The sequence below is a fragment of the Mytilus californianus genome, unplaced genomic scaffold, assembly GCF_021869535.1.
Source record: "Mytilus californianus isolate M0D057914Y unplaced genomic scaffold, xbMytCali1.0.p SCAF_22, whole genome shotgun sequence".
NCBI classification, from domain to species: Eukaryota; Metazoa; Mollusca; class Bivalvia; order Mytilida; family Mytilidae; genus Mytilus; species Mytilus californianus.
In genome coordinates, this window is record NW_026262671.1 from 4,773,927 (window position 1) to 4,846,015 (window position 72,089).

The 72,089-nt window shown below is 32.6% G+C and overlaps 1 protein-coding gene across 4 annotated transcripts; it reads left to right on the forward strand.

Annotated features, from left to right (window-relative positions):
• The first annotated feature begins 1,684 nt into the window (after window positions 1–1,684).
• On the forward strand, window positions 1,685–46,017 carry LOC127732150 (solute carrier family 12 member 8-like). Of its 4 annotated transcripts, XM_052241222.1 has the most exons (15): window positions 1,685–1,739; window positions 10,203–10,286; window positions 28,860–29,095; window positions 31,041–31,184; window positions 32,209–32,400; window positions 32,740–32,857; window positions 33,912–34,025; window positions 36,120–36,321; window positions 36,726–36,813; window positions 38,167–38,313; window positions 38,645–39,149; window positions 39,839–39,930; window positions 41,951–42,068; window positions 42,486–42,543; window positions 43,428–46,017. In XM_052241222.1, exons 3-15 carry the CDS (start codon window positions 28,898–28,900, stop codon window positions 43,591–43,593), a joined length of 2,142 nt encoding a protein of 713 aa, XP_052097182.1. In that variant the 5' UTR covers window positions 1,685–1,739; window positions 10,203–10,286; window positions 28,860–28,897; the 3' UTR covers window positions 43,594–46,017. The 4 variants fall into 4 exon arrangements, with proteins under 4 accessions (XP_052097182.1, XP_052097183.1, XP_052097184.1 ...); XM_052241223.1 differs by lacking the exons at window positions 1,685–1,739; window positions 10,203–10,286 and adding an exon at window positions 12,237–12,325; XM_052241224.1 differs by lacking the exons at window positions 1,685–1,739; window positions 10,203–10,286 and adding an exon at window positions 20,353–20,384.
• Window positions 46,018–72,089: the final 26,072 nt, after the last annotated feature.

Here is a 72,089-nt window from a genome sequence, read left to right on the forward strand (position 1 = left end):
GTAATAGATATTATGAACATGGTTTAATCTCAATTGTTTAACACGATTTTCAATATTAACATAACCAATACTATTCAATACATTATGGTCAACTTTTGATCTATATCCAGTATTTTTTATAAATCTAACACATTTGTTTTGTAATACTTGTAACTTATCTTTATATTTTTTGCTGACACCAGCATACCATGCAGAACAGGCATAGTCAAAATGACATTGAATTAGAGCTGTAGCTATAGTCTTTCTAGATTGTTCTGATAAACATTTGGCCTGTCTGTATAGGAACTTCAATCTAGAATTTATCTTTTGAATAATATTATTTAAAATTTTTTCTCCAGAAAGAGAATTATCAATATTCAGGCCTAAATATTTCACACAATTTTGAGATGAAATTGTGTGATTATTACAAGTAACATCAAAGTTACGAATTTTAGACAATTTACGTTTTGACCCAAACAGAATAGTTTCTGTTTTCCCCAAATGAAGTGATAATTTATTATCGATAAGCCATTTGCTGCAAGATTCAAGTTCCTTACCCAGTTTCTCAGATATAACTTCTGGGTTCTTATGAGAATATAGTATGGTACTATCGTCAGCATATAATAAAATTTTACAGTCTTTACTTATACTTATAGACATGTCATTAACATAACATAAGAATAATAGTGGTCCTAAAATACTCCCTTGTGGTACCCCACATGTAATATATCTTAAATCAGATTCAGTACCATTTATACTAACTTTTTGTTGTCTATTACATAAATATGATTCAAACTATTTAGTACATTTGACACCCATTATTTGTAGTTTGTTACACAATATATGATGATCGACCGTGTCAAAGGCTTTTTGCAAATCTAACATTATCATTCCAGTAAAGAGTCCCTTAGCAGATTCATTTTTAATATGATCTAACAAATGAATAAGACATGTATCTGTGGAATAGGCAGATCTGAAACCAGATTGTAAATTATAAAGTAGATCATTTTCCACCAGATATTTCTCAAGTTGTGAATATACTGATCTTTCAACAATTTTAGAAACAACTACTAAAATACTAACTGGTCGATAATTTCCGATATCCAACCTGCTATTTTTCTTATATATAGGACACACTCTAGCTGTTTTCATCTCATCAGGTACTATGCCTGAAGTTATCGACAAATTAACTATATATGTAATTGGCTTTGCTAAAATACTCGAGCCATCTCTTAAAAACCTTGATGGTATTCCATCTAATCCAGTACTTTTACTTGGATTGAGTTGTTGTAACTGTTTAAAAATATATTCTTCAGTCACAGGTTTTAATTTAAAACTCAAATCGTTACACTTAACAGTGTTATAAAAAAATTTAAATATGTCTGTTTTGATATCAAACACTTTTGGAACTGGTGGTAATTTTGATACTAAATTATCCGCTATAGTTGTAAAAAAGTTATTAAAATAGTTAGCCACATACATACATGTTCAATCAGAATATTGTGTTGTGACATAAAACACTGGTTATAAAACGATAAAATTGGTGCTCAGGTATTTCGTCCTTCCTTCACCGCCATTAACCAATTATCTTTTCAGATCTTTTCAGTCACTATTCTGATCTGATTAAAATCCGGAAACAATCACCTTCGTTCTATTCCGAACTTGTGCAGACTATTACAAAATTGAAATGATTGAAAATCGATGGGTTTTTGTGTGCGTTTAACATGTTTAATATTCTTAAGTAATGTGACAGTCATTTGGTAAGAAGTTGTAAGATAGATTTGTCTGTATCCCTACATTTCTCCCCATATTTTGTCCAATCATTTTAGGTCTACACGTATGCACTTTGCCGTATGCGTAGCCGTTGAAAATATCTACAGCCGCAGCAACCCAATCTTTTTGTTTTATTTAATCAACTTATTTTTACATTTTATCGTTTGATTTTTATCCTTTTTCGTTCATATTTTAATCCTTTAACTTATTAAACATATGGTAGAAACACCCAATTGTCTCATTAAAATGAATCAAAACAGTTTTTAAAATCAAAAATTTAAACCTAGATAGAATTATAATTGATGTAAATAGCACTTAATTTTAAACACTTGTTTTTAAAATTCACAATCTTACCTGAATATAAAGTTTTAAACTTAAGCACCCCAACACACTGTAACTTTAAATGTAAATATTTGATTAAGCACTAAACCCATATATCCCAAGTGGGAGTGCTCCGATATATAACGGAGGAAAATACCTGTACAGAACAGAACAGAACAACCAGTGCACTTTGCCGTATGCATAGCCGTTGTAAATATCTCTAGCAGCAGCAACCTATGGCGCCGCAGTGTAGTCCAAATAATTATGACATCTAGAAAGGCTATTTCTGATTTTTGCTGTTGTACCTTCCTGTAAATTATCAAAAAAGCCGTACAAAATGCCATAGTTATTTGGACTAGTGGCAGTGGAAATATAGAAACTATATCCACATAACACTGTACCTTAGAATTTAATATTACAAATACAAATTTTCCAAAACTGACGTTTTCTGGTTACACTAACAACGGTCTTAATTGTAGGGGGATATAATCGGTTTTGGGCTTCTGTGTCAAGATAGATTTTCTGAACGCTTCCCACAAGTGATAAGGGCTTTAAGGGGTATGTGCATGGACGAACAGGGATAACACTCCAATTCACAACACTGTGATAAACATATACTTTCTATTGAATTTGCAATGAGGCATTTCAAAGTGAATCACCATCAATCAACAGCATTCACTGTGAAAATTCCCCATCTGATCGAACCAGCTTGTGCATACCATGTGTACTGTATATTCATGTCACCAAGAATATACCTTCTTTCTAAAATGAAGAAATGCTTAGATACTAGGGCTAGAAAAACTAATTTCAATGGGTATATTACTCCCCCTAATTCACTACCATCATATTGTTAGGAGAATGTAAAACTGAAGGGTTAACAAGAATATTAAAACTGATACAATAATCCTTCCTGTTTCTCAAAGTTATCTGATAGTTCCAAAGTAAAAAACTGAGCTGCTTAAGAACTCTTTTGTTTATATTAGATTTGTTCTTTACTTACAATGTATACACGTATGAATTGTATGTATGTTCACAATGTGTAAAAATCATAAAATGCAATTAACTTTTAATTTTATTGAACAATATTTTAAGAAGAATTTGACATAGTCCTGATAAATTCATAATTTCTGGTATATTTTTTAGATTGTATTATTTTGATATAAATCGTACATTTTTTTCAAATTTTACTTTTCACCTTTTTACCTATTTCATCATATATAGCACATTGAACTATATATGATTGGTTTTTTTAATATTTGTAAACATCTGTCTTTGGTTAACATGGCTGTAATTGTATTGTAATGTTATGGGGGCCTCTGGGAATACACGTATTAGTTATTGTAATTATTATAGATCTATTTGAAATAAATGTGTTTGGATAGATGAAATTCACTTACAAAAAAATAAAAATTGTCAGAACAAAAACAAAAGTGAACTCTCTTTTATGAATTTCATGAATTTGATTATGTTTCCTTAATATGCAGTACACTTTAGAATGAAGTCACAACATTCCAAACACAATTGATGGTACACCAATTGTGAAATGATTCAGACAAATACATCATTCAACTGGGTCAAGATGAGCAATTCCTCTGCCCATATTGTAAACTTGGATATGTATGAAGGGTTGTTTTGAAGTTAGGACATTTTCACATATATGTGGTTAAATTTTCAGTGTATGACGTGCAATTCGTTTTTCTGGTAATCATGGTAATTTTGCATACCCTGAAAAACCCTTTGTGATGGGTCTTCTCAAGGTAAAAAATCCCCTTTTCACACAATAAGATCTATGAAAATTTTATTCTTTGCAAACATAGTGTTGACACCTTTATTCTATGGTCATGATGGTCCTCTGCTCTTCAAATCAGCACAAATGGTAAAACTCAGTATTTTGTAAGTTGTTAAAGATTGAAACATGTCCAATATCACTGCACAGAGATTTTTGGTTTACACACTACAATGTAGTTTTGAGTACCTCAATTTTTGCCACATTAAGGATTTTGACCCAACTGTAAATTTTGAGGTCAGTTTTATTATAACATGTAGGTTTTTGAAGGTAAAGCGTTCCAAATTGTATGTTTTCAAATTTAAATGAATTTAGTGAATGTTTAAAGCAATTGCATGAATAGAAAAGTACTTACTGAAATAAACTTTTTTATAGAAGCAATTGTATACAGTGTTCTCCCGGGGGATTTTTCGATAACGCTGTGGTAAGCACGTAATATTGGATTGATTCACCTTTTGCGTTTTCGACGTGATGTTACATTTGAACTGCCATGTTAGTTATATAGTATTAAATAGACAGAGAACTGTTTTTTTTCATATATATATATGCATTTACAGAAATGAAAATAAGTTTATACATTTTATTTAGCATTGTAAATCAAAAAGAATATATATATGTAAAAAAAAAACTGTGGATTCATTTATTTTCATCAGTTCATGGGTACCATACTTATTTTTGTGGATGGATGAAAAAATCATATTTTTCATGGATATTTAATATCATGGTTTTGTCAAAGTCTGCATACAAACCTATAGAAAATGTGTACTTTTTGTGCCCCACCTACCATAGTAGAGGGGCATAATGTATTCACGCCTGTGCGTCCGTCCATTCGTCCGTCTGTCCCGCTTCAGGTTAAAGTTTTTGGTCGCTTCAGGCAAAAGTTTTTGGTCAAGGTAGTTTTTGATAAAGTTGAAGTCCAAGCAACTTAAAACTTAGTACACATGTTCCCTATAATATGATCTTTCTAATTTTAATGCCAAATTAGAGTTTTGACCCCGATTTCATGGTCCACTGAACATAGAAAAATGATAGTGTGAGTGCATGGATCCATGTACTATGCATGTACATGTATGCACACATTCTTGTTTAAATTCTTTTTTTTCCCATTTTTTCATATTTTATTGAAATCTGTACATTTGTTAGTTGAAAAACATCAAATACCGGTACCTTATCCCGGCCTCGTTAACATTAGTAAATAGCATATTTATACAGCTGTTAGTATTTGTTAGTAATATACATACAATATTGCATACTTAAAAAATTATATAACATGTCAGAAATATCAATAAAGAAGCTTACCATTAAGATAATCAAGTATAATTATCTTATATAACAAATGCACAGGTTATCAAAAATATAGTTTGTGTATTTTGGTGATATATTTTAAGATAAGTATTTTGAGTATGTCTGCAGATTTTTAAGCAATCAAAAGGATTTTTTTTTTAACAGTTGTTTTGTTTGTTTGGGTTTTTGTATTGCACAGATGAATTTTATAATATTTTCTCATAAAAGAGCCAATATATCATATGACAATTTTATTTCTACTAAATTATGTACACATTCACATTCTAAAAACAATTAATCAATCACTAAAAAGTATGGCAAAAACATTCCAACTCTTGTTAAAAATATATACTCTTTTATTATACGACCGCAAAAAGGTCATTTTTTGCGGTCGTATATTGGTATGACGTTGGTGTCGTCGTCGTCCTCCGAAGACACATTGGTTTTCGCACTCTAACTTTAGTTTAAGTGAATAGATCTCTTTGAAATTTTACCATAAGGTTAAATATCACAAAAGGCAGGTTAGGATTGATTTTAGGGGTTATGGAATTAGGGGCCAAAAATAAGCATTTTCTAGTTTCCAGACAATAACTGGAATGGTGTATGGATCTCTCTAAATTTATACTACAAGTTTCCATACCACAAAGGGAGGGTTAGGATTTGCTTTGGGGGGGTTATGGCTCAAACCGTTTAGGAATTAGGGGCAAAAAAGGGGGAAAACAAGGTTGTCCTGGTTAATGGACAAATATTTTAGTACAAAACATAATTTAAAGCAGTGTAAGGGAGATAAATCAAATACATCATTGAAATTACCTCCCTTACACTGCTTTTAAATTATGTGTAAAGTAATGGTTAATGAACAATTAAGATAATTTAAAACAGTGTAAGGGAGGTAATCCAAATACAACGTTTTGGTTACTTCCCTTACACTGCTTTTAAATTATGTTTAAAGAAATGCATATTTATAAAGGAAGACCAGTAAAAATATCTGCAAATGTTGCATCTTTTTTTTTTACAAAAAAATCCATATGAAAGATTTGACACTATATTTTAAATTCTATTATAAAATAAATTAAGTTAGTACTATGGTAAATTTAAATGGGTAATTATGATTGCAAACTCTTTCTTCAAATATTATTTTTTTTTTCAAATTTCAAATATGGAAAAATTTCAAGAAGTAATCTTTAATTGCACAGTATGGCGCATTAGATTTGTAAAATCTTTGACCACATTTATTTATTTGTTATGCCGAATCTAACCGTGTTTTTAGATTTTTAATTTTGGGTCCAGTTTTCAAATTGGTCTACATTAAGTTCCAAAGGGTCCAAAATTAAACTTTGTTTGATTTTAACAAAAATTGAATATATGGGGTTCTTTGATATACTGAATCTAAACATGTATTTAGATTTTTGATTTTTGGCCCAGTTTTCAAGTTGGTCCAAATTGGGGTCCAAAATTAAACTTTGTTTGATTTCAACAAAAATTGAATATATGGGGTTCTTTGATATGCTGAATCTAACCATGTATTTAGATTTTTTATTTGTGGACCCCGCTATCAAATTGGTTTATATTGAGGTCAAAAGGGTCCAAAATTAAACTTCGTTTGATTTCATCAAAAATTGAATTATTGGGGTTCTTTGATATGCCAAATCTAACCGTGTATTTAGATTTTTAATTTTGGGTCCAGTTTTCAAATTGGTCTACATTAAGGTCCAAAGGGTCCAAAATTAAACTTTGTTTGATTTTAACAAAAATTAAATATATGGGGTTCTTTGATATGCTGAATCTAAACATGTATTTAGATTTTTGATTTTTGGCCCAGTTTTCAAGTTGGTCCAAATTGGGGTCCAAAATTAAACTTTGTTTGATTTCAACAAAAATTGAATATATGGGGTTCTTTGATATGCTGAATCTAACCATGTATTTAGATTTTTTATTTGTGGACCCCGCTATCAAATTGGTTCATATTGAGGTCAAAAGGGTCCAAAATTAAACTTTGTTTGATTTCATAAAAAATTGAATTATTGGGGTTCTTTGATATGCCAAATCTAACCGTGTATTTACATTTTTAATTTTGGGTCCCGTTTTTTAAATTGGTCTACATTAAGGTCCAAAGGGTCCAAAATTAAACTTAAGTTTGATTTAAACAAAAATTGAATTCTTGGGGTTCTTTGATATGCTGAATCTAAACATGTGTTTAGATTTTTGATTATGGTCCCAGTTTTCATGTTGGTCCAAGTTGGGGTCCAAAATTAAACTTTGTTTGATTTCAACAAAAATTGAATATATGGGGTTCTTTGATATGCTGAATCTAAACATGTATTTAGATTTTTGATTATGGGCCCAGTTTTCAAGTTGGTCCAAATTGGGGTCCAAAATTAAACTTTGTTTGATTTCAACAAAAATTGAATATATGGGGTTCTTTGATATGCTGAATCTTACAATGTATTTAGATTTTTTATTTGTGGGCCCCGCTATCAAATTGGTTCATATTGAGGTCAAAAGGGTTCAAAATTAAACTTTGTTTGATTTCATAAAAAATTGAATATATGGGGTTCTTTGATATGCCAAATCTAACCGTGTTTTTAGATTTTTAATTTTTGGTCCCGTTTTTAAAATTGGTCTACATTAAGGTCCAAAGGGTCCAAAATTAAACTTAGTTTGATTTTAACAAAAATTGAATTCTTGGGGTTCTTTGATATGCTGAATCTAAACATGTGTTTAGATTTTTGATTATGGGCCCAGTTTTCAAGTTGGTCCAAGTTGGGGTCCAAAATTAAACTTTGTTTGATTTCAACAAAAATTGAATATATGGGGTTCTTTGATATGCTTAATCTAACCATGTATTTTGATTTTGGACATTGGACCATAATAGGTAAATTAAAAAAAAATCAAGTTCTTAGACCACATTCTTTCTGTGTCAGAAACCTATGCTGTGTCAAATATTTTATCACAATCCAAATTCAGAGCTGTATCAAGCTTGAATGTTGTGTCCATACATGTACTTGCCCCAACTGTTCAGGGTTCGACCTCTGCGGTCGTATCAAGCTGCACCCAGCGAAGCATTTTATTTTTAACAGCAATTATTTTTTCAATGCTGTATACATGGTATAGAGACTTTATTCTATTCTGCACTGCCTGCAATGTTAAAGCATATGATACTTCCATGGTTAAAGCTTTCTTAAAATATTTGCAGTTAATTATATATCGTTTTATTTGCAGAAAAATCAAATTAACAGCATCCCCCCTAAATGATTTTGTAATATCTCCAAACAGAAAACTTTTTATAGTAAATGGAACACTTATACCATTTGACAAAAACCAAGAGTCAATTTGATCAATGAATGTTTGTACAATCTCACAATTCCAAAATATATGTTCAATTGTTTCTGCATCTTTTTGGCAAAAAAGTACAGGTTAGATTGTCAATAACTTTTATTTTATTCAAAAATTTATTTGTACCTAAAATATATTGTAACCACTGCAGTTTGGTATTTGTTGGGACTATAAATGGTAATTTAAAAATTAATCTCCATTCATTTTCATCTGAACCTAAAATTTCATTCCATTTTTTCTGACCTGTTGAAACTACATTATTTCTTATTAATAGTGAATACATGTCTTTAGTTCCCCTTGAACTTTTCAAAAAAATCTTGGCAAATGAAGGAATAAATGGAGTGGCTAGTTTATAATTATCAAATACATTACACTTACCTGCATTTTTTATGGACACATTCTTGTTTAAATTCTTGGTTCACCTATACGCTCGTAATCCAAATTATCCATGAAAATTGGTATCTCACAAATAATTATGAATCCACAGTATGTAACAGAGTTGTTAACCATTTGTTTATCGTTTAAACTATCCCAATTTACAGTACACCCCTTGCAATATATCGTACAACAACTGCAATATTTGTTGTACAGGATACAGGTTAATCTAGTATTTTTTATGCACCTTCCATAGACAACTTGGCATTAAGTGTTACCCTTGACTGTCCTTCCGTCTGTCTGGAAGTCTTACCGCCCCTCCGTCTGTCCCATTTTTGTTTCCGCACTCTAACTTAAGTTTGCCTCATTCAAATTTTATGAAACTCGTACACAATGCTTAGAATCAAATTTAGCAGACAGAGTTAGAATTTGGCCAGTGAGTTACTTACAGTTCTAGAGTTATGCCCCTTTATAACTTGGAATATTTCAAATTTGTTCGTTTCCACATTCTAACTCAAGTTTTTCTCATATTTATTTTATGAAACTCATACACAATGCTAAATCTACAACACACAGGCAGAGTTTGAATTTGGGTTATGAATCATTTGCTGTTCTGGAGTTATGCCCATTTTTAACTTGGAAAATTGCAATGCTTGAGCAAGGGCATTCGTGTCCTCAGACACATTCTTCTTTTAAATTCTATAATGACCTTAATTTGTTGGTAAGCACTTAATCATTGGTGCTTTGCTTACAAGCTAACAAATAGATATTCATGTACCAGTATAATCAGTATACATACATGTATAATATACTCTCTTAATTTTTGGGGATTTCACAAAAATTCAGAATTATTTACGATATATATATATGACAATTATGAAATGTCATTGATGTATTCATGACCATCTAGTACATTGAAAAAGGTGGCCCTTTCTCTATTATATTGTTCTGACAGTCTGGATCCAGGATTTGAAAAAGGGGGGGGGCCCATGGGCCCCAACACTAGACAAAATTTGTAGTGGTATCGATAAAAAGTCTAGATTAACCATAAATGAAGCTCCATAAGGGGGGGCCTGGGCACCCCCCCCCCCCCTTTAAACCCGCCTCTGGTTCATTTAAGACAATTCATATATTCAAGTTGAAAAGACTTTACGACTCCTATCAAAGGGTCTTCAGTTCAACCAAGATGACATTTGTTAGCTTAAAAGTGTGTTGTTAATTGGTTCAGCTGGAACAAGAAATACTACATCAGTATACAATCATGAATGTAGCTGAGGACTGAATTCAAATATTTCAATTGTCAAATTCTCCCAAGTTGAAAAGTTACAAAAGGTTTGTTATTTTTTAGGTTGTACAAAATTCAAATACTAGGTAGTTCCTGAAATTGCAAAACTACATGATGAATATTTTGCTCACGCAAAGAAATATACGAGTAAGTACTTAAAAAATATAAACAAATGATGACTTTCAAGTACTACAAGATATATGGCAAAGGAGAAGGTCTGGTAAGGGCTCATTTTGTCCAAAAATTTGAAGTATATCTGATGAAAGATTTTGGACACTTAAGTGTCTACTTCAGTACTAGTTGATTCAATTAGTTTATGTAAAAGATTTGAACTGATGTGTACATTAAAGTTCATGAAGATGCTAAATATCAAGCTTAAAATATGAAAAATCTATCAAATATGCCATAAATCTTCACTTTTCAGATGTTTTTTGTCGAAAATTAGAGTGACTGCATTCGTGTTCAGTCTCAACCTTTATATATATGTTTTATGTCTTATCATCAAAGTTCAAACACAACATATATATATATTTAAATGTTAAGACTATACACAAGTGCGGCCACTTACATTTTAGACAAAAACCGTCTAAAAATTAGCACAAATACTAAAATTGTGAAGATTGCAGTTATTTTGCATTAATTAATGATGCTAGTACCTGATGCATGTGCATTGTATTGTAAAAAAACAGACCACATTTATATAACAAAAATATTCTACTTTCCAATAAATAGCTATAAGTTAACATTTTAACAAATTCGTAAAAATGCTATATTTTGGGGCCAAAAAAGGGTCTTAATACTGGTCCAGTGGTCTTCTCCTATTAGAACCACTAAAATAAAAATAAGGAGAAGTGGTATGATTGCCAACGAGACAACTATCCACCCAAGTTCATATGAAGTGGATGTAAGCAATTATAGGCAACCGTACGGCCTTCAACAATGAGAAAAACCCATACCGTTTAGTCTGCTATAAAAGGCCCTGACGTGAAAAATATGAAACAACACAATTGAGAAACCTAATGGCCTAATTAATTGCAAAACAATTTGAGAAAAACAAATATGACAGACAGACACGGACTAACGACAACCACTGAATTACAGGCTCCTGACTTAGGACATGCACATAAAGAATTTATTTACAATATTTACTTCGAATCAACCAGGCAGAAAGCAAATTTATTTATGTAATTTTTGTGTAGTAATAAGTATAGACACATATGCAAATAGAGACTGTTGTTATTTTAAGGTCACTGATGTTTATAATACATAACCTAAACTGGATTCAAGACCTTAAATTGAAAATTGATTAAATTCAATTTAATGATATTAATTTCTTATAAAACTTAATTAACAGTATTGAACATGTTTCTTTTCTGGCTTCTCAGTGGTTTTCTCTGGGCACTCCGGCTTCCTCCACCAATAAAAACTGGACGCCACGAAATAGCCCAAAAGGGGTGCTTAAAAGTGGCGTTAAAACACAAAAAACAAATCTTTTCTGGCTTCAACTTCATTTGTTCAATATAGATTAAGATTAGAATTATTAAACACAAACATGTACATCTTTTTACTTTGAAAAATCCCCTAATTCAGTTGAATTATCTCCCTTGAGCTGGAATATTAGTGATGAATAATTTGAAATATCTCCCGGTCACAACAATTTCTTTGTGGAGCTGTTTATTACAAAATGAATGGTATTTATTTCTTACTAATCTGAACCACAGAAATCCCGAAATTTATTTGAATTGTCTCCCTTGAGCTGGTATATTGGTGATGAATAATTTGAATTATCTCCCCTGTCACAACAGTTTCTCTCTGTGCAGCTGTTTATTACAGAATGAATAGTATTCATGGTATTATTTCTTAACTAATCTGAACCACAGAAATCTCGAAATTCAGTTGAATTAGCTCCCTTTAGCTGAATATTGGTGATGAATAATTTGAATTATCTCCCCTGTCACAACTGTATCTCTGTGTGCAGCTGTTTATTACAGAATGAATGGGAAATCAATACATGGTGTTAGTTTCTGCCAATCACATAGAAAGGTAATGTATTCCCTTTAATCAATATATGGATGTTTTTATCACTACAGAGGAAGCTGTAGGGCTTTCATTGTCAGTGTAAGTGTAGTGTTATCTGAAATTGTTAACATTATGGACTTGTAATTACAAATCTGGATTTCTTTGAGGTAAAGATTATTTCCTTTTAAATTTGAGAGTTTGTTTACTGTATACATGTAGATGTGGCAATTTTTAATTTGTGTCTAGTAAAGTGTGGCACTGTGGAAATTCTTAAATTAATTAGTGAAGTAAAAATGTACAACATATACAATGTATATAGAGTACAAGATAAAATATACAGGAACACAGGGGTTTTCCCAAGATTAATTGGGATGTCCTATTTTGGGTCATTATGGTGGTAAATTGGTAAATTTTTAATTGAAATATTAAAATTAACCTGATTTCTCAGAAATTTAATTGATTGGAAAATTTTATAATGGGACTCAATGATTTAGAAATGCTGTTCATTGAAAATCAGGTGTTTAGCTCAACTGGAGCATTATTTGTACTAAACATCTTAACTTTTGAAACCACCGATTTGAACCAAACTTTGTTAGAATGTTTCTTGAAGTCTCTGGTTTATGAACTATATATATATCTGATATTTTATCCTGAAAATTTCATAAAAAAAATCAGACCTCCATTTTTTATTTAGGATTCATGAAATGTCAACTTTTGTCTCACCTAGACAAAGTTGTCAAGGTGAGACTTAGGTGTGCTGTTCCAGGAGTTCGGCTTTAACAATTTGTTAAATTTTTATGCCCCTGAACTGAAAGTTGGGGGATATATTGTTTTACCCCTGTCCCCCATCTGTCCATCCGTCCCATTATGGGTATATAGTTATTCCAGATAACTCCTCCTACAGTTTGAATACTAGGAAGTTTTCACTTTGCTGGCTGTTTGTACATATATCATGTATATTGAAGGTGTGCATGAGGTCAGGGTTTTGATTTTTATTGATATTTGCTCTTTTGGGAGATAGTTGAACTTTGTCATTTTTGGAGTATATACTTGCATAAGAGGTGCATAGCGTTTCCGGATAACTCCTCCTACAGTTTGAATGCTAGGAAGTTTTCACTTTGCTGGCTGTTTGTACATATATTGAAGGTGTGCATGTGGTAAGGGTTTTGATTTTTATTATGCCCCACCTAGGGGCATTATGTTTTTTGGTCTGTGTGTCCATTCATCTGTCCGTCTGTCCCGCTTCAGGTTAAAGTTTTTGGTCAAGGTAGTTTTTGATGAAGTTGAAGTCCAATCAACTTGAAACTTAGTACACATGTTTCCTATGGTATGATAATTCTTTCTAATTTTAATGCCAAATTAGAGTTTTTACCCCAATTTCACAGTCCAGTGAACATAGACAATAAATGATAGTGCGAGTAGGGCATCAGTGTACTATGTACACATTCTTGTTAATATTTGCTCTTTTGGGAGATAGTTAAACTTTTTTATGCCCTGCCGTAGAGGAGGGGGCATTAACTTTTACCCTTGTCCGTCTGTATGTCCGTCCAAACGTCCGTACATCAGTACATCCCAAAATTGGTTTCCGTTCTCTAACTTGAGTTTGCCTCAACCAAATGTTATGAAACTTGAACACAATGCTTATTACCACAAAACTCAGATCAAGGTTGAATTTGGGTTGCGTCACTTTTACCTTTCTAGAGTTATGCCCCTTAACAAATGGAAAAATTGCTGAATTTTTAGTTTCTGTTCTCTAACTTAAGTTTGCCTCAACCAAATGTTACGAATCTTATACACAATGCTTATTACCACAATAAACAGATCAAGTTTGAATTTTGGTGGCATCACTTTTACTGTTCTAAAGTTATACCCCTTAATACAAATGGAAAAATTGCTGAAGTTTTCGTTCTCTAACTTAAATTTGCCTCAACCAAATATTATGAAACTTATCACCATAAAGCTCAGATCAAGGAGGAATTTGGGTAGTGTCACTTTTACTGTTCTTGAGTTATGTCCCTTTATAAAGTTATATGCACAAGGGGCATCATCTGTGTCCCATGGACACATTCCCCATTTATTTGGAGTATTTACTTGCATAAGAGGTGCATAGCATTTCCGGATAACTCCTCCTACAGTTTGAATGCTAGGAAGTTTTCACTTTGCTGGCTGTTTGCACATATATAGAAGGTGTATATGTGGTCAGGGTTTTGATTTTTATTGATATTTGCTCTTTTGGGAGATAGTTGAACTTTATCATTTTTGGATTATATATTGCATAAGAGGTGCATAGTGTTTCCGGATAACTCCTCCTACAGTGAACCATAGACCTATGTGCTCCCATGCTCAACTTTGTGTATTTTAAAATAACACTTTGCATCCCAGACACAAAAAATATCTCAAAGAAAGTTTGACTTTGTTATAATACAGTTACTTCAGAGTGGAGTGTGGGGCATTACTTTATCTAGTTTATAAGGTTATTTTAAGGGGAACCACTAATAATATGCCATGGAGATTATTGTGTCCTGCCCCCCTCAGTCATGGTCTTTTAACTGTAAAAATTTTGAATAATTTAAATTTTAAAAGTTTCTGATAAGGTCACTAATGCTTACGTCAATGATATTTGTCATGTTTGTTGTGTATTTGTGTCAGCACTATTACATGTGCATCTCATATTTTTGGAGATTATTTGAGAATTTCCCTTTCAGGCATTGTTCAGTCAATTAGCTAAGAAATTTAAGCATTGTTTACACTTCATAGTTGTGTAGTTCATGTCATCCCTTTAAAAGTTTTATGACATCCATCACAAGTTGGTTGAATGTTAGAATATACTTGTATCTGTGTCACAAATGACCATGAATATGTTCCAATTGTAGTTACCACAATCCTGTCCTGTTTTCCTAGATTGTGACATTACCCAATGAGACTAAATGTCCACAGATTTGTACTTGCATGAGCAATATGAAGGATGCCACATGTGATTGAGGAGTACCACTTATGTTAAGTCAAGGATATTGAATATCATTATGTAGTTATACCCCACGCAACAAGTTGCGGAGGGTATAATGTTTTTGACCCGTCCGTCCGTCTGTCCGTCCGTCAGTCCTGTCATCGCAACTCCTCTCAAACCACACAACAGAATTTCACGAAACCTTTTTAGATAATAAGGACATACTATGTAGTTGTGCATATCGACAGGAAATTACGATTCAATTTTTTTTCTAGGAGTTACGCACCTTTGAACTTATTTACTTTAATGTACTACTGCAACAGTTTGTCATCTCAACTCCTTTGAAACCACACAACAAAATTTCATGAAACTTTGTAGATAATAAGGACATACTACGTAGATGTGCATATCGACAGGAAATTACAATTCAATTTTTTTTCCAGGAGTTACGCCCCTATGAACTTATTTACTTTAATGTACTACTGCAACAGTTTGTCATCTCAACGTCCTTTTAATCATGGTTCATTTAATCATTGATTGGAATCTTTGCAAAGTTTCACCTTTGCATATGAACATGTGTGATTACCGGTAGGTCAGTTTTAAGAGGAACCAAGCACCTTATGATAATTGAATGATATTTGGTATGTAGGTGTATTATCTTTGGCTTCTCATTCTAATGAAATTGATTTGCCTACCCCCTTCAGTCATGGTTCATTGACATTGGATGCTACCCCCTTCAGTCATGGTTCATTGACATTGGATGTTTTGCATAGTCTAGTTTTCTATGTTGTGTTTTGTGAACTGTTGTTTGTCTGTTGGTATTTTTTCTTTTATAACCATGGCGTTGTCAGTTTATTTTCGACTTATGAGTTTGAATGTCCCTTTGGTATCATTCTCCTCTCTTTTACATGTTATAGTTTGTGATAAGGTCAGTTTAAGGTTAACCACTTATATGGTATACAGTTCTATTACCATTGCCATATATATCTCAATTCCTGGGAGATTATTTAGCCCTGAACCTTCACTCAGGATTCTTTGTCTTTTATTAGAAGTTTTGCCTAGTTTTATACATGTAAAAATATTGCAATTTTAATATCAGAATTTGAATTTCACAACAAAAATTACTTCATAGGAAAATATAAAGATCTCTGTGTCAACAGTTTATAAAGTTATTTAAGAATTTATAAACATGTAATCCTGACATATTTGATCTAAGTGTGACCCCAAATTTCTGTAAGACCATTGACTTTTCCTTTAGCCTACCATGGCTAATTAATCGACTGACTCAATGAACATACATCCTGTTGTTCAATAGTTATCATATGATAGTGGTGGTTTGCAGCTTTTATCCCATTCTATCCATATTCAATAAAAATTTCATCAATTTTTCTATAAATCTTTAAGGGAATTTTTCATTAAACCATCTCAGTTATTTTTCTCAATTACATTTATCGGCAAAATCAAAGTAAGTCAACTCCTTTGTGTGAAAATTATTGAGAAAGCATCATTTTTCCTAGTAAGTCATGAATAGTAAAAACCTTATTAAAATAGGATTATATCATGGTTTTATACATGTATACAAGTATGAACACTATTCCCCTCATTACATTCTTAATTCTATATTGTTATAAAACAAACATGTGACAAATACGGAATTTTTGTTGCAACATATTTTTGGTATGTTATTTAGATTTGCCATATAATTTTTTGTAATATTGAAGAAGTTAATGATCTGAAACTATTATATTACATTTACATGTACTTATATATATTCTTCCAGCATAGTAAGATAATTATTCAGTTATTGTTGGAATTGAAGTTGAATAAATAATGTCCATTTTTTAAAACATTTGTAAAAATAATGCAGTTATACAGTACAGAAAATAAATTCAGTGAAATTTCACTTTTAAGGGTGATTTTTTTGACAGTGTATTCAAGTGGGGGATTCACTCAAATTTTGTTGTCTCTTTCATTGATTGATATTTGATAAGGGCAAAGTTTGAACTTTGAACTTTTTATGACCTTAAACCCAAGCAATCCCCTTGTTGCACAGTGAGTAATTATCTAAACACCAGCGAGAGTAATTATCATCTGATCACTTTTTGTCATGTTACGTAACAGTATTTTTTTACCACAATTTTATAAAGTTATTATTCATTTAGTGATCTTTTTGCACCTATATTTTTATAATGTTTCGAGTGAGGATGTTTTTTAAAAATTCTTCAGTCATTCATTTAGCTCTAAATGAACAAATTTGCAATATTTACATGAACATGTATCTGATGTTTCCTTTTTGCTGTCAAAGAATTGAAACAAAAATTTAGCAATTGGTAGTTTCTTGGCAAATGAAATTTTTAACACTTTGGCTAGGGTTTTTAAGTGTGCAGTCACAGATCCAGAATTATAGAGTGGGGGATTTTATAGTGATCCAACTGATCATGGTTGGAGATTCCAGGCTTGTTTTCATCTATTTGTAACACCTGAAACCTCTAACGACCCCCCTTTGGATCCCCCAATTGTTTGGAAGTACTTGTTCAAGTTTAAGTGAGACAATTGCAAAGGCAGCCAAAATTTCAAAATCTCACAGACAGTGTGTTACCACATTTGAATTTGATACTTACTTATCAGATGCAGATCCAGGATTTGAAAAGGGGGCCCCCAAACTAGACAATGTTTGGTTTGGAACAGGTAAAAAGTCTGCATTAACCATTAACCATAAATGAAGCTCCAAAAGAGGGGCGTAACACTAACAGCCTGCCCCCCCTTGTTTAAATTCGACTCTGTTTAGTTTAAATCATTAAGTGATAAATTCTATTAAATATCTTGAAATGCTACAGGGTATATATACTGGGTCTGAGAGATAAGAGGTCAAAACAAATTTCAATAAGATTTAAATAACAATTTACTAGAAGCTTATAACAATATTGAAACAAAAATCATTTTAGATCTGAAATGAAATGTTTAAACATCTGGTTTAAATTTTCTATTTTCATGAACCATTTTAGAGCCTCCTCATGGGGTTTTTGATTATGTGATTACTTGGTCGTTTTTATAGTGATTATTTGATTACTAGACCAAATTTTTCATGATTATTTGATAATCTAGGACTGTATTTTTGATTATTTGATTATCTTGTTTAAAAAAATAATTAATGATTATGTGATTGTATTGGCAAAAAATTTGTGATTATGTGATTACTTAGACATCTCCATGAGGGGCCTCATTTTATCCCTAGAGACAATATTTAAATTTATTAATTAAAAAAGAATTGTTTATATTACTAAACTGTATGTGTTAATCATACCACATTCCCTCTATCAATTATATAAATTGTTTTTATAGGACCACAAAATTTTTTGCATCCGTACTATGTTATGGCGATGTCTGCGTCTGCGTCTGAAGACATTTTGGTTTGCAGACAATAACTTAGAGTATAAGTGTATGGTTCTCTATGGAATTTTAGCAAAAGGTTCCATACCATTAAAGGATGGTAACTTGGTTGGGATTGTTTTTTGTGGGTATTATCCTAGTGGTTTTGTAATTGGGGGTAAAAAAAGGTCAGTTTTACTGGTTCCTAGAAAATAAATTGGTTCACAGACATTAACTTTAGTATAAGTGTATGGATCTGTATAAAATTTTAGCACAAGGTTCCATATCACAATAGGAGGGTTGGGATTGATTTTGGGGTTTTTGTTGTAGCTGTTTTGTAATTAGGGGCCAGAAAGGGGCCAACAACGATTATTTGTCCGGTTTTAAGACAATAACTTGAGTATACGTGTACATATTTCTATTAAATTTTAGCACAAGGTTCCGCACCACAATAGGAAAGGTGGGATTAATTTTGGGGGTTATTGTCATAGCTGTTTAGGAATTAGGGGCCAAAAAGGGCCTAACAAAAACAATTATTTGTCTAGTTCACAGACAATAACTTGAGTATAAGTGTATCGATCTCTATTAAATTTTAGCACAAGGTTCCATACCCCAATACAAAGGTTGGGATTTATTTTGGGGGTTATTGTTGTAGCTGTTTAGTAACTAGGGGCCAAAAAAGGAGACAAAAACATCATGTTTCAGGACAATAATTTGTGTATAAGAGTATAGATTTATAAGGTTCCATACTTCTAAAGTTGGGATTGATTTTGGGGGTCATGGTCCAAACCGTTTAATAATAAAGGGGCCGAAAAGGGGCAAAAAACTAGGATTTTCTGGTTTCTGGACAATAACTTGAGTATAAGGTTATTTATTGCTTTTTAATTGTGCCACAAGGTGCAATACCTCAAAATAAAGTTTGGGATTGGATTTAGGGACTATGACCATAACGGTTAGTTTAAAGGAGTCAAAATTAATTCTTTTTTAATACTTTGTATAAATTGCTTATTTCTTTAGCAATTTCAGTGGGATTTTTCAAAGTCTTGAATTCTTGGGGTTCTGATTCTAATTGGGTATTTATTATTTGAATTTTGGGTCTGTTTTTGAATTGATCCATATTAAGGTTCAAAGGGTCCAAAATTAAACTTTGTTTGATTTCTTCAAAAATTGAAGTATTGGTGTTCTTTGATATATGCTGAATCTAACCATGTATTTAGATTTTTAAATTTGGGCCTGGTTTTCAAAATTAGTCCAAATTTGTGTCCAAATTAAACTTTGTTTGATTTCATCAAAAATGGAATTATTGGTCAAATTATTCGTTAAAAAAAAGTATTTGAAACAATTTGTATCATAATTTTTTTCAAGTAGGCTGCTTTTAAGGTGGGTAGGTAGGCAAAATCAGACAATTTAAATTTTATTTTTGGCCTGATTTCTGTGCATGACTATTTTTTCTCACTCTATTGAAAACTTATATGCAAGTATTTAGATAAGTTAAATAGTAATAAACAGTCTGAGTGTCAACAAATTTATACTGGACCAATAATGTCAGTAAACAAAAATGTAATATACATTACAAAATATTGTTTTCAATCTTCAAAGAAAGTTATTTAAAATTCTCAAAAGAAATAGTATATATATAGAAATTGAATGTGTTTCGACTACCATATTATCAATAGACAATTGTATGGTTACAAGTTTTCATCTTAAATATAACAAAAGTGGCATTTAAACAGATTGTATGTATTATTGAATGTTTTCATTACACAGTTGGGTATGGTTAAGCTTATCTTTTAAATTTGTCTTGCCTGAAGTCACGATCAAAACAATTTTTGAACTTTTATTTTTAAAATCACCTGTATATTTTATTTTGCTATGGCTGATCATCAGGTGATTGATCTTAACATTTTGTTGTAAGTTTTTTTTATCTATATTGTTACAGATGAGGGAAGTACATGTACTATATGATCCTATATTGACTTCCATGTTCAGACGAAATAGATTTTGAGACTGATAATAAATATAAATTACATAAATAATTGATAATGTATGTAATAATATTGATTTTTTTAATAGTTATTTTATGCTCATATAATCATATAAAAGAGATGTGTGTATGTGTATCTTTTCATCACATCTACAGGTTACACTTTTTTAGATATATAGACAATTCAATTTTCCATAAAAACTAATATTTATGGCTAAAACTGTGTCACTTTTACTATGAAGTTTCATAAAAAATCATACTCTCAGATCCGTACTCTGTCTTTTGTTGTTAGTGATGTATAAATACCCTGCCACGTCCGATCTGTGATTTTGTTAGATGTTTTTTCTGCTTTGTATCAATCTGATGAGTTAAGCCATTTTCAACTGATTTTTTGTAGTTTGTTCTTATGTTGTGCTGTTACAACACCACTGTCCCAGGTTAGGGGGAGGGTTGAGCGCTCACAAACATGATTAACCCCACCACATTCTTTATGTGCCTGTCCCAAATCAGGAGCCTGTAGTACAATGATTGTCATTGGTTCATGTCTGTCAAACTTGTTTTTTCGTAAATTGTTTTGTTATAAATTAGGCTGTTAGTTTTCTCTATTGAATTGTGTCATATTTTTCATGTTTGGGCCTTTTATAGCCAACTATACAGTATAGCCATAAAATAGCACATATCAAGCACTTCTCAATTCTGTATAAATATATAATAAAAAGAGTTACAAATATAAATCAATTGTTTTAAAAACAATTGTTAATGGTCTTTCCCCTCCGAAACATGATTGATTGGTTGGTTGGTTGGTTGGTTGGTTGGTTGATTGATTGATCATTTAGTTGATTGGTTGGTTGACCGAATAAACAAATTGGACCTAGCCTCTAGGATCAAGCGAAAAACAAACAACCTGAAATGATAAAGCACACATAATAAACAACTTAGTTCATTAAAGCACACATATGACAAGGAGAGCAGATACTATAATGCATACAACACAGAATGTATAACAATCATATAGTACATATAATACATAAGTACTTCAATTTGCAACAAATTTAGTCCAAGTGTAACAAATAACAGGCAATGTTAGCATACTGTAGTAACTTCACCATTCTGAAGATAATCTTTGGGTTCCCGTAGGCGTTGTTTGAGTTGTGTATAAAAAAAAAAGGAGGATGTGGTATAATTGCAATGAGACACCTCTCCACAAGAGACCAAATGACACAGAAATTAACAACTATAGGTCACCATACAGCCTTCAACAATGAGCAAAACACATACCGCATTGTCAGCTATAAAAGGCCCCGAAATGACAAATGTAGAACAATTCAAACGAGAAAACTAACGGCCTAATTTATTTACAAAATAATGAACGAAAAACAAATATGATACACAGAAACAAACGACAACCACTGAATTACAGGCTCCTGACTTGGGACAGGCACATACAGAATGTTGCGGGGTTGAACATGCTTGGCGGGCGCCCAACCCTCCCCCTAACCTGGGACAGTGGTGCAACAACACAACACAAGAACAGCAACTTCGTAATCAATGAAGAAAGTTGTTTGGTTAAGGTTAATCTGACGTTGGATGCAAGCAGTCTTCAGTAGTGTAAAGACTTTTTTTAAATCGCATGCATTATTTCAAATTTTTTTTGAAAAACTTTTAAAAAAAATGTGATTAAAAATTATAGTACTGGTATTTTTTGTTTATAAATATATGTAACATTATATATATATTTTATAACTCAGAAATTTTATACTATTTAATCGAAAGTGCATTAATCAGACGATTTAAAAAAAAATCATATTTCATACAGATATAGAAATGATGTCAAATAATAATTTGAATATGCAATAATTAATTCTGGTTAGTTTAGCAAAACAAACAACAACTACCTTGTTTGTTTAAGAACATTTTACATCATAAAATAATATGGGACAATCAGAACTTTTCATGTGGGACAATCAGAACTCTTAAATTTTATAAAGTGGGACAATCGGGAATAAACCTATTTATCCCGAAAAGTTCATATGCACTAATATTTTTGCAAATGTCAAAACATAGGGTTGTGCAGCATATTTTCAATATTTATAAATGCCTTGAACTAAGAGTTTTAACTTGTACTAAATTTCTGTACTACCCCTCCCTTTACTTTGAGTCTCCCCGAGATTTCAATTTGACTGCTATCCAACAGTATTTATACTGGTATAGTAGAGTTGATGTAAATGATAATTTTAAAAGTTACATTTTAAATAATTTCAGTATTTTCAATATTTCATTGATGAGAAGTTTTAAAGATAAGAATTTGCATGTTTAGAATTTAGTAGTGAACAACAGGCATGACAGGTGTTAATTTTATTAGTAGTAGTTCAGAAAAGTAATTAATTGTTTATTTCACATGTTCAGTTGACCACTGCTTGAGACATTAACTTAGAGAATTCTTATATAAATACATTTTGTCAAATTCAGCATTTCCATTTGGTAATTAAAAGGTCAAGGGTTTGATACTAAAGATAAATTTAGAAATATTTTACATAATAGGTAAAATTCCCAAGTTGTGTCTCTATGAGATGAAACATGGAGATCATATCTGGGAACCAGTAGGTAAACAAAACAAAATAACTATGAATATTAAATTATCTCCCCAAAAGAGGTCTTGTTTGGGAATCCGCTATATTTACAAAGTGCAACATATACAACATTGACTCTCTATCAACTATTGAATGAGTTTTCCTAAAACTTCACTAACTAGCTCCTCCTACTAGTATCAGTTTATCTTTTCAAATGTCACCTTCTGATGTTCAATTGCTAATTTTATCCATTAGCATTCTAAATATATGTTTGAAAAATTTTCAATTCTAAATTAATGAACCAACTATCTATCAAAATTAAGCATTTTGCTCACATGCCTTTGATGGTGTTCCTTCTCCTAATTTTTACTTTACTGTGTAGTGTTTTGTAAAGTTCTTTTTTTCCGTTGATGGCACGGGTACTAAGTCTTGTCCCTGAAATTTCCTATATATATACCATAATATATAAAGGTATATAGGTAAATCTTTTTCAGAGTCAAGTGCTTGAGTTGACAGTAATATCTGAGTTTTTTGAAGTATTATTTTTTTTATTGACCCTTGGTTTCTCCTTTCTTTTTAATGCAAAGTATACAATATCAATATATGTAGGCCTAACTGCAAAATGAAATCATCTGAACCAAGATTTTCACTGACCTACATATAGGGCTTTGGTGTTGGAATTTTCAGATACGAAATTGCTTAAGACGAAAAAAACAATATGACATCATATTTCTTCTCTGAAAATAGAGGTAGAGTTATAGCTTAATCAATTTAAGATACATATTTTGACCTTTATTGGATTAAACCTACTGAAAAGCCTATAACACTTTTGTATAGGAAAAAAACAATGAACTTTACAAGTTCGCAATGTCAAGCAATAGTATTTGTGATACGTACATGTATAAGGCCATAATAGAACAAATCCTAGGTTCTCAGGTTTTTTCAGAGCCAATAATGCAATTCTTTTTTTTAATTTCTGGCCACAATTTTCTTTCATTTTGTTAGAAATTTTCCCAAAAATGGTAAAAAAAATAAAAAAAATTCCTTCCCCAATTAAAAAAAAAAGTCTGATAAGAAATCTTGGATTTTTGTAAAAATGGCCTAATAATAAGATAAAAATATTTATTAAAAAACATGATGTAATGTCTGAGCATGTTCGTAACAGATGTTTCAATATGAAGTGCATAGTATCATGATATATAATTATTGACTATATATTTATGACAGAATATTGTTCAGTATTTAATTAGTCACACTATTATCATGATTATAAATTTTGCACATCAAAAGATAACAGGATATAATATATCAATATGTCATAATGTCATTCAATGACAAAAGTAAGGGATGATTTCATTTTAGATTATTTTGTAAAATCATTTGAAAATATATGAATATATGCAGAATTCCTGTGTCATCTATTCATTGTCACTAATATATGATCTGCATAAAGTATTTCTACAATAGAATTTTTACCTTGGTATAAAAGGGGGAAGAAATGCTTTGCCAGCCTAACATTTCTACCTAGCTGTTTCTTAGTTTGTTACATAGTGAAGAGGGTCTAGATGGGGGGGGGGGGGGGGGGGGGGGGGGGGTCCTCCATTTCTGTATTCTTTAAATTTTTAGGCCATTTGTCTCTATTCTTTATACTTTTTGCCCATTATTCTCTATTCTTTATAATTTAGCACCTCATTATTCTCTATTCTTCATTTTTTTGGTCCATTTTCTCTATTCTTTATATGTTTTGTCCATTATTCCCTATTCTTTAAACCCCCATCCACACCCTCATATAAATTGTATATATTCAGAGACAATAGCTATTTCCAAACAGGTTACCTACTCTGTCTCAGTGCAAATTAGGGGCAAACATTATAGCTGTTTTATGTTTTCTTCAAAGAAAAAATCATGGAAGAACAGTTATTTTTTTCCTTAAATTACACCAGTTGTAAGCTTGATTTTACTTCTTTTAGTTGCTCTTACTTAACAGAGTACCAGAATGTGCTACCACAGAGTAGGTAACCTGTCAAAAATTATATAATCTGGAGTCAAAAGTTGGTTATTTGAAAAAAAATCTTTTGTAGTTTTAAGCTATATTATATATTTGTCGTGTTGTGAAGATTTTTTTGTATTTGGTTTATATTTAATTTTGCCTCAGTCGTGACAGTTTAGGTTTATTAATTGATTTTTGATAACTTGCAGTATTCTGATATCAGTAAGAGTGAGCTCTCTAGATCTATTAATGGAAAATTAAACCTCTGTACATGTACAAATTTCAAATCATTGAACTATTTGAAATGCATACTGTTGTTATAGTTTCATTTTTGCAAACACTAAACAGTTGTACAATGTGTTATTAGCAGACAATAGGAGGCAACTCCCAAATTTTATACAACACTAAATGTGTTTTGAGATATAGAAATTAAAATTTTTTAAACATTAAATTCAACTGTTTCATCATATCTCTGGTCGATTAAAAGGTAAATAGGTATAAAAATCGTCTCTTGTAAAATTATATCAGGCACGGATCTAGGAGTTCAGAGGTTAGTTATAAAAAGTATTGTATGTTTTTTTTATAATAAAAAGTTTATATAAGTTCTGTGGTAATATAAAAGTTGTTTACATCATTCCATGTCATCTGGTTTTGGTGTGTAGTCTCATTGCTGATCACACCTCCTGACAACTTTTTATTTTTATACCAGAAATAAATCATTTAGAAATAAATCCACAGAATTTTGCATATGATATTGTTTCTTTCAATTATACATGTAGGTTTTAAAGATAAATAATTACCTCATACTTTCTTATTTTTTTGTTGTTGTCCACAGACAATGTTTTGATTTTGAAATTCTGAAATACTGACAATATTTCCCAATCAAAATATGTCCTCCAAGCAATGAATGAAATTGTGAGGGTTTCTGGATAACAAGTGTCAGTTGCAAGTTTGGTTTTCTTGTCAAAACATTTGGAATATATATTTCATCATTTTTAAATGCAAATAAATGAATTTTATACAGATGAATATATTTCATTGTATTTCAATACAAAGAAAGTAGCATTTCTTCTAATACTCTTTTCTGATTATCAATATTTCCCTCTGGTAATGCTTGTCAGGGGCGGATCCAGTCATTTTAAAAAGGGGGGGTTCTCAACCCAGGATAAAGGGGGGGTTCCAATTATATGTCCCCATTCAAATGCATTGATTGTCCAAAACCCGGAACCCCCCTCTGGATCCGCCACTGCTTGTTGACCTTAAATATGCCAGTGTTAATTGCCATCCATGATGTGCAAAACTATTTAATAGGTAAATATGTTCATATATTTATAAAATTAGGTTTGTTTGATATCATTAAAGTGATTGTGTTACTATCAGTAACAATATAATAAACACTTTTATGATACCAATGTCAAAAATACATATTTATATATCTTTATTGAGACAAAATTTTATGATGATCAATTCCATGAAATATTTTTCTGAAATTGAAAAAAATGTAACTTTAATATTACATACTAAGATCAATCTATGAAATATTGTCTATATAAACAAAATTCCATATCCAAAATTGTCATTCTCTGGGCATTATTTCATAAAAAGGGACAATATATAATGATACACATTCATGAATTTGTACATGTGGGGACAATATTTTTGCTTTACATACATTGTTTTTCAGCTTTTGTTATGCTAAGAGAGCCTTAGTGGCTGATTGGTCTTAATAGTCGAACTACTGTATCACTAGCTAGCCTGTCAATTCTGAAGTTGTGAGTTTGAATCCTGCACATAGCAGGTTGGGAATGACTCCAGTATAAATTGACTGGGATTGTCATTTTTCCTACCGAAGTTCGGTGGTTACCTCCAGCCCGCCACGAAATAGCACAATAGGGCTTAAAGTGGCGTTAAAAATCAATCAATCAATCAATCAATTTATTATGCTAAAGTCAGTCAAGCTTTTAACAAAGGTAATACTTAGCAGAACTGACGCACTTGACAATCGGCTAACCTCGGGTGACTCCGCTTCTCTCAATCTATAGAGGTACGGAATCGACCGAGTTGTGACGAATGACGCACCTGAATGAATTCGATTTTCTCGGGTTTTATCTTTGTACCAGAAGCCAGCCACGTGATCACAATTGTCTTGGGGGTGACCTTCATACTAAGCAAATAAGTTAAACGGAGGTCGATGTTTCCGATTTATGAAAGATATCAAAAGGAGCGGTGATAGGATACTTCCTGACAACTAGAAGATCATGAATGATGACAACACTTAGCTGATGAAATAAGGACGCAATCCCACGGATTTGAGTGCTCATGAAATGGCATTTCTAGGATTTTTTGTTTTGCCACGACGGCGTCCTTTTCGCCTTGCTTGTATCCGCCATTACTCGCATTCTTGGTATCACAAAATGTCGACAAAAGGAAATGTTTGACGCCACAGGGTAGAAGTGTTTGTTGTATCAAGTCAAGTTGGGGTGTCAGAAAATAGAATTACAGATTAGCACAAATCAATTACATAAATAGAGCACTTACTTAAAAGTTCGGAACCAAGTTATCCCCCCCCTTTATTTACAGTACTACTGTAGGGAGGTCAGCCAAAATATGAAGTATAGAGAAAGTGCATAAAATTACATTATTATGAAAGAGCAAAAAAAAAAGAAATTCATTGATGCCAAAATTTTGGGAATCGGTCAAGCGGTTCAAAAGTTATGACCATTTAGATTTCAAAAATTTGGCTGTTTTTCTTGCGAAGGCAAAAATATATTTTGGGCTACTGCCAGTACTGGTAGTTCAATGTAATTTGATCAGTCATATAAGTGCAGATCTTTTATTTCTGATATTTGATTGCCAAAATTCAATTCCTTTCTTACATTTTATCAGTGTTTCCAAAATCTGTTTTCCCCTGCTGCGGTGCTGGTCCTTGAAGAAAATCTGCAGGTTCTTAATGTTATTTATTGCAAAATACTCAAATTGTGTTGGTCCCTTGCAAAATTTTGGTGGTCAAAACCTTTTGGACCACCACTTTTCAAGAACTGAATTTATGACCTTTTACATGTAGGGTCACGACATGCAATTATTAAGACAGCAATATGAATTTTACTTTCTTCCTATTTAAAAAAAAAAATGTTAATAAAATGTTCACCAAATTCAATTCATTGTACTGACTGCCCTACAAATGTACTTAAAAGAAAAAGCAGCTTTGTATAATTTACAATTTTGTTTTGTTTTCTTGTCACTGCCATGATCTGTTTTTTTTTTTTATCAGCTGACTGAACTGTTTTAATTGGTTAGACATCTATGGGAAATAACTCCACCTCCAATAACTGTCTACACAGGATATTTATAATGTCCGATCAATTTCTGATGGTACAGTGACATATTATTTTATGAAACTAAAGATATTTATATTATCAATTTTGCATTTGTCACAATCATGATAATGCCAATTGATATTTTATTGAATTGGAGATCACTAAAATTCCACTATTTTTGTCTATTTTTACAATTGTTTGGGGTTGTGAAATTGCAGACAGAGAAATAATTTTGTTCGGAGATTATGATACACATTGATACAGTAACGACCCTGTGTTGTGTTAATATTTTGCGTAGTGGAAAAGTTTTCTCATGATCAGGAATAGCTGGAAATAGTCTGTCTCTCTGCTAATTCAACCTAAGTTGGTTCCCTCCCTGAAATGTTCAATATGCCTTTAAACTTGTCAAATAATGGCAGGGTATCAGTCTAGTACACAACCCTGCCTTTGGTATGATATCATGAACATGTCAATGACATCGATCTACATAATTTACAAAAAAAGGACATATTTTACAATTGCAGAAAATGTAGCAAATAATGTATAGTGAAGCATACAGATAATGTCCTCTGATGATAATGAAAGGACCATCCTGATGTCAACTGAGGCTGAGAAACAGAAAAGGACTCCAGACTGGAGTCGATTTGGACTCACTAGTGATGAACAGAAATGGTCCTCACCTCAGAAATCTGACAGTACCTTTGGTAGTTATCAGCAAGGAGGAGACGAACAACAAAATGAACTCTTTAGAGAAGAACAGGTAAATCTACATTATGAATATGAATTGTTTTAAGGTTCATGTGGACCCTTTGGCTAAAATGGCTGCGTTTTCACCTCAAAATTTACTCTGAGTGCAGACAAACCTGTGTATCTGGAAAAGTTTTAAGGCATAGCATGCCCTAGATAAATAAAATCCAAATGCATTGTATGTTTTAGAAAATTTAAAACTTAACTGGATTTTGCAGTGCACTTTTTTTCGTCCCTGCTTAAGATGATAAAATTAACAAACAGTTAAGTTTCACTTGATATGGTCCACTCAGGTACACAGTTTAAAACACCAATTATTGTCACATATCTATTGTCCATTTCAGTCAAAACAGTTCACTTCCAATTATTACCTGTGGGGAAGTTCTCAAACCTCTTTACCAACTTAGTTTATTTTGGTGCCTTCTGGAGGAATGAAAAAAAGTGTACTGCAAAATCCCGTTAATTTTTTAATTTTCTAAAACATAGAATATATATGAACTTTATACACAGGTTTGTCTGTACTCGGAGAAAATTTTGAGGTGAAAATGCAGCCATTGTAGCCAATGGGTCCACATGAACCTTAACACATGAGTTTCCGAAGTATCAAGACACCATCAGTGCTCCCAAAATATATCTCTCACTTGCAGTTGGTGAATTTGCAAGTTGAGGTTTCACACACTGGGCTATGAAAATCTAATTAAGATAAATATATTATTCAGAACAAATTTTTGGGTTCATCATAAGAAATTGAAAAAAATGACTGTATTTACACCTCAAAAACTACTTGAGTACAGACTAACCTGTCTAGTTGGAAAAGTTTTAAGGCCTGGCATGCACTAGATATATAAAAGTTAAATGCATTTGGTGTTTCAGAAAGATAAAATCTTTTTTGGATTTTGATGGGCATTTTTTCTGTTCCTGCAGTAGGTGTAAAAATAAAATAAGTTAGGTTAAATCTTTGAGATGTTCCCTTTCGGGTAACATCTGTATTGTATTGTATTGGTTGTCCTTGATTGGCGTGGACAATAGATATCTACACAACAATAGGTGAGTTTAAGGGTGTAACTGAGTGGACAGTATCAAATGTAATTCAGGTGTTTGTTTATTTTTACACCAACAACAGAAACAAAAAAAAATGCCCATCAAAATCCCCAAAAGATTTTAACTTTCTGAAACACAAAATGCACTTAAATTTTATATATATCTAGTGGATGCCAGACCTTAAAACTTTTCCAACGGCAAAGGTCACTCTGTACTCAAGAGTAGTTTTTGAGGTGTTAATACAGCCATTTTTGTCCATTTGTTATGATAAACCTTAATAGTTTCTGTGAGAATATTTTACTCTGGTCAGTGCTTTCAAAAGAAGCCTGTAGGCGGCAGAATTCAGCCGTCTATGCAATGTAAAGGTGCTGCCTACTTTCACTTAAAAAATTATTTCTGTACATTTTTTATGTGAGGAAATGTCTAAAAAAATATCTTTTTTACGCTAAATATAAAACGAGTCAGAACTAGGAAGTAAATCGCTCGTTTTTGAAATTAAACATGAACATTCAAGTCTAATGACCTATAAGGTAATCTCATGCTGGAGTGGAAGCTGAAAAAAATTAAAAAATTCACATAAAAAATGATCACTTTTCACAGCTTCAAAACAATGCCACAATAAAAAATTATCACTTGTCAGAACAAAAATAAAATGGTAATCTCATTATGCTCAGCTCATGCCAGGCTCAAAGCTGAAAAAAAATTAGTAATGTCACATTAAAAATTATCACTTTTCACAGCTTCAAAACATGCCAGGAAATGCTCAAATTGCAGGATTTTGCATGATCTTTCGCCAGCTACTGACCCCCGACCTTAAATTTTTCCCTTTTATTGAAAGTGCCCCCTACTTAAAAAACCTTTGGAAGCATTGAGTGGTTATTGATCTTCACCAACACAGATTGTTATGTTTATTTCAGAACTTATCAGAACATAGGCCATGGTGGAAAGCCAACTTTTTCATTATGGAGCCAGTGTTGTTTGGAACATGGGATGGTGTGTTCACTTCTTGCCTCATCAACCTCATTGGAGTTATCATCTTCCTTCGAATGGGATGGATTGTGGTTGGTATTGCTTATCATCATATAAAAATATTGCATTGTCAGATTTAGATGGGGAATTTTGGGGTTGGATTCATGTCACAAACTTTCTTCTGAAAATTTTCTGAAATCACTTTAAATTCAGCAAAAACTTGGGATGACCCCTTCCTCTTTTCTCATAGGACCCCTTTAATAGACATCCCTGCTTTTGAAAATTTTTGAGTATGCTGTTTTATAAGGATTGATGAGACGTGAGATCCAACCTACATTTCTGTTTTTAATTTGATGTTAAACTTTACTGAATAAACAGGGGTTCAAATTTGCTTTAAAGAATGTTAAGGATGGGATGTCCTGGACTTTTGTAATTAAAAGTTCAGTGGTTCCCTGCTAGAAAAAAAAGCTTCTTATCTCAGACCCACACTCATTTGAACTCCAAAGAAATCCATGGAAATTATATAGAGAAGAAATAAAAACATTTTGCATAGTGACATAGAAAATAAGTCATAAAAGAATAAGAATACATTTGTTGTAATTCATGATAGACAGTCACACTAAGGATTTATTATTTACGGTTAAATGAACTTTCGAGTTTGAATAAAACAACATAAACCGTGCATGCGTGAAGTAGTTTTCTGTCAAGGTCAAGAGGTCAATTATATTTAGAATATTACATGAGTTTATACCAAACTTCAAGGTTTGTCCAACATTGAAGGAATTTAAACATTTTCCCCATTCATTTTATCATTGCAAAATAAACCAGACTATTAGTCATGAAAGTAATTGTTTCCAAACCCCATTGGATCAACCACTACTAAGTTTAAGTCAATCATGTTTTATTTTCTTTTCCGTATTAAAGACAATAAATACTTAAAATACTTGAATTCTCATTTGTAAAGATGCAGTATTTTCTGACTTGGAACCAAAATAAAATGTTGACCTACAAGCCTACTTTGAGACAAGAAATCCTAACACATTTTATTTTACCATAAATTGGTCCATATTAAATGCATGTATGGTTTATGGTAGCTGATTTCCGCTTTCTTTCCAGGGTAATGCAGGAATATGGATGACGATTTTCATTATCTTTTGTGCTGTATTTATTGTGTTCATAGTAGCTGTGAGTGGAATCGGAGTCTGTGAGAGATGCAAGATGGGTAAAGGAGGCGTTTACTTCCTGTTGTCTCACGTCATGGGAGGTCGTATTGGTGGCAGTCTGGGAATCATCTACTGCTTTGCACAGGTAAATATCTATTTTCTGATGTTACGTTTCATGTTAGTGATTGTTTGGTGTTTTCGTAGGGCTGTTCCAGATTTAAATGCATTGGGGAATAGGCATTAACATTAATAAATGTTTCTTTAGAATTTTGTATTAAAGAATTAAAAGTTAAATGAAAATTTTATATTATGTGTGGTTGGTGTCTAAAAAGTGCCTCCCCCCAACCACCATGGGTTTATATCTGGAAGAGCCCTTAGGTGATATCTGATGTTGCATTGACCTAAGACAAGTTTTTACCTGATTAAGACTATAACTAAAAGAAATACCAATTTAAGTTAAACCATTTTATTTCTTGTTTTGTAGGCTGTAGGATGTTCTCTGTCAGTGATGGGGTTTGGTGAATCTATCCTGGGATTAACAGGATTAGATAATCCATGGATTGCTAAAGGGGTAGCAACTGGTCTAGTCATACTACTTTTAGGTAAATACAACTATTCTAGTCATGCTACTTTTAGGTAAATACAACTGGTCTAGTCATACTACTTTAGGTTAAATAAGACTGGTCTAGTCATACTTCTTTAGGTTAAATACAACTGGTCTAGTCATACTACTTTTAGGTAAATACAACTGGTCTAGTTATACTACTCTAGGTAAATACAACTGGTCTAGTCATACTACTTTTAGGTAAATACAACTGGTCTAGTTATACTAATCTAGGTAAATACAACTGGTCTTGTTATACTACTTTTAGGTAAATACAACTGGTCTAGTCATACTACTTTTAGGTTAATCAAATTTTAAGTATAGTAAAGCTATGGAACAACAAGCTTTTACACCCCAAAATAAAATGAAGACCAATACAAATAAAGCCATTATGAAAAATTCCTATACTCTCATGAATTTTTCTTTATATGGACCCCCCCCCCCCCCCCCCCCCCCCCCAAAAAAAAAGAAAGAAAAAAAAAGAAACTGTTGCTGTAAGAGAAGCAAGGCTTTATACTAGAATTGCTGATGATGACATGCATGATAACATTGATTATTCTATAATGAACTTTATATAATTATAGAAAGGGGGGGTATACTGTTTTACCTCTGTCCTTCCGTCAGTCAGTCCGTCCGTCCCATGAATATTTTCGTCGCATTTTTCTCAGGAACTACTTGACAAGGATTTCTGAAATTTGGTTTCAAGGTTTATATAAGTCAGCTATACCGCGTGATGCGTTTTCAGATTCATCACTCAACTTCCTGTTTACCGAACACTTGTATTATTTTACACATGATAGCCAAGTTGAAAATTTTCGTCACATTTTTCTCAGGAACTACTTGACAAGGATTTCTGAAATTGGTTTCAGGGTTTATATAAGTCAGCTATACCGTATGATGCGTTTTCAGATTCATCACTCAACAACTTCCTGTTTACTGAAATATTTCGGTGGGGGTATCATCATTGAGCAGTAGCTCATAGTTTTACTTGTTTTGATCAGATGTACTTATTGTTTATCAGTATATATGCTATAAATCTATTGTGTTTGTAGGTATTAATGTAGCGGGTGTGAAGTGGGTGGTTAGGTTCCAATTGATACTACTTATTGTTATGTTTTTGTCTGTGATGGATTTCCTGGTAGGATCATTTGTACATACAGAGCCAGGTAATATTACAGTTTAAATTGTTTACAGTTTTCACGATAAACTTTGCAGCCACAGGCCTGATGCTCAATTTTTATACGCCCGTCAAATTTTTGACGGGACGTATTATGGTATACAAATGTCCGGCGTCCGTCTGTCTGTCCGGTGTAAACATGTCGCACCGTAACTTGAGAATGACTTATCCAAATTTCATGAAACTTAACAGTTTTTTCTTATGATGGTCGAACGATCTGTATACTTTTTGGTGAAAATAAGATTAAAACTTTTCGAGTTACGGGACTTCGTAACTAAAACAGGTGTGTGTTTTTTTTCACATGTCGCGCCGTATCTCAAAAACAGTTTATGATTATTGCTTAAAACTTTACACACTTCTTAGTTATATTAACCTGAAGATCTGTATACTTTTTGGTGATGATTCAAAATTTTATTTTTGAGTTTTTGAGTATTTTGTAAAAAAAGGGGGAGGGGTTTTTCACATGTCTCGCCGTATCTCAAAAACGATTTATGATTATTGCTTAAAATTTTACACACTTCTTAGTTATATTAATCTCAAGATCTGTATACTTTTTGGTTTTGATTCAAAATTTTATTTTTGAGATATTGATTTTTTTTTTTTTTAAAGGGGGGGGTTTTCACATGTCGCGCCGTATCTCAAAAACGATTTATGATTATTGCTTAAAATTTTACACACTTCTTAGTTATATTAATCTAAAGATCTGTATACTTTTTGGTTTTGATTCAAAATTTTATTTTAGAGATATTGAGTTTTTGTAAAAAAAAAAAGGGGTTTTTTTCGCATGTCACGCAGTATGTCAGAAACTATTTATGCTTATTGCATAAAAATTCACATACAAGACGACGGGCGTATCATGCGCTCATGGCGCAGCTGTTTATTGATAATTTTGTATAGATTCCAATTGGCTTTTAGTTTGAAATTCTTATAGGCTTGATAGTGATTTTACAAGCCTGGGCTGGTTGGCCTAAGAGTAAGCGTGACAAGTGGAGCTTGTTTACTTACTGATTCATCTGAATATACAAATCTTGATTTAAAATCAGCAAAGTAACGATGATGGATGGCTGCTTATGCCCATCTGCAATGTTCAGGATGAGAACATGTTAATGTAATATGAATACTAATCCTGCTTTGTACTAAACTGACATGCTGAGCCGGATTTTTAATCACATTTTAAAGTTCACATGTCACCTTACTCGAACACATTATTCTCACTCCGAGCCAACCAGTCTTTGTTCTTACTCCTTAATGCTGTGTGCTTAGATGAGAAGCAGCTATTACCAATTTTAAAGTCTTTGGTTTGACCCGGCCGGTATTCGAACCCACAACCTCCAGCACTCTAGGGGAACACGCAACTACGAGACCACCAAGGCAGTTTGGAAAAGTAATGAGAGGGAATGGATGCTATGAATATTAAACTATATAAGAATAAGCAAAGGACATATAATAGATGTATACTGCCATATTGTCATAATCTCAAGCTTTGAAATGGAAATAGAAATCCAATTGTCATTAATAATAGAAAGTATACTTAGAATTTCATAAAATTGAGCCCTTAGAAATTCATCATACATGTCATACAGAGGAAAGTAGCAAAGTGTAAAAGGAAAAGAAAAACAACTATAATTGATTAATACTCAGTTTGAAAATCAATAACTCATATGTTTTATGGCCAGCATTTATATAAAAAAAATGGATTTAAAAAAATTGTCTTTTTTGGTATAGTTTTCATTCAAATTCTGGGAAGTATACAAATATATATTTAAGTGTTTATCATTAACATATAAGTGTGAAAAAGTACTAACTCATTATAAGAGTTGTAGTTAATGGACAAAGAGATGTAGTATGATTTCCAAGAAGACAATTGTCCACCAGAGTCCAAATTATGTTCATATGTAGTTAGCTATGTATGGCCCAGATATGATTAGATTAGAAACAGTTCAAACACCAAATTGTTTTTTTTAAACAAGATAACAGAAAACAATTTTTGACAATTTAGAATATGAAGATCAGTACATTTTGTAGTCACTGAATTCACTACTTTATTATTTTTTGTACAGAATATGTTTGGTTTTTTTTTCAGAGTCTGGTTTCACAGGATACGATAGTTATAATCTACGTAACAACTCAGGACCACATTATGTTGAAGATCAGAGTTTCTTCACAATTTTTGGATTATTTTTCTCCACTGTGACAGGGATTTTGGCAGGAATTAATATGAGTGGTGATCTCCACGACCCTCTGTCTAATATACCAAATGGCACTCTGGCAGCTTTAGGATCTTCGTAAGTTTATGTAATAATGTGCATGGATGGAAGCTTATGTGGTGGTTATTTTTTCGTCTTTTAGACGATCAGTTGTTACAATTAAATAGTTTTCAGTACCTCCCAAAATCAGTTTACATTCTCTAACTTTAGTCTCGACCAAATATTATGAAACTTGTACACAATGCTTATTACCACAAAACTCAGATCAAATTTGAATTTGGGTGGGGTCACTTGTAACGTTCTCAAGTTCTGCCCTTTATTATGTTATATGCAAGAGAGGGCATCATCTGTGTCCCATGGACACATTCTCTAATACTGGATTGTATATAATTTAACCATTTTCATCATGTTGTTCATAGGTATTGCATGTGTTGATTCTTTGTAGAATGTCAGTTCTATCATCGCTTGAATTTATTTTTCAGAACTTTGCTGTACATATGTTTTACCATTGTGTTAGGAGCTACATGCCTTCGTCCCTACCTCCAACATGACTATATGATATCACAAAAGGTAAGATACAGTGTCAAAAAATAGGGAAAGGATATTATTATTAAACTTGAATTAATTGCCTTTAATATTGCTATCTTAAACAACCTTTGTTCATGCAAAATTTAATTATGTGATCACTGTACTAAAGGGCGAAATGTACCAAAGGAAAATTCAAACTCACAAGTCGAAAATAAACTGACAATGTCGTGGCAAAAAAGGGAAAAGGACCAAAAGACAAACAACAGTATACAAAACACAACATATAAAATCTAAAAACTGAGCAACAGGAACCTTACCAAAAACTGGGGGGCTATCTCTTTATGTGATACAATTTTACAAAAATAAATTTGAATCGTGATCACTTTACATTTTGTAATACGATATTACTTAAACAAATTGAATTCTAGCCTATAAGTCTGATCACTAGAAGGGAGCTATGAGATACAGGAGGGAAGTATGTCTAGACTTAAAATTACAAAGCACTCCACTTTTTCAATATAATTTTTCCTTTCTATTGAATGAGTTCATTGAATTGCAATGGTTAAAAAAAATAACATAAGATTGTATTCATTACACTTTGTCAATGGGCAGCTCCAGGAGCTAAAGGACTAGAGGAAATAACATCACGTCATTGGTTGAGTTTCCATTGTTTGGCACATTTTTAAGCAATCACTACGGTTTGGTGTACACTTGGAGAATATTACCCAGAATGCATTAGATTATGAAACGGCCAATTAATAATAATAATTTTTTTTACTATCCTATAAAACTTAAAAAATATAATGATGAATGTATAAAATATGGATGACTTCCTCACAATGTACTTAAATGTCAAGTGTTTTAATTGTTAACTTCTTGTCTGCTTATCAACTAGATTTTCCAAAAAATTAAATGTTTTATAATATACAACCACATGGAAAACTGAACTTCAGAATATTATGCGACTCCCATGTCCCCCATGCATCTATATCTGGAACAGCCCTAGCTATAAACACACACAGGTGTCCTCACTCTGTTGATTACAACTCAAAATCAGCATTTGACTTTACATACTGATTTTGCTTGTGATTAATAGCTAACAAACATTCTGAATTATTTATCTCAAACTACATCATTGTACATAGTCAGTTGACACCAATTTTGTTATGCCGCTGTAGCGGAGGGGGCATTAAGTTTTACCCTTGTCCGTCTGTACGTACGTACATCCCAAAGTTGGTTTCCGTTTTCTAACTTTAGTTTGCCTCAACCAAATGTTATTTTGTATAATTTGGTATGTGTAGTTGCGAGTAATAGCTACCAAACATATTTATTATTATGAATTATTTATTTCAAACTGTATAAGTAGTTGAGAGCAATTCTATTATGTACTTTTAGGTATCTGTAGTTGGTGTTTTATGGTTAGCAGGATTATATATATCATCAATATCAAACTGTATGGGTAGTTTATATGGACCACCTAGAATCTTGCAGTCCATAGCCAACGAGAATGTTATACCACTTATCAGGATTCTAGGCCAGGGGGTAAGTTGACAAAATTGCAATTGATGTGTAGTCAATTTTATATCAATTTTTTTAATTTCTTTTCACAAAATTATTTAATTAAGGATTAAAATAAAGGGAAAACCTTTCAATTAAAATGGGAGGATCACCAGATTTTTGAAGGACCAATAAAAGTTTGCACCCTGTCAGTCCTCGGTCTAACAATAAAAGAATGAATTCTGTTGAATTTATAAGGGAAATACAATATGGTGTTTGATGTTTAAATACCCATGTTACTTTCTTGTCAATTTTATGTTTTATATTTATTGTTACAAAGATAAATGAATAAACAAAATTTCTTTATATTTTTCAGAGAGGCCCAAATAAAGTTCCCATCTACGCATTAATAGTTATTATTCTTGTTGTACTGTTATTTGTTTTTGTTGGAGATGTTAACACTTTAGCGCCAATTGTCACGACAGCATTTATGATGACGTACGCTGCCATAGACTATTGTTATTTTGCTCTTGCTATGACTTACGATCGTAGACAAGAAAGAGACTTAAGGTATGGACCTCCAAAGAGGAACTCACAGGGAGAAATTACAAATGGAACTGTTGGGTATGGTACGACAGGTTCAGTTGATGTTAGGCCAAAGGATTCATTTGAGAAAGTAAAAACAGACTTGGATAAACTTTTTCCTGAGAGAATGACACAAAGAGGGCAGCACCATCATATACGAGAGAGTAGTATTAAGACTCAGAGTTGTGCTACGACACCAGAAGCGGACTTTGACGCCACAAAGAGAGACAAATCATTGGATACCTTTTCTGAACATACTGATACCTCATCTCTACTTGTAGATAAAGATGGCAGTGGTATGTTTTGGTCCTTGTTTATTTTTTTGTTTAACTGATAGAAAAATAAGGAGATGTGGTATGATTGCCAATGGGACAACTATCCACAGGAGTTCAAATGACAAAGCAAAAGCAATTATAAATCACTGTACAGCCTTAAACACGAGAAAAATCCATACAGTATAGTCAGCTTTAGAAGACCTCGATATGAAAAATGTGAAACAATTCAAACCAAAAACAAAGATGACGGACATAACCACTGAATTACAGGCTCATTGGGTATAATGGTTCATTATTACTGTACCCTGATAAATGAATAACTGTCTTCACACCCATTCAGATCCTAATATCACCTAAAAACGACTGAAATATATAAACTTCAATCTGTGTATCAAACTTAAATGTCTAAAAATTACCAAAAACATCAAAATAAAGTCTGTAAGAAAATTTTGACAAATGTTTAATGTTTAATGGTAAATACATGTATATCAAAATATTTTGATACAAAGATGCAGCTACTACTCTAATTGTTGTAAAAACTTCAAGAAAATCATATTTTGTAATTTTGAGTGTGTTTGTTATTGTAGGAAAAAATGTTCAGATTTTTTTTTCTATTGTTAGTCAGGCCATTTCTTTAATGATGGTGCATTTGCATATGATTTTATTTCTAAATTATTAAAAATGTAAATTTACTTTTTATTTTATTGTAGGCGAACCAAAGAAATCTCTGAGTGATGAGATCACAATGTTACCAAGATCCTGGTATTCTGTTCTGTGCAATAGATGGCTATCATTGTTTGGTGTAAGTTAAGTTGTCTGTATTACAACTGTCATACAAGTGGGAGGTTTAGCTAGCTAGCTGTGGAAAATGCTTGTACCAAGTTGGGAAAATGACTTATTAAAAATTATTTTCGCTTGTTCCGTTAGTTGATAATGTTTAATTTTATCAATTTTTTTGGACTTGCACATTTTGAATATTACCTTGGTGTTCAATATTTGTTATACTTTCTTTTTTATGAAAAAAAATGTTCTCGTATAAACTTGATAAAGTAGTTTTAATGATAAAGTAGTAGTAGCTATACAAATTGTTCACTGTATTAAGAAATTTTTGATCTTTTTTATTGATATAAAAAATGTGCCAGTATCTGGTTCTTAATAGTAAAATAAAGTACATTCATAATATCAGTATAATTTTTCTTAACAATTTTTACAGTCATGTTAATTAGATCTAACAGTTTTACCAGTAATCAGTGATACACAAATAGTAAACTCATGCATTAATATTTAAATTCACAAAATTTGGAATTATTTACGGTACCTTTTTTTACATCAATAATTGTTAGTTTAAAATGCACGAATATTGCATTGAGGTAAAACAGGAAACCTTTATTCAAAACTCTGGTATCCACAAAATAATAGGAAATACCAAACAAAAGGAAAAAAATTCAATACAAAGACAATACAATGAACAACACAAAAATGCAAACATTCTACAAACCAGTATATTTATGATATATATCGAACATGTGAGACCCTCAAGGGTCAGGGCTCGACAATAACGCTTGTCCGATTGTCCGGTACCAGAGGAAAAAAAGGTCGGACAAGTAAAAGCTATATCAAACTTGTCCGACGGGACAAGTTAAATTATTATGCAGAAAATAAATTTAATCCAACTTTGATGAACAAAGTAATTATAAACAAAACACAAGAAAAGATGATAAACACAAGTTCTTATTTGACATGTTTACTTGAAATCGATAATTTAAAACTGGTTCTTTGTCAGGTACTTTTTAACAGGTAACAGACATACTATTCTCGGAAACCAGTCTTACTGATCCGAATCAGCGATGCGCTTTGTAACTTTACAAGACAGTTCGTCACCAGCTCGGAAACGATTTGGCTCCATGTTTAATAGACAGTTTGGTACCGTAGGAGACATATTTAATAGACATGATTAATAGACAGTTTGGGAACGCAGGAGACAGGAGACATTTCGGGACCAAGACAAATCAGTACCTCGTTTTCCTACCTTATTCTGTTGCTTTATAATAAATACAATACCGTAATTTTTTTAACAAAAATATTTTTAAATAAAAATGAAGAAATTATTTACCATAAAATTCCCAAATCATATTTGATCATATATAGTAGAAAAAAACAATACTTGCAATACGGTGACCTATAGTTATTATTTTCTGTGTCATTTGGTCTCTTGCAGAGAGTTGTCTCATTGGCAATCAAACCTCATCTTCTTTTTTTTATTGATTGAATTTGAATAAACTTTTTTCAACTTAAAAAACCAGGATACAAATCCAATGAGTGGAAATTGACAGGCCTATCAGACGGTGCCTCATGTGTAGAGTCTGATGAGACTTTGGCATTGACGAAAACTAGAACCTATGTCCTGTGACATGACTAGATTCAGTTGTTCTCGACTCATATTTTTAAAAGGTATTTCAAAAGATATAAATCAAATTCTGTTCTATTGTTTTAATTCACTTTGTTCCTTGAATCAACATAAAATGCAAAAAAGGTTATTATTAAGATGTTTGTTGGACAAGTTACAATTTCATTCGGACAAGTAAGTTTTGGTATGTACTTGTCCTACTGGACAAGTTGGAAAAAAAGTTATTGTAGAGGCCTGAGGGTAGTCAAGGTCATTAAACACCTACTTTAGTACATTGTAATAGTAGTAAACCAAAACACATAGAATTGATTGAGCACTAAGAACCCCACCAAAAATCTGGGGATGAACTTGTGTTCGCTGAAGGGATAAACCATAATAGAGATAATTTCTAAGACATATTATTTTCTACTTTCAGGTGATAGTGTGTGTTATCATCATGTTTTCCATTAATTGGATATATGCCTTCGTTGAGATATCTGTAGCTTTCATCATTTATATTTACATTGGGCAGGCTAGCCCAGGTTATTTTCCAGGTAAGATAATATTTTATAAGTCAAATTCAATTAAAAACTTGTCCTAGGGTACTTGTTTATCAGATATCTTTCTTGACATAAATAAATTAAGATGCAATATGTGAACTTGTCTTTATAAGGAGACAAAAGGGTATCCTTTTAGCAGTCCAAGATTTAGATTGTTAATTGCGTGCAAAGCATATTATGAATTCTTCAAAAATTTCAGCTGTATTTTGTTTTTAAATTATTTTTTTTTGCTGTAGAAATGGTTTCATTTTTCAACAAACAGTTTTGAAACATGGTGGAAAATTCAAAAGTGTAGATATTACTGAAGAAATAATATTAAGATGGGCTAACAATAAGTTTGATAGATATGGTAGTTCTTCTTAAGGATTTTCTTATGGTGCATAGCTTTAATAAATTATTTCATTATTTCAGGTATAGCAGAATTTAACATGTATGATTGGATTAAAGAAGGATTCCAAAGATGCTGCAGGTAGTTGATTAGGCAAATCTTGGTCATTGTTTGACTTATATGACTAGATTTGTTTGTTTGATGTATATTTTTTGTTTATGGCAAACTTTTAAAGTTTCTGTAAAATTTATCTATAACCACCCAAAACAGCTGCAATTAAGGGCTTGACATATTGTGTAGACACTCGTCATGGTGTCTATTGTTTTAGACTCTTTTTTTATGCCCCCGCAACTTAAAGTTTGGGGGCATATTGTTTTACCCCTGTCCGTCCGTCCGTCCCATTATGGGTATATAGTTATTCCAGATAACTCCTCCAACAGTTTGAATGCTAGGAAGTTTTTACTTTGCTGGCTGTTTGTACATATTGAAGGTGTGCATGTGGTCAGGGTTTGATTTTTATTGATATTGGCTCTTTTGGGAGATAGTTGAACTTTGTCATTTTAGGAGTATATACTTCCATAAGAGGTGCATAGCGTTTGCAGATAACTCCTCCTACAGTGAACCATAGACCTATGTGCTCTCATGCTCAACTTTATGTATTTTGAAATAACACTTTGCATCTGCAGGGGCATCATTTGTGTCTCCCAGACACAATAATATGTTAAAGAAAGTCCTACATTGACTTTGTTATAATACAGTTACTACAGAGTGGAGTGCAGGGGCATCACTTTGTCTAGTTTTACCTTCATCTATACCTATTTTGTGTTAAATGACAAGTATGTAAGAATGTTTTGATCATTTGTTGACAAAATTATTCTTTTTGATGTCCAGTTTATTTGTACCAGAAGACCTTACTTTTCTTCAAGAAATGATAAAAAAAAAAAAAAAAAAAAAAGATCAACAGAATTTGGTAAATATAAAGTAATTTTGAAACTTTTACAAATTTTATTATCTTGATTTTTCAGGGGAGGTAAGCATCCAGAGGAAATAATTGTTGCCCCAACCACACCCGCAGTCCAAACACTGGCATCCCAACTTACAGAAGATAATGAAGATTTTGCCAGTAGAGGAAGGTATCATCAATCAGAAATAGTCAGGGGAGAGAACTTTGATGAATATGACAGCAGCTAGTCACTTATGTGTTTTAGGTCGTGTAGTTTTAGAATGTAATTTCAATATTGTCAATGAATGTGATCTTTATTTTAAAATCAGTTGGTGACACAAAATTGGCATTGTTTTTATGGCAGTCATATGCAATAATAATATGATTGAATACTGTTAGTTCAGAAATTTTTGCCTGCATTTATCATTTTGACAGTTAATCAGTTTACAGACTAAAATGTGCTTTAAATAAAAGAATTGAGAAAAATTTAAATTGGGAATTTTGATTTACGATGCTGTCTTTTTTTGCAGCCTACATCCAATGCCAAAATTTTGGAATTACTGTCATTGATCTGTTATCAATGTTATTGCCGAATTTAAATGGAACCAACTTTTTTTTGCCAAACAGATAAATCATTAACCTCAGAAGCCAATATAAAACAGTTCTTATTTAAGGTTCTCTGCTACAAAGACAATTGGCATTGAGTTTTCCTTTCAGTTGCGAGAATAACATTTTTCACTGCCAAATGTTTGAAAATGAAACAAATTTCATATAATTAGTCAGGTTTAGTAATTCTAGTTAATTTATTGTGATTTTTTAACTTTGCCAGTTTTCAACAAAAATTTAAACATGTATAAGAATTTTATTTTTATTGACTATTAATTTGACTAATATGTTATATTTTTAAGGGTTCTAGGTAAGAACCACTTTAATGATTACCTCCCTTGAAAATATTTAAGCTGAATCTCAATAATGACGTTAAGCCAGGTAAAATAGGCCTTTTGTTTTCTTTTTTTTGGTCCATCTCATTTTCTGTAAATAGGGTCTTGTCTTCTTATATTCAGTTCTTTGTAAAGAATGCATTTTAATCTCTTGAGGTTTTGATAAAATGTGATTAAAAGTGAATTTTCATAAATTGTCTATTGCAAAAGTATGGTTTTAGTCCATACTATGTAATGAATAAGATTTATGTAAAATTTTGGGTCTTTCCTTCCTTGTCTGTGGCTTCTAACTGACTGCTCTGAGTTACAAAACATTGTATCCTCTTATTTTCTTGAAAAAAAAAAAAATAATAAATACTTATTTTCTTGTGATTTTTGGGAAATTCAATCAGTACTGTGATGGTGACATTACTAAAAGTGAAAAAAATATAAAGCTGTTGGGAAAGTTTCTTCAGGTCAGAATTGGTAAAAAATAGCTAGTAGATTCGTGGAAATTGTTAATATTAGAAAGATTTGATCTACTATGTTAAGAAATAATCATGAATAGGTCTATTTATCATTGCTCTTCATGGCTTCAAAGTAACCAGGGTAAAAGGCTTTCTTTGCTGTGTTTTCTTGTAAATGTATAAAGCTCAGGGCTCTGGGTCATAACACTTTACTCTACTCGAGAATACAAAATTTGTGCCAGAAACACCAAATCTAGTATTTTGATTGAGTGCTTTTTATACGACCGCAAAAAAATTTTTGTGGTCGTATATTGGTATGACGTTGGCGTCGTCGTCGTCGTCGGCGTCGTCGTCCGAATACACATTAGTTTTCGCACTCTAACTTTAGTTTAAGTGAATGGATCTCAATGAAATTTTACCATAAGGTTCAATACCACAAAAGGAAGGTGGGGATTGATTTTGGGGGTTATGGTACTAACAGTTAAGGAATTAGGGGCCAAAAGGGGCCAAAAATAAGCATTTTTGTAACTTCCAGACATAACTTGTGTGTAAGTGTATGGATCTCTCTGACATTGTACCACAAGGTTCCATATCACAAAGGGAATGCTGGGATTGATTTTGGGGGTAATTGCCTCCAAATTTTAGGAATTAGGGGCCAAAAAGGGGCTAAAAACAAGCATTTTTCTAGTTTCATGACAATAACTTGTTTGTAAGTGTATGGATCTTTATGAAATTGTACTACAAGGTTCCATATCACAAAGGGAATACTGGGATTGATTTTTGGGGTAATTTCCTCCAAATGTTAGGAATTAGGGGCCAAAAAGGGGCAAAAAACAAGCATTTTTCTAGTTTCATGACAATAACTTGTTTGTAAGTGTATGGATCTTTATGAAATTGTACTACAAGGTTCCATATCACAAAGGGAAGGCTGGGATTGATTTTGGGGGTTTTCCCTCAAAATTTTAGTAATTAGGGGCCATAAAAGGGCAAAAAAAACATGCATTTTTCTAGTTTCAGGACAATAACTTGTGTGTAAGTGTATGGATCTTTATGAAATTGTACTACAAGGTTCCATATCACAAAGGGAAAGCTGGAATTGAGTTTGGGGGTAATTGCCCTAAACGTTTAGGAATTTGGGGCCAAAAAGGGGCCAAAAAACAAGCATTTTTCTAGTTTCCAGACAATAACTTGTGTTTAAGTGTATGAATCTCTCTGAAATTGTACTGCAAGGTACCATACCACAAAGGGAAAGCTGGGATTGAGTTTGGGGGTGATGAATCATAAGGGGGTTCAAAAAATTGGGGGGGGGGGGGGGGGGGTTTCCTTTTTTTTCTTTAACATTTTCCATTTTAAATTGGTTATTTCTGATTTATATATAAAAGCAAATAATAATGATATGGTTTGAATAGGCATACATGTGAACCTCCCGACGGGAGTACAATAATCCCGTTTTCAGGGGTCTCCTCCCGACCCCCCGTTGAAGAGGAAAAAATCCTGTGTATGAAATTTTTCATGAATGAAAAATTTCTGCCCACCATATCATCTCAGGCATCTGGTGTAACTGACATCACCTGAAGTTATATTTTACCTGTGAATCAATTAACATGCATAATTATATGGCTTCACTTGTCAGCTTGGGTGTCAAACATACTGGTAATCAACAATTTTCACCTCAGGCTAACTGCCGTTGTGTAACAAAAACTGTGTATTTATTGGGTTACTTCCCTTGATTTATCCTGTTTTAAGTTACTTTCCTTTTAATAATGAAAATTTATAAAAGAATATAAATAAAATATAAATTGAACAAATAATCATAAAAGGATGGTTATTAAATGATTTTAAATGTCTTAGGACAAATAAAAAAATAATAATTTGAAAATTATTTGAGGATTCTATACTTCCTTTCAAGGCTTAAATTGAAATTTATATAGTAACTATGACCCTCATTTTACAGATAGAATGATTTTCTGGGTTTGCAAATAAAAACTATTTGCAAGAGAAAAAAAAAATAAATAAAAACTATTTGCAGATAGCTAAACAAATGTTCTGGTTGCAATGATTGTTTTATAGAATATGAAGTAAAAAATTTAAAGAACATACTGGAAAAAAACAATGTTAGATTGAACATGTAGAATATAAAGATGGAGAAACTTTATAAGTACAAGGGTACTATAAACATAATAAATTGGATGGAAAGTTGAAGAAAACACACTTTAAAAGACCATTTTTACAGCACACGGTTACATTTACAACAAAATTAATGTCGATTAAAAACCTCCTGATCTGAGTCCTAATCTCCTGACCAAAATTTCCCAATCTCCTGATCTGAGTTTCACAGTCCATCACATGTATGAATAGGTAAATTGAAAATTTTTAAGTTCTTAGACCACTTTCATTCTGTGTCAGAAACCTATGCTGTGTCAAATATTTAATTACAATCCAAATTCAGTGCTGTATCAAGCTTGAATGTTGTGTCCATACTTGCCCCAACTGTTCAGGGTTCGACCTCTGCGGTCGTATCAAGCTGCACCCCAGCGGAGCATTTTATTGAGTCTTGAGAAGTATAATCATACTAAAAAGTTTTATGACCGTGAGGCCTGATTGTGACATTTGAAAATTCTTTAAAATTCTCCTTTTATGACTCAGCCCTGTGAATGATGGCTTTTGTAGGTTTCACTGCATTAGAATAATAATTATTGACTGTTTAAGCTTTATAATTATTATTTATCTCAAATTCTTCATCCACATTATAAAAGTGCAATGAACAATATTATATCGTGCAATCCACTGCAATCTCAACCTTTTTATCATGTGTAAATATGAAACCCTTGTTTGTGACCTTAGCCAAACCAAAAATTAATTGTGTTTAGGGTATCAGGTACAACACTGATCTTTGAACTGTTTTAAACTTAATTTTTCAACGACAGGTCTTGTAACTGGCAAATTTAATGTAATAGATGGAAGACTTTATATTTTCCCAAATTTTACTAAAATACCAGAACCAAATGGCAACAATTCTTTAGCATAAAACCCTAAACACAAATTCTTTGTTTGACCATAACATCAATATTTTTCCATATAATTTTATATTTAAGACTGAAGAGAGTAGTGCAAGTTAACAGAATTATTAAGATAGTGACTTACAAGCTGTGTGGAAGATTGTATATTTTTTTGGGGCTATTCCATTAGGATGGATATGGTACTGTAGATAGGCAACCAACATGCTTTCCTTAAGTAATTTTGCTTACATTAAAATATTTTGGATATTGGTCGTGATGATGACACCACAACTAATATCAAAAAAAAACTTTCCCTTCTTGCATTCTCACATTCATTTTAAACTTTTCCATTTCCGAATTTATGGTCAGCTTTAAATTTGACAAAAATATTAATTTTGATGGATTTAGTTAGTACCTTCAGCAGTCCTCTCTTGGCAGCCCACATTAATGTTGTCTGTCCATAATTCTGGAAATATAAGATATTAGTATTGATTTCAACAATTATCTTTTTCTTGACAAGAGTAAAATAATTATTATACATGTATATGATCTCATTTGGAGAGAGAATTACTATAATTTAAAGTTATATTTATATTTATTCATATGTGATGTCAGCAAAGGTTCTTACTGTTTTAAATGTTTATCAATTTTATATTTCATAATCAATTGTATTACTTACTTACTGCCCTTGTATGCCATTGTATGTAGATCTTTAAAAGAACTATCGTCAACTTATTGCCAGCGAAAACTTATATTTATTAGCAATCTTGTGCACACGACAAATACTAAAAATAAGTTTTGCATTTGTATTAAGGATTGTGCAAAGCCAGTAAAGTTAACGATATTAGCAAGTATTTATTACCCATTAATCCTTTCTGATTAAAAACACGATTCTTTCTCAACTTGGAGAGTATTTCCATTATTTTGTTCTTGCTTCTTTATCACAGCCAACTGTGATATTGCGTGTTCCTTCATCATATTCTGTAAAAATAATAATAAACCAAATGTTTCCTTTAGAGTTTAAATAAAACAAACAATATGGGTTCTAACAAGATTTTAGAACATCATTAGACAACATGTTATTTTAAGAAATAACCTTTACAAATAAATGTACAACTTAATATTTACATGGATTCAGTATGACCATAGGTAGAAAATGATATTCAGTTTTATTACGGTCTTTAATTTATTACCTGTTATTTTCCCTCTGACTAAATCTATAAAATGAAACTCAACCATCCATTGTTTATTATCAAGTAATTCTTTAAAGGTCTATTTAATAATCTATGTTGGTCTACATAAATAAATGTTGATTCGATATGAAAAAAAACATGAATTTGTTAGGAGGCATTATCTTTGCATAACTGTCTGATCAGATAACGGAAGATCTCCAGGTTTCCTTTTCAGGAAACTTTACCTAGTAAGATTTCTCTTCATTTCTGCAAAAAAAAAATATTATGTTTACACAATTTATTGTAAAATGTCTATTTAATCTGTCTGATGATATAATTTTTTTTTTTTATTTAAATAAAAAAAAAAACCATGAAATTGTAAGGCACTATCTTTATACAGCCAAGTGTGATCAGGTAACAGACAATCTCCAGATGTCCTTTATGGGCAGCATGCATTAATGTTGTCTCTTCAAATTCTGTAAAAAAAACCAAAAAAAACCCAAAAACCCACAAGATTGTAAGAAGATATCTTTTGACTGCTGTGTGTGACCAGGTACCTCACCACCTTCAGATGTCCTCTCCAGGCCGTATGCATTAATACTGTCCCTCCTAAATAGAGCAAAAAAAAAATATGTTTATACTAGATAATATTCTACCATAATGATAACTGTTATATAAGCAAGACATGTTTTGTTGAAATTAAGATCAAATATATAAATTAAAAATCTATTTTATCAAAAAGATTCTCTGCGATGAAATGAATAAAATGAAACTCAACTTTCTATTGTTTATGACTGTAACAAGATGTCCTCTTCTGGGCAAATAAAAAATGGTTATTGTTGAAATCTCAAGAAGAGATTTTATATGAATTTATAGGGTTAAATATACTTACCATGAATTTACATTTATATTATATAGAATATGTTTGCCTTCATAACATGTTCTCATCGCAATTAACTAGGGGATTAAAAATACATTCATGAGATGTACTCACCTCTTCTGGGCAAATAAAAATAAATTATGTTAATACTAGATTAATATTATATATTATTTATAACTATAAATATTCGTCATGTTTTGTTGGTAGATTGCAAAACACTGATGATAAGAAAACATTAACCATTAAATAATGTTATTCATTTATTGCATTAAAAATGTCATATTCCTTACCAAATTTCCAGACCAATCTTGTTTCTGTGTAATTTATTCTCAGCCATCATTAAAGCTTTTGCTTACCTACAATGGAAGGTTGGTAACAGGAGAATAATCAGACCAAAAGGGAAAAATATGCATTGAACTGGCATTTATAGATAATTTGTTAAGATATTCACTCTTAATTTTGATAGAACAATTTTCTACCTAATGTAAGAATTAAATATATATTTTTTCTGAAGGATTGTGCCTTATAATCAAGTATGGCTGTTATGGCAAAAGAAAAATGCACATAAAGAATTGCCCATTTTACTATTAACGTTATTATTTCACTGCTGGTTTTCAAGATTGAACGAGATATTGTTTTTTATTCAATAGAAAGTGTGATCATATAGATGAAATAATAGCTTAAATCACCCTGTCTGGCCTCTGGATTACTTTTCATTGTTAATTAGATGTACATTAATACTTCTAGGAGTCCTTTATTAGCAGCCCACATTAATGCTGTCCATCCAAATTTTTGGAAAAAAGTTAGCAGCCAACATTAATGGTGTCTTTCCAAATTCTGAGAAAAAAAAGTTTATATGTAATTTAAATTCTAAGTAAATAACAAATATTCTTGCATATTAAAAGACACTAATATCAATAGGTTAACTAAGAGATGATTCAATATGAAGAAACGTGTGATAATGTAGATAACATTTTAAATTTCTCTGTCTATGGCCCCCTATATTACTTCCATTGTTAATGTTTATATTGCCACACATCCAGGAGTTCTCTCTTTTACAGCATGCAATAATTGTGTTTATCCATACTTTTTGAGGGAAGATGGCAGCTCACAATAATGCAGTGTCCTTTATTTAAAAAAAATCATTAAAAAAAAAATGTTTTATTACCTGAATAAATTTAGATTTAGTTAGCACTTTCAGGAGTCCTCTCTTGGCAGCCCACATTAATGTTGTCTGTCCATAATTCTGGAAAAAAGATATGTTTATCGATTTCAACAATTATCTTTTTCTTGACTAGAGTAAAATAATAGCCTGGGGTTAAGTTAGAGATGACAAAATGAGAATAATATTTTTAATAGTGAGAGAAATTATCAAGACCTATGAGCATCTGCTATGAAAATCTTTTTGTGAATTTAACATATTTTATTATTGTTTGTTATTTTATTTTGTTGTTGATAATTTTTGGTGATATTTACCTTTTTACATATTGTTTAGAACTCACTGTAAACCATCTTATTTTCACGGATACTTCATTTTACATTTTAGCCCTTTCTAGCCATTTTCAAACCAATTTATTTTCACTAATTTTTAAATAGGTTCGAAGTTTATATATGAGAAGGTTCCAGTCTGACATTTTCACAGAGATTTACATTTGCTTTCTTTTTCAAGTCGCCAAAAAAATCGCCAAAAAAAATTTCGCCTCTGAAAATTAGTTGGTTTACAGTACTCGCTGTAACACAACATAAACAATTGCATGTCTTAATTTGTACTTCGAAATATTGTGTGCTACAAGTGAAAAATCTAGAAATTTTACCATAAAGGCTTTCTATTTATTTTGTTGTGCTTTAAGGTAGGATTATGGCAAGATGAATTACTGTGTAACTTGGTGTTGTTTTTTTTTAAAATAGAATTATCAATGAACAACATAATAATTTCCTGATTTAAGATTGTATTTAATCTATTGAGATTAAGATTTAAAATTTTGTGACATCAAATTTTGACTGCATTTACATGTAATTTACACTGTGCAATATACATATAATATACATTGGAGGTAATAAGTGATGACTTAGATTGGAGTACAGCTTGCTTAAAAATACCAATGAAGGTTTCATTATATGATTGAAGATTTATTCATGTTGTTACACTGCTAATGTTACGAATTCATATGTTTATCTTTTTGAGCTCAATACATATGTCAATAAGCCACAGGTATTGACAAATGAAATTTGTTAAATTTCTCCAGGAGAAGCAGTGACAAAGAAAAAAAATTGGATATTTTTTAACTTTGGTCAAATAAAAACTCTTCAATAATATTTTTGTCATAACCTTTGATTGTCTAGCCGTCTGAAAATTACTGTACACCATTTATTCATATTTTAGATTATACTGAGGGAACATAAATTAAGGAAATTTAAAATTTCACCAAACAGATCTTTAAAATCACTAAAAATGTGTCAATATAAATTGTATCCATGAATTGGTATAGATAAGTGTGCTGAAAGTGGCGTTAAACAACAACAATCAATCAGAAATTGTTGTGTGCATTTATTATTGCGATTTTTTAATAATAAACAAAAATGCCAGATTTATAATTGGGATTTAGGAAAATTATTGCAATACTTACCCAGTGGCATTATTTGTATGTATAAACGTATTTGTATGTATAAATGTATTTATATGTATAAACGACTTGCAATAATTTGAATTTACAGTAATTTATAGACTACGCAAGCTGCTCATTTCGCCTTATAAGATTATTTTTTTTGTAACAAAATCAACTTCAAGGAGAAGTGATTCTGTGTAACTGTGCTTTGAGTATGAAATTTATAGAAATGAAGAAATGACTTGAATATCAATTTTGGATAAATCTGTATTTCAATTTCAATTGTACCATTGCTAATATCTGCAATGTTTTTAGGGTAAAATTTCAGTTTGCCCCCAAGTCAGATATTTAAATTGCAAGTATTTCTAAGCTTGATTCTTTTTATTTTTGCTTCCTACAAAAAATTCATCAGCTTTTACATTTATCCATTTTGTGAAATATTCTAACATTCTGAAATGATCATTGTTGCAATTGTCTCCTTTGTCAGACATTCCAGATTGTCTCCCCTAGTCCCAGCTTTGTTAACTATCATAATTGTTGTAGGTTGTCTAAGTATATATTGTGATATATGCCAAAGTTAGAAGAAGTATATTTTTTATTTAATTGTCAAATTATTTTTGTTTTAAAGATCAATAAATTCCTGTTGTGTCTTAAGTGTGTTTACTTTACTGCCAAGTTTATGACAGAGTAGGTGACTAGTGTTTCTGGTCAATGCTTCAGTTTGTTGTCTATCCTCTCCAGTTACCATGAAGTTGTGATCACATCAAATTAAAACTAAGTACAAATAGCCTTTGATATGATCAATAAAAAATATATGCAAAAAAAAAAACCCCATGCTGAACATTTGTATGCTAGATATGTGTTTTGTCTGCAATAGACTCATCAGTGAGCCTCTGATAAAAAAAAAGTAGGAAGATTTTGCCATAAACCACTAAGTTTATCTACTAAAAACTCAAGTTTTGGTCCAGATTCTGTGTAATACTAGTCAATCAGGTAAAAGATTTTGTTTATGGTTTTTATACGACAGCAAAAAATTTTTTGGGATCGTATAATGGTATGATGTCGTCGTCTGCGTCGTAGTCCGAAGGCACATTGGTTTCCGGACAATAACTTTAGTTTAAGTGAATGGATCTTTATGAAATTTTTTAAGAAGGTTCAATACCACAAAAGGAAGGTTGGGATTGATTTTGGGGATGATGGTCCAAACCGTTTAGAAATTAGGGGCCCAAAACAAGCATTTTTATATGACCGCAAACAAATTTTTGTGGTCGTATATTGGTATGACGTTGGCGTCGTCGGAAGACACATTAGTTTTCGCACTCTAACTTTAGTTTAAGTGAATGGATCTCGATGAAATTTTACCATAAGGTTCAATACCACAAAAGGAAGGTGGGGATTGATTTTGGAGGTTATGGTACCAACAGGTAAGGAATTAAGGGCCAAAAATAAGCATTTTTGTAACTTCCAGACATAACTTGTGTGTAAGTATATGGATCTCTCTGACATTGTACCACAAGGTTCCATATCACAAAGGGAATGCTGGGATTGTGTTTGTGGGTAATTGCCTCCAAATCTTAGGAATTTGGGGCCAAAAAGGGGCAAAAAACAAGCATTTTTCTAGTTTCATGACAATAACTTGTGTGTAAGTCTATGGATCTCTCTGATATTGTATCACAAGGTTCCATATCACAAAGGGAATGCTGGGATTGATTATGGGGGTAATTGCCTCCAAATTTTAGGAATTAGGGGCCAAAAAGGGGCAAAAAACAAGCATTTTTCTAGTTTCATGACAATAACTTGTGTGTAAGTGTATGGATCTTTATGAAATTGTACTACAAGGTTCCATATCACAAAGGGAAAGCTGGAATTGAGTTTGGGGGTAATTGCCCAAAAAGTTTAGGAAAAAGGGGTCAAAAAGGGGCCAAAAATAAGCATTTTTCTAGTTTCCAGACAATAACTTGTGTTCAAGTGTATGGATCTCTATCAAATTGTACTGCAAGGTACCATACCACAAAGGGAAGGCTGGGATTGATTTTGGGGGTAACTCCATCAAAATTTTAGTAATTAGGGGCCATAAAAGGGCAAAAAAACGCATTTTTCTAGTTCCAGGACAATAACTTGTGCGTAAGTGTATGGATCTTTATGAAATTGTACTGCAAGGTTCCATATCACAAAGGGAAAACTGGGTTTGAGTTTGGGGGTAATTGCCCTAAACGTTTAAGAATTTGGGGCCAAAAAACAAGCATTTTTCTAGTTTCCAGACAATAACTTGTGTTCAAGTGTATGGATCTCTCTGAAATTGTACTGCAAGGTACCATACCACAAAGGGAAGGCTTGGATTGAGTTTGTGGGGGGGGGGATTTTTTTCCTTTTTAGTCCCCTACCGACGAAGTCGAAGGGGACTTTAGGTTTGCACTCCGTCCGTTTTGCCGATTGTCCATCTGTCCGTCTGTCCATCCGTCAGTCCGGCAAATCAGCTTTCCACACTTTTTTCTTCGTTCTTGAAGATATTGATTTGATATTTGATATATAGTTTTATCATGACAAGTTATAGATCAAGTTCGAATTTTGTTCCAGTCTGATGATTTAGTCCAGAGTTATGGACCATATCTAATGTTAGAGTACTATGTTAAACCATATTTCTGTACAAAGGGAGATAACTCATTTTTTAAAAGACATTCTTTGTTAAATTATTTGAAGAATTTTTTGGCATGGTTGTTTGTTATTTAGTATAAACTAATTTTCTGAATGCTATATATATAAAAAAAAATTATGGAGAGAAATCCTTTAATTAGATAAGAATCTATTTTTATTAATGTATATATTTCAATACATTACATTGTGTAGATAAAAGTTGTTGACATTTTATAGATAAGTTACAAATCTTTATTAGTTTGTGACAAATGAAAGAAAAAATATTTGGAACTATTAATTATATTTGATTATAATTTGAAAATAGATATACACTGTATTACATCATATCTAATTTTAGAGAACTATTAATCATATCTAATGTTTTTTTCACTCATATAATCAGTTTTACACACTGTTTTTTGTCATGCTTGAAGATATTGACATGATATTTACTTTTTGTTTACACCATGACAATTTATAGAACAAGTTAGCATTTTGTTCCAGTAAGATGAATTTTTCCCCGGTAGGGGACTATGTATTGCCATGCAATACTCTCAGAATGCTTGTTTTTCTTTAAAATTTTCCATTTTAAATTGGTTATTTCTGATTTATATATAAAAGCAAATAATAATGATATGGTTTGAATAGGTAAATTAAAATTTTTTAAGTTCTTAGACCACTTTCATTCTGTGTCAGAAACCTATGCTGTGTCAAATATTTAATTATAATCCAAATTCAGTGCTGAATCAAGCTTGAATGTTGTGTCCATACTTGCCCCAACTGTTCAGGGTTCGACCTCTGCGGTCGTATCAAGCTGCGCCCCAGCGGAGCATTTTATTCTAGTTTCAGGATAATAACTTGTGTATAAGTATTTCGATTGCTCTGAAATTGTACCACAATGTTTAATACCACAAGTAGAAGGTTGGGATTCATTTAAGGGGTTATGGGGCCAACAGTTTAGGAATTAAGGGCCAAAAAGGGACCAAACACAAGCATTTTTCTAGTTTCCAGACAATAACTTGTGTGTAAGTGTATGGATCTCTCTGACATTGTACCACAAAGTTCCATATAACAATGGGAGGGCTGGGATTGAGTTTGAGCTTAATTGCCCCAAACATGTAGGAATAAGGGGCCAAAAACAAGCATTTTTCTAGTTTCCAGACAATAACTTGTGTGTAAGTGTATGGACTGGGATTGAGTTTTGGGGTTATTGCTCCAAGGGGGGTTTCAAAAAGTTGGGGGGGGGGGGGGAATTTTTTTTAAGGGATTCATATTTTTTTTTTCAAATTTTTTCAAATTTCGAATTTTTGAAAAGTTTCAAGAAGAAATCTTCAATTGCACAGTATTGCGCAATGGATTTATAAGATCTTTGATCACATTTATTTTGTGTCAGAAACCTATATTATGTCAAAAATTTGATTACAATCCAAATTCAGACAGTATCAAGCTTGAATATTGTGTCCAAATTGGCCCCATATGTTCAGGGTTCGACCTCTGCGGTCGTATCAGGCTGCGCTCAGCGAAGCATTTTATTCACCCTGAAATTGTGATCAAAACAACTCGAACTTGTACACATGTTTTTTATGATGTGGTTTTTACCTGCGTAACGGAACCTGGAAGCATGTCTGACAACTGATGGCATCCGTCCATCTGTCCGTCCGAAAACTTTCGTCACAGTTTTCTTGGCTTTTATGACGGGGAATGATTTAAAATTTGATCTGCAGCTTTATTATGTTGAGTTGTACCGAGTAAGCAATTTTTACATCTGCCATGTATCCACTTCCTGTTTGGCGATAGTTTGAAATTTTACAACACTTCATTGTACCAAAAAAAAAAAAAAAATGCGTCAAAATTTTCTAGGGAACAATCAGTTATGCTCCAGTGAACATATTACCTCAATCAATTGCATGCTGTGACCCAAGTCCAGACCCGGTATTGATCTTGTTTAAAATGTATGCATAAGAGGTGATTCGAACAAGATTTCATAGATGACGAAACTTATACATGTGAGTGAGCAGGGCAAGATATCCTATGGAGTTCCTGCCTAAAGTCATGGAGGTCAAATTTTGAACCCTGGCATTTGGGCAAAGTTGTCATTCACTTCTTGGCTAAGCATACGGCATTAAGGTGTTACAGCCAATAAAAAAAGGAGATGTGGTATGATGGCCAATCAGACAACTATCCACCACAGTTCAAATGAAGCGGATGTATGCAATTACTGGCAACCACTAAACTACAGGCTCCTGACATTAGACAGGCAAATTAGGAATGTGGCGGAGTTGATTCAGTCTAAATGTTTTGGTGGTATGACATGTCAACGGACTGTTCCCGTGTGAACTAGCGTGGAAAAATCTACTGTTGTACCAAAAGATACCAAAATTGAAATGTTGTATCTCAGACGTGCATTCCGTCTACAAAGTACAAATCGGTGACGCTCGAATCAAACAGTTAGAAAAAAGGTCAAATAAAGTATTTAGGTTTCAAAATTCATACTATAGTGAGTTTGTCCAGAATATGCATGCTGGATGGGGTCTTTCAATTCTGTATTCTTTATTTTTTTAAGTAATTTTTCTTTATTCTTTATACATTTTGCCCATTATTCTCTATTCTTTAAAATATAAAAAATAAGAAGATGTGGTATGATTGCCATGAGACGACTCTCCACAAGAGACCAAATGTATATTAGCACCCCATTATTCTCTATTCTTTATTTTTTTTTTGGTCTATTTTTCTCTATCCAATTATTTTTTTGCCAATTATTCTCTGTTCTGTAAACCCCGTCCAGACCCTCTTGTATTCGCCGCTCGACATTAAACATCCATCAATCATTAATGAACAGAATGTTTATCTGAATTGACAAGAATTTTTGAGTAATTTTACGCATATTTAAAGTTGTTGTAACGTTGTTTCTCTCAAGGTACCTCGACTTCCTCCACATATAAAAACTGACCCCTATGATGTAACCAACTGTGCTGATAATTGCGAAACACACAAACAATCAATCATTAAAGCAAAGTTAAGCATTGGACTGTAATTATGTGTAAGAAAAGTGAATCACAAACTTCAATTAACTTCAACAAGCCACAACCCTGTCCTCCATGCTGCATCTTGGCGTCCTGGAGTTATAGCAAATTAAGATTTTCTGGCTCATAAGTCAGAATTAGGTGTCTGGGTAGGGTGACTCGTCTTCTAGCAGATTATTATTTGTCGAACAAACACGTTAAATGGCGTCGGTCTAAATTAAAGCAGGGTGAATTATTTTATCAAATTAACATGTCCTTATTTTAATATAATATTGCCGCAAGGCGTTAAACAACAAGTCCATCATCATCATCATTATAAATCTGCAATTAAATGTCGGCAAACCAGGATGACACTTTTATAAAAAAAAAACCAAACAAACAAAAAACTTAAAAGTACGTATAATACTCATTTTTTTATGATGGATCTAAGTTTATTTTAATACATTTCTTATATATAAAAAAGAAGATGTGGTATGATTGCCAATGAGACAACTCTCCACAAGAGATTCAAAAATATTTATCATTATCTCATAAATTCATATAGAATTTTTTATAAATTAAGTAAATTTGAAAAAAAAGTCAGAAAAAACAGTTAACAACACAATCTACTAATCGTAGTCCGAGTTTGTTCAATTTATTTCTTCCTATAAATAATGGTAGGCCGAGTTTGTTATAGTCCGACTCTTTATGATAGGCCGATTTTGTTTTAGTCCGAGTTATCCAGCAGCGGAAAATTCTTGGCCTTAATGAAAGTAAATGATTTTATATTTGGTCAGCTGCTTGATAATGATGGGTTGTACAGCGTGTCAGCAATATTTAGATCTGACTGTCATGCAAGTACTTCCCGTTTGACCATAGTTTGCAGTTATGTTTTGTTCGTGATTTTCTCTTGATCATGCTTTACCGTTAATTTGATATTTCGTGCGGGACTCGACCATTTTTGTATTGCCTGCTACAGAATTCGAGACAAAGTTATGCTTATCCTGCAACAACAATTGGTATAAAGCGTCATACAATATAATAAGAAAGTTCATATATTGATTACAGATCCTTATGGTCCAAAGTTTCCGTTTCAAATATATCCAGTGTCTTGACCTTAATTGCATGGTTCGGTGACTGCTTGAAAAATTGAAAAACTAGATTTTTATCACATGATTTTACTCAATTATTACGAGTACAAGGACAACTATATTTGTTATATGGAATCAATGCCAGGTCTTCATGTCAGTCAGACAGTGTTCACTTGACATTGACCTGTTTTTATGGTTTGGTCATCATTGTTAAGTTTTCATTATGATGTCCGTTTATCGCTATTTTACAAATTTTTCCTTTGATGTAACTGACTGATAATTTCCTTTCTCAGCACAGTAGAGTGATATTATAAGTTATCTACGTTCATATCCGTAGATATGGATATTTTATCCCCGGCTTAGTATATTTCTAGGATTTTGATTGGATAACGCACGTCGTTACAAAACCCATAGCCCCTGGGCGTTGCTAACCCATATACCCGGACGTTGCTATCCATTACCCCGGGGGACGTCACGCGCGTTTTCCTTAGTTTCATTGTTGTTCTTTGTGAAATATAGAATTCTGTAGATTATTCATGATGTTTGTAATTAAATATGTAATCCACTAACGATGTTATCTTATTTTGTCGATCATTTGCACTCATTTTAGTAAATGCATCACTTGGCTGCCACACTGTCTATGAATGGGACTACTGACCTAGCTATGCAAATGACCCACGTTAACGTCACATCGTCTATGATGTAACTCTCACAACATTGAGCGCCAAATTCGACCCACTCTAATTTCTCTGTCTCCGTATTAAAAACTTCTTATATTTGAATACCTGTAGGGTTCTACCAAAGGTAGTACCCTACACCCCGTAAAAGATACGTCAAATTCCCAAATGTCAATAAAAGATTTTTAGAAAATGAAAAAAACGTTGCTTTCACGTTACACTTTGTGGTCGAATTTCTCTAAAAATCGACAGATTTGGACTAAGACCGGGGATAAATTCGTTATCTACGATCATATCCGTAGATATGGATATTTTAACACCCTTCAGTACCCTGTACACCCTTCGGCTTCGCCTCAGGGTGTACTTTGATACTTCAGGGTGTTAAAATATCCATATCTACGGATATGAACGTAGATAACTTATATTATTATACCTTACATATATTTCAAACAATTCTATTGGGTAAAACGTTATCACGTGACATGGAATAATTCAGTTAATTTTCATTCAATTGCAAGGAAGAACGAATAACCCTAAAAATTTACACCAGCGTTGAATAATCCTATTATTCACCGGCGAATAACCTTTTTAGTTTGTTGATTTGTACTCATGAAAATGACGTCACAGACGTAAATAAACAAAATGGCAACGTTCAAGTTACAGGAAGCCCATTGATCGAGAGAAGAGGAAATAAGGATTTTGACGTGCATCTTGTGCCGATGATATCTCTAATAACGGTCCTTTTCAGGGCCATCAATATTTTACAAAAAGAATCTACCTTAAATTTGTTGTACATACGAGAATTCTAAGACACAAGTTACATGTATTTTTGAACGTCAACTTGTGTTTGTTACTGACTCAAGTAGGGGTAAGTGCTTTTACAATGATTCAAAATGCCCTTCCACTGTTAGTTCGGTATAATAAAACAATTGTGGCCCTTTAGAAGCGATGAATATCCAAAATTGTCAACCCTTAAAAGTTATTTCACTTCGGGCTGCGCCCTCAGTGAAATAACCTTCTCGTGTTGACAATTTTGGATATTCACCTTTTCAACGGGCCATAATTGTATATTAACACCCTGAAGTATCAAAGTACACCCTGAGGCGAAGCCGAAGGGTGTACAGGGTACTGAAGGGTGTTAAAATATCCATATCTACGGATATGATCGTAGATAACGAATTTATCCCCGGTCTTAGTCCAAATCTGTCGATTTTTAGAGAAATTCGACCACAAAGTGTAACGTGAAAGCAACGTTTTTTTCATTTTCTAAAAATCTTTTATTGACATTTGGGAATTTGACGTATCTTTTACGGGGTGTAGGGTACTACCTTTGGTAGAACCCTACAGGTATTCAAATATAAGAAGTTTTTAATACGGAGACAGAGAAATTAGAGTGGGTCGAATTTGGCGCTCAATGTTGTGAGAGTTACATCATAGACGATGTGACGTTAACGTGGGTCATTTGCATAGCTAGGTCAGTAGTCCCATTCATAGACAGTGTGGCAGCCAAGTGATGCATTTACTAAAATGAGTGCAAATGATCGACAAAATAAGATAACATCGTTAGTGGATTACATATTTAATTACAAACATCATGAATAATCTACAGAATTCTATATTTCACAAAGAACAACAATGAAACTAAGGAAAACGCGCGTGACGTCCCCCGGGGTAATGGATAGCAACGTCCGGGTATATGGGTTAGCAACGCCCAGGGGCTATGGGTTTTGTAACGACGTGCGTTATCCAATCAAAATCCTAGAAATATACTAAGCCGGGGATAAGAAAAATTATCGCTAGAAACTAAGGGCGCACGTGCCGGTTGTCAATGAAATTAACAACGTCGTCATAGGTAAAATAGTGATAAACAGATTATCATTGGTCATCTCAACTCGATTGCTTTTTTCACTTTCGCCGTCTGTCTGAAACTAAAAATGAGGATGTGATGATTCTAACTTTCTAACTTTCTAAAGGATGATCTTGGAATTCTTCTGCAAGAGAGAGACTACTGTGCTTGAAGTAACGGATTCGCATGCATGGTGCAGGAAATAATAGAATGCTACAAATTATTTGGTTGGATTGGGTCATGAGGGTCTTGATACAGTTTACAGAATAGTGAATAATGAAAAAAAGATAATACAAGGTACAAATATTAAGAATCAAGAAAATAGGCAAAAAATATATTAGAGAACAAGACTATAGTGATGTTAAAATAAAATGAATAGAAAGACTAATACAAAAAGAACTAGAGGCTCTCAAGAGCCTGTGTCGCTCACCTGATTCTACTTTGGTTTTGTAAATCATGTAAAAATAGATTAAAATCATAACAGATACCCTAATAATGAGTGAGGCCAAATTTTGTTTAATATTGGCCCTGTAATTTAATAAATTTTCCTGGTGGCCATCTTGAACAGTAAATCGGCAACAAAGTAGAAACACTTCATCAGCACCTCATAAGAAACATTTATGCCATGTTTGGTTTCATTCCATTCAGTACACCTCTAGAAGAAGCATTTGTATGTATTTCCCATAGGGTAATATGTTAAAGGAAGTCCCCCCCGCTGGCGGCCATCATGGACAAAGGATCAGCTTCAAAGTAACAATACTTAGTCAGCACCTCATGAGGAACGTTCATGCCATGTTTGGTTTCAATCCATTCAGTGGTTCTCTAAAAGAACACATTTGTATGTATTGTCCATAGGGTCCTTTGTTAAACATTGTCCCCAGCTAGTGGCCATCTTGGATGATGGATCGGCTTCAGGGTAACACCACTTGGCCAGCACTTCATAAGGAACATTCATGCCATGTTTGGTTTCATTCCATTCAGTGGTTCTCTAAAAGAAGACATTTGTATGTATTTCCCATAGTGTCCTATGTTAAACTAAGTCCCCCGCTGGCAGCCATCTTGGATTATTGATCGGCTTCAAAGTAGCAACACTTGGTCAGCACCTCAAAAGAAACATTCATGTCATGTTTGGTTTCATTCCATTCAGTGGTTCTCTAAAAGAAGACATTTGTATGTATTTCCCATAGGGTCCTATGTTAAACTAAGTCCCCCCGCTGGCGGCCATCATGGACGAAGGATCAGCTTTAAAGTAACAATACTTAGTCAGCAACTCATGAGGAACATTCATGCCATGTTTGGTTTCAATCCATTCAGTGGTTCTCTAAAAGAAGACATTTGTATGTATTGTCTATAGGGTCCTTTGTTAAACATTGTCCCCAGCTGGTGGCCATCTTGGATTATGGATCGGCTTCAAAGTAACAACACTGGGTCAGCACCTCATAAGGAACATTCATAACATGTTTGGTTTCATTCCATTTAGTGGTTCTCTAAAAGAAGACATTTGTATGTATTTCCCATAGGGTCCTATGTTAAACTAAGTCCCCCGCTGGCGGCCATCTTGGATGATGGATCGGCTTCAAAGTAACAACATTTGGTCAGCACCTCATAAGGAACATTTATGCTATGTTTGGTTTCATTCCATTCAGTGGTTCTCTAAAAGAAGACATTTGTATGTATTTCCCATAGCATGCCAAGAAATCCTCCCTAAAAATTTCGGCCGACCTCCTACGGCACTCATTAGTAGCTAAACATTTGATTTCATTCAACAAATTAATTTATGACCTTCAAGTACGTGTCGCTTAGAACACGGCCATATACCAAATGGTCAATATTAATCATCCATGTAATTTGCTCTATGGGGTGTTTGCAGAATTTCAACGGAGGCAATTTCTTGGCATGGGAGAAAGGAAGAAAGACCATTCACAATTTGTCTTACATTTGTTTTTCTCTTTTTTTTTAATTAAATAAAAAAAATAATAAACCTTTCAAATGTAGAGTTCATAAGATAAAAATATTCCCTGTGGGACACCTCCCCTCCCCATTTTTGTGCTCTCTATTTTCAACCCTGGAATTAAGCTTTCCAATCTAATTAAAATTAAAACCTTGCTTTTTAACCAATCTATTCATGTACCGGACCGGCAACATTCTTTATTTAATACGAAAATCTGCAGTGCCGTTATACACATGCATGTTGTTTGCTTGGAGTCCCCGTCCGAAAAGAAAGAAATAGCCTAACTCCAAGATACTATATTCCTGCATCACGTGGTTTTTACCACTTGAAGCTTACATTTGAATAAATACCGAATATGGAAAGTGAAACTACAATTCAAAACACAAAGTCCGAAGGCACAAATAAGAAAAAGAATGTTTTTTTTTTGCAAAGGGCGCCGGGGTAATTCTCTCTGTGTTCAAAATATACATGAAATATTTGCCACTGCCCCTTTTCTGTTCTATGAATTCTAACCCTGAGTTTTCTATCTGTTACATGCCAAGAAATCCTCGCTAAAAATTCCGGTCGACCTCCTACGGCACTCATTAGTAGCTAAAGATTTGATTTCATTCAACAAATTAATTTATGACCTTCATGTACGTGTCGCTTAGAACACGGCCATATACCAAATGGTCAATATTAATCATCCATGTAATTTGCTCTATGGGGTGTTTGCAGAATTTCAACAGAGGCAATTTCTTGGCATGGGTCCTATGTTAAACTAAGTCTCCCGCTGGTGGCCATCTTGGATGATGGATCGGCTTCAAAGTAACAACACTTGGTCAGTACCTCATAAGGAACATTCATGCCATGTTTGGTTTCATTCCATTCAGTGGTTCTCTAGAAGAAGTTCAAAATGTAAAAAGTTAACGACGACGACGACGACGGACGACGGACGCCAAGTGATGAGAAAAGCTCACTTGGCCCTTCGGGCCAGGTGAGCTAATAAATTAAAGACCCCAGTCATTCCATTTATCAAATTTTGAAGTTTAGTCATCTTTTAGTAGTTCAACGAAAATATCAGAGAAACATCTCATTTGAATCGTTTATATAAAGGTAAAAGATATTACTAAATTTCACGAAATTTTAAGTAATGAAGTCGTCATTTCATCCATATACCGGTGTCGTATAGCCATTCCCCCCATGTTAATTTTCCGGGGGGAGCATGATCATGCCTATTCTTCCCCCTAAGTAACACGTGAGGCTCATTTTCCCCCTTGTTGTAACGTTTGGCTATATAAAACTTTCGGAAATTTTGGTCCTCAATGCTTTCTAACTTCGTACTTTATTTGACCTTTTTGGAATTATTTTTTATTCTAGCGACACTGGTGAGTCTTTTGTAGACGAAACGCGTCTGGTGTACAAAATTTCAAGCATGGTATCTATGATGACTTTATGAAGATCTGAGTCATAGATTTGTATAGGAGGTCTTTTTAATATTTGATGCTTTGTTGAACAGTTTCCTTTTTTTTTCTATCTTTCCTAAATGGATTTCCAACTGTTGAAAATAATACGAATCTTTATTATTCCGATTCAGGGCCATTAATGGGCAACATGGCCTACTCATTATTAAACATTACCGTAATTTTTAATTTTATAACATAATGGCACATTGACATGAGATATTAAATGTTTATTTATACTTACATATATTTCTTTTTCTCATATATAAATCACTAGAACCAGAGAACTAATACTCTTTATAGCAATATACTCATTCAAAACAAATTTTATCTAACGTATCTATACATTGAATAATATAATTACCAAAATAGTGTAGTACACATAGATTTGCATTAGTAAATAACAAATAAATTTTGCCTTATTTGATCTGACACGAGTTACGACGTCGCTTTTTACCTATTATATCTAGAGTTGACGTCAGTGCGGGACGTAGCCTTAGATGAAGTAAACGTTCAACAGTATGGTTGTGTTTCTGCTTTTTATTTTACGATAGTTGATTTAGCCCCGACATTTACTGTCTGTTGTCTCTTTCGGTATAATAAAACACTTAATAACTGGATATTCGTGGAATAGAAAATTTATTGTCCCCTCGGATACAACTTTTGCCCTCGGCTACGCCCCAGGGCAATATTTGCACCTCGGGGGACAATAAACTTACTATTCCACTCATAAACTATTATCCATCAGTATGTTTTTTTTTTCAATATAAAAAATAATGAAATAGTTGTGCTATTTCATTCCACAGATTATTTGCCAGTCAATAGTTTCAAAGACTATTACCCCGGTCAATAATTTTATAAACAAGTCATATTTCAAGGACTTTTTCGAACTAATTTTTCATTGGACGACAATGACGTCATTGACTACTCTGCTTGTACTTGTGCGCTTGGCAACGTTAAACTTTGAAATATCGTAAATGGTATAATCTGTATGTGTCTGTCATTATAATTTCAAATTAGTATATTACTTACCAGAAGCAATTAAAAAAAAAGATGGTATGGGTCTGTCTTCGTCTTCATAATCTGTGATCGCTTTTCAAATTGGTAATATATTTTAGCTAGCGTTTATTTTATGCACGGGAATTTTAATACACGGATTCTTGGTCTTGATAACAGTGAATAAACAATTTACAAATACCACACGGGCCAAAAAAACCGAAAACGGATAGTTCATCTTGTACGTGTACATGTTTATGTGACTATTTGGGTTTTTTCAGGTGGTGTATGTAGACCTTCGAGAAAGTTGTTTCGTTCGGTATAATGAAACACTTAATGACTGGTTGTCCCTTTGAAACTAACTATTGCCCTCGGCTTCGCCTCGAGAAATAGTTGGTATTTCAGGAAAAACCAACTTAATATTACCCTTCCTTATAACCAGTCAATATGTGTATAACATTTTTTAATCCCTTTGCAAAATATATCTCTATCATCATTGTATGCTTGACAACTGATGATAAAATATTATTCATTTTCAACAAAATTTAGAGTATATTTTTTGTTATAAAGCCTGTTATCTTTTTCTATTTCGAGATCATGGCACTGATTTTCATACAAGATACAAGATATTTTATTGGGCTAACCACGGCGACCATTACTGAGCAGAATAATCATCATAATTACAAAACAAATTTTAAATAAAGAGCTTCTCAGCCGAAATTGTTTGAAATATATAAATAGTAAGTATGGATTTGCCCACATTTTTTATCTGATTTTTCTATGTTCCAAAATGAAATAAAAAATTTACAAAGCGTTTGCTTAACTGACATGATAAAAATAAGTAAAGGTTTACATCTGTCATTAAATAGGTGTGCATTAACAGGATGCTTTTTTATGCCATTGTACTATCATATTCTCCCGTTGGTTGTTTGTTATTGCAAAAACAAATAATGAGATGCGCTTAAATAATTCTATCCCAGAAGTTGTTATTGCACTGCCTTGCTCCTCCTCCTTGAACTTGTAAAAACTAAATAAAACAATAAATAAATGTACTATCAATGACAAAATGGCAGAACAAACAAAAGCAGGCACAAACATTCGAGTGTGTGTGTGTGTGTGTTGGGGGGGGGGGGGGGGGCGCTACAAATAAGAACAATAGTAACCTATGAAGGATCTTGATCGTGATTGTATACGATGTTACAGTGTGGCGTGTCACATGATTTGAAAACAGGGACGGGTCAATTGCTAATAAAATATGGAAAAAATCTTACATAATTTATAATTACGGGCGAGGTATTTCAACATATATTTTTCAAACATTGCCCAACAAAAGACCAATAATTTCGAAACAACAAATGATAGACAGCACGGGACACATCGAAATATATGTAAGAAAACCTAGCAGTTTAAAATAGTATGAAAGGGCAATATACAAAACAGATGACCAGACCAGTATTTTGAAGAAATTTAACCAAACATGAAATTTTGACGGTGTATTAATATGAGAAATTCTCACATGAACAAGCACACCATAACTGTAAATATTATAAGAGCATACATGTATAAGTCCACACAAAATAAAGTTGTAAAATCTTTTAGAGTTAACATTTGGCATACAATCTTTTTGACATGGGTGGCACATAAATGCCATAGTCCAAATAATTATCATGATTATGACGGTCTTGAAAGGCTATTTTAAATTAATTTGGACTAGCACAATACTTTATCCATGGAAAATGGAAATTAGCTCGACTATACTGACAAATAAGACACATGTGAAATGTACCGAAAATACATATTCAAGCCACAAACAATAACTACATTATTTATGTACGTTTTCAGTACTTCAAATGTATAGTCCTAAAAAAATACACATGCAAAAGTTTTAAAATTATCTGTTTATCATCAAATATTTGTGAATACTATATATGTGTGTTTACTGAAATGTGTATTGGCACCAGATCCGAGTGGCAACATTTTTTTTTTTTTTTGAAAAATCATGTAAATACTACTTTATGACTGAACTTAAACTTTTGGTACCACACCATTGATCGATACGCACAAAACAGGTTTAAATATGTAAACAGTTATTAAAACTTTAAAGTTGCAGTATATACATGTAATAACCACTAGGTAACTCGTTAACACGACTTAGCTAGCACGTAAGAACGACAAAGTAACTCTCAATAATGACTTAGCATAACATGTTGAATGTGGAATGTTGAAATCAAATTGAAAAAAAAATAAAATATTTTGAATTTTGAATGTTGAAATCGATTGTTGAATGTTGAAAGTTAAAACCGAATGTTGCAAAAAATAATTGATGAATGTTGGTTGTTGAATATTGAACCAATTTGACATCCGTCGAAATTGAAAGTAAGTTATTCGTCTTGTTACATGCGCGATATAGTTATTTAAAAAAACGTAGCATCGTATACAATCACAATTTTATGACAGATGTAAACCTTTACTTATTTTTATCATGTCAGTTAAGCAAACGCTTTGTAAATTTTTTATTTCATTTTGGAACATAGAAAAATCAGATAAAAAAATGTGGGCAAATCCATACTTACTATTTATATATTTTCAAACAATTTCGGCTGAGAAGCTCTTTATTTAAAATTTGTTTTGTAATTATGATGAGTATTCTGCTCAGTAATGGTCGCCGTGGTTAGCCCAATTAAATATCTTTATTTACATAACAGCAGACCGATCTGAATGACAAAAATACTAAAGTAGTATCAGAATTTTCAAACTGTACATTATATTCAGTGTCTGAACGAACTGACCTAACTCTTTTTGTAAACATCTCTTAATATATATCAAGTCCTAGTTCATATGAACATTTTGAGAGGTAACATGAACAAAACTTTATCAAAACACCCTCAATTAAAACTTTTTTTTATCAATGTTAGGCTCTTCCAGTGGCAAAACATCCTCGAAAACAAATTATAAGAAGCACAAGTATCTCCTAAATAGTTTAAATAAGTATCATCCTGTGAAATTGTATAAATTCTTCAAACAAAACACGTTCGTAATCCGTCAACACATAGGGACTGCAACACACCTACCAGAACATTTTCTGTTTCAACACAATTAACAGGATGGGTAAAAAGGTAAGCTCTTTCGTTCCTTCTTCTTTGAATTTTTTCTGATTGATTCAACACTTATAAAAATACGCCCTTTTTTCTTGTAATAACTACAAACAGATCCACTTGTTAAATAATTTTGATTGCAGATTTTTTATTAGATTTAAATTTGTCTGGACTGTTTGAAGGGCAATTTCATGAATTTGTAGTATAACTAGATTCAAATGTACTAGAAACATTTGGATTAGTGGATTCCAACCCGGAAATTCCGAAAGGTTGTGTAAAATACGGCTAAGAAAAAACTATGTTTGGGCTAGTAAAACCAAATAATTTAACATCATATACAGTAAATTTACACAAAAGTTAAGTATCAAACATATTTTTATCTTATTTTCTGGTAATCATAAAAGTAGTTATAGCTCATAAATTTGCAATAATATGTTACCTCAACTTGTCAACAGGATAAAATATTAACGATATCTTTTAATAACTAATCATGCATTATACTGAATACATTTCTATCAATGAGTAGTTTTTAATTCTAACTGCTTTTTGAATGATCATTACTGTGTAAAAATAATGACTTATAATGCGATAAACTACATCCAAATAAATGTTTAATATATCCAGCTCAAATGCCAACAATTCAACAAACACTATATTTTTTTTTTATCAATTTACAGTTTCTAACACACTTTCCTCCTATGACCCTAAGCTTCTTCAATTCGAAAGACAGGGCCCTCAATCTGTACTATTGAACAATAATACTAGTTTCGGGCATGCATGCATTCAGAAAAAAAGCATTACAAAATACTGATCTCAACGGCAAATTTAAAAAGGGGAATTTCATAATAACTGACAAAATCAAGCGCTATCAATCAACGGAGCAAGTGAAAACCAACTGTTATATTCTTGACTTGGTCTTTTTCTTTTTTAGCCATGTCGTTGTCAGTTTATTTACAACGTATGAGTTTGAATGTCCCTTTAGTATCTTTCGTATCTCTTTTGGTACAGGCGTTTCCCGACGAAAATGGTGGATTAAACCTCCCAGTTATATGACAGCTGTTTATAGTTCCGTTATATTGACAAAATATTCTAAGCAACCCAAACAGACATAATAAGTTGATGTGACAATAATTGGGATCCAGCAGTCTGTAAACAAACATCACAGACATACAACACAAATGACTCAAAAAATTCAAACAAACATACAAATTAATCTAAAAAAGAAGCCAACAAAAAAGGTATAGAAGAAGTGCATTCCAAATCTACGAATGAGACTTATCACTGGGTGCCACATGTGGAGCAGGATCTGCTTACCCATTCGGAGCACCTGAGATCACCATTAGCTTTTGGTTGGGTACGTGTTGCTCAGTCTTTGGTTTTCTAAGTGTGTTTTGTGTACTGTTGTTTGCCTAATTGTCTTGGCGTTGTCAGTTTATTTTCGAATTATGAGTTTGAATGTCCCTTTGGTATCCTTCGCCTCTCTCTTCTACGACTTAAAAAGATCACACGGATTTTTGACTCTTTCAAAAAGCCCCGGATGGTGGATGTTATATCTTTTCCTTACCATAAATATATATATGTTGTTGTTCAAGCAGACAGTATTTATGTGTTTCGGAAGGACGAACGATTTAAGCACAATCACATATCTCCCGCGGCGGGACGCACGGAGGGCAACGAACGATTTGAAAATGTACCCTAAACAGATACTGATTCATATTTCATGTTTACCATTTCCAATGGGAAGATTGTTCTTTCTCTTTTCAGCAAGCACTCGATATAAATTTCAGTTGTCCCATTAGTCTAACCATGCTTTAAACACAATGTTGTCGTAGTGGTCAAGATAGGAGCAGCAAACCTACTCATCTTTCCAACATTGTTTCTTTGTGGGCTGGACGTGTAATACATTTCAGGTCATGCGTAATATCAGAAAATCACGAATGTCTCTTGATCTTTCACCTATATTTGCAAAATTAACATACACGCATGGTTTAATGTAACCTGATTACACAAATAGAGATAAATTAAGACCATGTAAGCACAAGTAGGCTTAGTTGCAAGTGTCTGCTCTCAAATTGAAAGGGTATCCATATCTAGGATACTTATACTGTGATAATAATAAAAATCGCACTATTATTTTTCGGCAGCAGATTCGCTTTTCGAAAAATAATGTCTCTTCAGTGATGCACGATGCCAAATATTTAAAAACCCAACACCTAAAACAATCGCTGAAGAGCTGATCAGATGAAAAGTGCCAAAAAAAAAATGAAATCAAACACGAACATGGAAAAAGAGCTATACATGATTGAGGTAAATTTCTTAATTTCATATGCTTTCGAAATTTATAACAGCAAATTTGAATAAGACAATATCCGTATTTGCATGGCAATACCGAACTACATGCTTTTGAGGTTTGGATTTTTTCTGGAAGTTGTCTTTTGTGCCTCGTACCGATCTATTTTTTAGCCATTTGCAACGTATTTTCACAGTTCGTTTTTATATTTTGAGGTTACACCATTGTCCCAGATTAGAGGGGCTGAGTGCTCACAAACATGTTTTACCCCGCCACATTCTTTATGTGCCTGTCCGAAGCCAGTAGCCTGTAATTCAGTGGGTGTCATGTGTTCATGTCTGTTTTATTCATGTTATTTCTTTTCCGTAATTTGTATTGTTGTAAGTTAGGCAATTAGTTTTGTCATTTGAATCGTTTAAAATTTTTCATGGCGGAACCTTTTCTGTATGTTTTTTTCTCATTATTGATAGTCGTACGGTGACCTATAACTACTTATATCCACGTCTTTTGAACTCTGGTGGATAGTTGTCTGATTGACACTCATAGCATATAGCACATTTTTATATTCTTTTTTCATACTAGCTTTTTTGCTTCTTTCATTTTCTGAGGTTTGAAGGTAAAAAAAACAATATCTTTATTTTGAATCAATACAGTTAATAATATAAAAAAAGAATCC

Bases quoted from the DNA above. Each gene is read 5' to 3' on its own strand.
- LOC127732150 (XM_052241222.1), top strand. From the start codon at position 28,898: ATGTCCTCTGATGATAATGAAAGGACCATCCTGATGTCAACTGAGGCT. The intron at 32,858-33,911 runs GTAAATACAACT...TTGTGTTTGTAG, and splicing joins TCTAGTCATACTACTTTTAG to GTATTAATGTAGCGGGTGTG. The intron at 34,026-36,119 runs GTAATATTACAG...TTTTTTTTTCAG, and splicing joins ATTTGTACATACAGAGCCAG to AGTCTGGTTTCACAGGATAC.